General features: G+C 42.3%; 2 protein-coding genes across 10 annotated transcripts in view; both read left to right on the plus strand.

Moving 5' to 3' along the window:
• The window catches only part of LOC120808776 (semaphorin-3E), a 16759-nt gene extending 16288 nt beyond the window's left edge, over positions 1–471 (plus strand). For both annotated transcript variants that reach the window (XM_040161927.2, XM_040161928.2), the window contains exon 18: positions 1–471. This exon is cut by the window's left edge and continues 1376 nt beyond it. The gene's annotated coding sequence lies outside the window, so the exon portion shown is untranslated.
• An 8614-nt stretch (positions 472–9085) lies between these two features.
• Positions 9086–60715, plus strand: LOC120808762 (uncharacterized). 8 transcript variants are annotated; one of them, XM_040161874.2, is made up of 38 exons: positions 9086–9255; positions 10525–11683; positions 11925–12752; positions 13702–14520; positions 14671–15522; positions 15716–16516; positions 16634–17521; positions 17751–18587; positions 18818–20002; positions 20205–22058; positions 22408–23463; positions 23813–24925; positions 30809–31705; positions 31881–38658; positions 39112–40589; positions 40796–41061; positions 41447–42278; positions 42731–43781; positions 45685–45753; positions 46062–46088; positions 47508–47596; positions 47715–47790; positions 47885–48010; positions 48869–48977; positions 49183–49250; positions 49354–49595; positions 50343–50390; positions 50477–50607; positions 51471–51497; positions 51928–52021; positions 52740–52811; positions 52969–53269; positions 53441–53635; positions 55592–55733; positions 55843–55901; positions 56572–56709; positions 56841–56986; positions 57608–60715. In XM_040161874.2, the coding sequence occupies exons 2-38, from the start codon at positions 10742–10744 to the stop codon at positions 57749–57751; spliced, it is 24780 nt and encodes an 8259-aa protein (XP_040017808.2). In that variant the 5' UTR covers positions 9086–9255; positions 10525–10741; the 3' UTR covers positions 57752–60715. The 8 variants fall into 8 exon arrangements, 7 of the variants coding, with proteins under 7 accessions (XP_040017808.2, XP_040017810.2, XP_040017812.2 ...); XM_040161876.2 differs by having other exon boundaries at positions 49357–49595; XM_040161878.2 differs by lacking the exon at positions 51471–51497.
• The last annotated feature ends 1866 nt before the right edge of the window (positions 60716–62581 follow it).

Below are 62581 nucleotides of genomic sequence, written 5' to 3' on the forward strand. Positions count from 1 at the left end.
ATCCGAGGGGGGTCTTTGTGTGCAAATTTAGAAACTATAACTGTATTCATTCTTCTCTCTCTCTCTCTCTCTCTCTCTCTCTCTCTCTCTCTCTCTCTCTCTCTCTCTCTCTCTCCCTCTCTCTCCCTCTCTTTCTCTCTCTCTTTCTCCCTCTTCTTTGTTTGTCTGAAACAATGTTGCAAATGGATTCATAATTACTTATCATTCAGCCTCATGAATATTCAGTTAACTGAGATGACAGAAATATTAAATAACTGAATACAATCATGACAGTAAAATGCAATGTAGTGTTTTGGGATCACTTTTTACCTGGTTTTATTCCCTGTTTTCATAATGGGGTAAACATATTTAATAGAGCCATTCATCATTCTCCTTAAATATTCTTTATCTCAGAGCCTTGTCTTAGATTGAACATGTTTTATCTGCTATACCTGTTTTAATTACCTGCCATTAAAAAAATGGAACATCCTATCCAAGTGTCACTTCAGTCGCTTAGCCATCAATAATGTCATAGTGTACTCGGTCCACATTCACACACACACACACACACACACAAGTTGGGGAGAGAGCAGAGAGCAGCAATCACCTTAAAACATACATTTTCATAATTATGTAAAGCTATATTTTTGTTCAATAGAGGAAGTGTTAAGTACTACATAGGTTTCTCTGTTTTTACTCATAGAGAGATTATATATAGATTATTATATATAATCTCTCTATGAGGAAACAGAGAGACCTATGTACCTATGAGGCCTATGAGAGACCTATGAGAGAGATTATATATATATATATATATATATATATATATATTATATGCTGGTGAAACACAAATTCCAAACAACCAGCAAGGATTCGTTATGATTTTGCTTGTATCCTGTTTAGGTGCACCGTGCTCATTCAAATTCTGTCTGGGTCTACCTGAGTCAGTGGGTAGCTGAAGGCATTTGAGAATGGGATTAATGCTGCTGATTTATTACACATGGCTACCATAGCAACAGGCTCTGAACTGGTACAGCTCTCCCCCTCTCTCTCTGTCAGGTTTCAGCTGTTGCTCTGGTCCCTGGCCTCGTCTAGCCCCTGGATCACACTAGTGACTAGTCTAATCGATGAGACGGGTCCAGATGCAAAAACCGTGATGAACCTTGAGCTGCTCTACATCTATCTGTCACTGTGTGAAAATGACAGTGTTTTTTCTTTTTTGCCCTGTTGGCACCTCACGTGTTTTCTCTTGTAGCTCTGGATGTCCCCATGCGGTGCTGTTTCCATCAAGCCAATGCACCAGAATACTTTATTACAAATGAAAATGTCACAGAGGGAATGAAGAAGGAACAAATGAACACTGGAGGACAAACAGTAAACACACCTCTCCTCTACAACCAGTAACACTCCTCAGTATGTACATTACAGTATATTGTATGTCTATGTGCACATATTTTTGTGAAAACTGAATTTACATACAAGCCTTGATGGGTATGTTTGTATAAATGAAGAAATAACCAGAAAGATATCCCTTACTCTCCTTGTAAGCAATCCACCATGGCAAAATGCCTTTATGTTTATGCATTTTGCTTCTGTATCACTTAATACACTACAATAATGAATAAACTACCAATTCAATTTGATAAACATTCATTTTTGCAAATAAAAATAATGAAAATGTTCCTATTCTGGATTTTCCTAATCAGTTATCCTACTCGAAGTTCTTAACAGGTGTGAAAATTGAAAGTCAGGCATCCAGTGATCCGATAAGCTACAGCAGCTTGGATGACATGTCAGGTCAGGACAAAAGAGAATCCGGTTTTAAATAAGGTATATTCTTCTTACCTAGAGATATGATTTCAAACGCACACAAAAAATACCAAATTACAAAGGGATTCTGAAATAACACAGACATGAGCACACTGTGGACACAAAGCGGCGTGTCAACATGTACTCTGTGTTGTCTTGCTGACACAGCTGTATGTAAGCTACAGAATCGGCCCCTCGGCTGTGAGAAGCTCTAAAAAACAACCAGCAATGGGAGAGGTCGGACTGACCGATTGCGATTTTGTGTCTAGAAATATTCCTGTGTCCATTTTCTTTTTTCCTCCCACATGTGGTTTCCAAAACCAGATGCAACATACGGCCGAACAACAATTCTCTCCATCCATTCAACATTACTCAATAGGCCGTATAAAAGATGCCTACCACCCACAACACTCTGTTTCTCCCAGCTCACAAATCTCATGGAGGACAGCCGAGTGGGAACGAGAGACGCGAGACATAGATCATCTGGCCTTTTTTCACTGCTGGCATTCAAGGGAAGCCGAAACTGCAGAGTGAGTCAGTGAGAGCGTAGAGCGAGCGAAGCGGTGAAAGTAAAAAGCAGAGGAAGACGTGGTTGGATGTGAGTCCCTGTGAGTCCCTGTGCTCTCCTGGGACCAACGCTTCTTTGAATTATAGTGCAGCCGGATTTGGTACCTGATGGAAGATGTATAGATAGGTAGAAATGAGGTAACGCTGTCAGGCATGACTAAGAAAATGACTACCATTGATGAAGAATTAATGAATGAGTTTTCCTTTTTTGAAATGCCCGTCCAGCAAACGTTGGACTGGTGCTGTGCATATGTAAAACTCTACGTCCTCTTTGGCCCCTTGTTTTTGTGTCTGCGTGCATTAAAGAACATTATGTTCAGTGGAGGTGATCCTCTGGCCGTGGATTTTGTGAATGACATGTTTGTGACGCATGTGCTGTGTCATTAATCTGGGTGTAATCACTACATCTGTAGCCCCTGTGGGGGTTGCTCTCGCCTCTAATCCACCTCTTTATCCCGGCATCTTTCTCATTACATCACTCTGACCTCTGCAGCGCCAACAGCTGGTCAAGGCTGTTAAACAACAAACAGTACTTGCAGTCAATCAACACACACCATGTTGGCTCTACATAATTTATGAAGTCTAGCATTGTACTCCAAATGCTATTGCGCAATAAAACACTGGATAATGGGGTTTCACTTAAAGATCACTTACAAAGAATATGAAACATGAAATGGAACAGCTTGAAGCACTTCACTCAGGCATGTAGTGTAATAACAGGAATTGCTCTATATCCATAGTCATAAAAAATGTATAGATCCAACATGTTATCCTGAAAAGGTTTTATAAAAACATCATAGATAAATAAGAATTGCATAAAATGAGCATTTATATAATATGCTTTAATGTCTGAATCATTCATTAGAATGACAAACAAGTCATAAATAAATAATCGAAGATTACCAAACAATAACTAATATTTTTACAAAGATAAAAGGTATGGTTTTCTCCAACTGCGGAGAGGAGATAACGCTGCATGAAAAGTGAGATTTTCGTCCCCGTAAAGGGACGAAGAAAACAACGCTCAAGGCGACATTTTGACTGAATCAGCAGCCTGCTGACTCAAAACTGCAGTAAGAGACACTGCTTTGGGCTGCAAGTTGCCAACAGTCTTTACTACAACAGAAAAAAGCATGGATTTATTTGAGTGATCTAATTAAAAGTATTAAGCAGATTTTTTCCCCTTTGTGACATTTTAAGAAACAGTATTTAAGGACTTACATTTGTAAATTATTCAATTTGGCTGGTCTCAAATGTAAGACACCACTGAAACTAATGCACCAGCTTTATTTGCCCTCCACCACCTAATTCCTACTAGACAGACCCATTACTGTACAAAATAAAACAAGGATTTTGTAATCAGGCCTCATCAATGCATTGGAAGACTTCATCAAGTGTCCACATTTGCATATCACATCCTTGCAAACGAGTATTTGCATTATTATATGTGTGCAATGAAGATTTGCTCCAATACATTTCTGACGCCGTCCATCAACCAATCCTGTTACGTTTAAGGCACCGCTGCTGATGGCATTTAATGATTACATGAAACAAGTCATCCATGAAATGAATTCCCCAAATAGGAATATTATGACCGCGGTTCTATGCGCTGTATCTTTATGTGTGGCCCTTTTGCAGAATGGATTTTGTGAGGAGGTCTGTTTTACCACATCGGAAGCGAATTATGATTAACAGCTCCTCAGTGGTAACAGTTTACAGTATCCTTAAATTATCTTAGACATTAAATAACAGTTCACATTTGAGTCATATTGGATTTTAAGTCAGATTCATTTTTTGTTCTATTTTCAAAGATACTATCATTTATAAATGCATTAGATGGAGGTGGATCTTGTCACAGGGCTAATTAAAAAACTGTAAATAAATAAGACACCCTGCAGTGTAAATGGAGACAGTGACGTTTATCCTTTCTCTTCTTTAGCCTGGTCTTTCAATCAAACTATTCATATGTCAATCTTGGCTTTATTCGTTTATTAACATTGCCACCACTTTGTTAGACAAACCAGATTTGCACAATGGGGGGGGGGGGGGGGGGGGGGGGGGCATTATACAAACAGCCTTAATATTCTCTGAGTTTCCCTCTGAGTGGGAATGAACGCTCACGATCTAGCAAACCAACCAGCTCGCATTCAGGTGGGAGTTTCCCTCCATCCATGTGTAGCTGTATGGACGTTAGACCTGAAGCGGAGCTGCATGAAATGAAAGAATATCCTCATCCTTGTCTGTTCAAGCATTTTATCAGCCGCATTACAGCAGCAAGCAGCTGGGAGCCTGTAGCTGCTCGTGAATATTTGATGGGAGAATGGATCGTCTCCCCGGCCAGGTCGAGTACAGCGTGCAGACTCAATCGCACACACACACACACACACACACACAAGGTGGTACAGTTTCTCTGCCGTTCCACAGACTAATGCCAAGAAGGTACCAATGAAGATGGTATTAGAGTTCACTACTGCTGATGAAAAGAGCACCAGAAAGTGAAACCTTTTCTCCATGATCTCCATTTCTGAAATCCTGGGGAGAGACACTCAAGCACACACAAGGGAAACTCCTCTTTGTCAAAGGAATAGAGGGAGTTAAAGTCTAGGATGCCTAGAAATAGAGTGATGTATTGATACAACTGTCCATTCATTCATATTCAGCTGTGCCACTGTTTACACTGTTTGAGGATCATTTTTGAGTATTTATAACAAGTCGTTTTAAGGTTTGATGGTGTTGTTGAAGAGAGTGGCACGTATCTGACCACAGTGTCAAAAAAGGCGCTAGGTGTAAACCTTTGCTTACAGTTTATTGAAAGGATACTATTAGTATGTGTGTTTGTTACAGTGAAAGCCACTTATCACCTAATTCATTTGTTAAAAAACTGTACTGAAATACTAATGCAAATTTAAACATTTGAGCCCTCCTGTAAACCTTAAAAAACAATTTATACTGTAGTTTGGTGTGATTATAGTTGCCCTTGTATAGTAGAAATTAATACATCAAGCAAGATATGTCTGATGCAAAAAAAGGTCTAATTCCAGGTCTTTGCCGGTTCCGTTAATGGCATAAATAAGTTTCTGTAACTCTGATACATCCTCCTTCCTTTTCCATTAATCTCAACTCCTCAACTCCACTTCAGCCCTCACACCTGCCAATGATTTTTTTCCTCCTTATCTTTATGGTATTTATCCTATTGGTGTTCTTACTGCCATTAACAAATGCATTATTTTCTACTCACTCTTCTCTCGTCTATTTATCATTTCCTCCTGCTCTTCTGCCCTTTGCCAGTCTGACTGATCATCAGAGATAAACTGCTCACTGATCTGCAGGATTTGGGGGCGTGGACTCTGTAATCCATACAATTCTCCCATGATATAATACCCGAGGGAGGGGCTGGAGGGAAAGTGAGATAAGAGCAGCGTAAATGGCAACGAGGGTGTACTGATTCCTTGTGGACACTGTCCCTTTAACAGTATTTTTAGTACGTCAGATGACAATGGTCACTGGTGGGGTAAAAAAGACAGGGAGGCTTTGGGGACTTATGCTGTGTCCTGGTGTGATGTGGAGCGAGGAAGAGAGAAGGCAACGTACAAACCGAGCTCCCTTGTGACACACAACGCACTAAAGTAAAGGCTTGGTGATTCAATCAAGTTATCAGTCAGTCAGTTACGTTGTTGGTACATTTATTATAAAGTATGTGACATTTTGTTTAATAAGTCTATAAAAAAAGTCTATAAAAAGTTTTGAGTCAACTAATTTCATATTAACTGTGTGAACCAGTGTTATTATTGTTTTAATTTGTTTTAATACACCTAGACTTAAATGTCAATCAACATGTGAACTGTAATTGCACTTATTGTTTTGGGACATTCCAGCGGTCTTTTGGTTCCTTTTGGTAGACATTAGTGTAATGAGTGAATATTTTTCCTTTCCTCTGCGCAGATATGTAAATTTAATGATACTGGCAGTGCGTGTGATCAGGTTACTGTGTATAGATTACATGGTGACCCTGCCGATACACCTCCATGCAGGCTGCTGCTCCACACAGCTCGGGCTCCACTGCAGAGATAACCATGCCGGGGAAAAACTGCTTTCCTTTCCTCAAGGGTCAACGCCAGAGGTTTGTCTCTTTTTGAAAACTAGTTCCTTAAACAAACTACTTTGCCATTTGTTTGGGACTGTTGAGTTGTTGTTGTTGTTATCGTTGTTGCTGAAGTTGCAGTATCATCCATCAGCCATCCAACGGCTGAGGGAGTTAGAAACTGCTCGCCAGCATTACGCTCCAGTGTGTGTGCTTAATTAAAATGAGAGAGCGAGATAAGCGCTGCCTCTGAGCTCTGTTTGTTTCAGTGTGTACGTGCATGAGGAAAAAGACAGAGATGAAGATGGCTATGCGGGGGCTGGGAAACGGGCTTGATCGTGCACAGAAGAATACAAATGCTGTCTAATTGCGGCGTCTTCCTATTGGTGCACGGCTGAGTGGGCAGAGAGACAACACTGCTGAGAGGAGAACCCCAGAGGCACCTGCAGTCCGATGGGACGTGCCCTCACGTCTGCATTTATGTGTTGGAAAATGGGATGGAGGAATAAATCAATTTTCAGATTGCATTATAGAGTGTTTTTTTCCCTTGGCAGCAAACTGGCCTGATGGTTATTTACGTTTGGCTTTTTGGAAGCAGGTCCAGGATTCAAAAGACTTGCAGGTCTAAAAATTTGCGGGACTTTGTGCAGTAAAACCGGGGTAATGATTCTTCAAAAAAATGTAAACTGTAAGCAGAGACGATCTTAGACAAGCGTCAGGGCCTGCTGTTACACTTACGCTGTTCAATCATACCAAATACAAGCCTTCCTTATCCAGATGTAGAAGCAAGTGAATGTTATACCGTAACTAAATTACTACAAGCTTCTGGTAATTAAAGATAGGCTTTGTATCTTCATCAGGGCTATTCAATCACACCACAGAGAAGGAAGCAGAGTGACTGATCATAATCATCCCTTGAAAAACCTACTAAATTTAGTGTTTTCTTTTATTATATTAGAAAGTCTTTGGGTGAAGATTTTATTTCGGGCCCCCGTGTGAATTTACTCACATGTGGTAAAGCCAGACAAAAGAAACCCTCGGGTGAAAGCCGTTTTAATATTTATATTGTTCCAATGAGCACTTTGAATTATTTTCAGTCCTCCATACACGTTCACTGCCTTCATGCATGCAATTCATTTTCGGAGTTATCTCTACAAGTGACACAGTACGTGATGCTTCAGTTGTGTGAGCGCAGGATTTCAGTCTAGTCTGGCGTTATGAGAGGCTGCGTGGGAGAAAGTGGATAGCGACGCTGGAGATTTCAGTTATGGCATTTTTACTGACAAGCGGGGAGAGCTCAAAAGAAAAGAACATGATGGTGCCGCATCCGGTGATTGCCTGCTGTCCTACAGTGTTACATAATATTGTTAACAGACTGACACAACTCACTTGTGGAAGCTTCTATCCTCCTCCACAGCTACGTTCTGTTTGTCAATCAAAAACATTATTATTATTACAGTATAATAACATCAGAAATCTTCATGATAAATTTATATTGTTAAACAGCGGTTTGTACACTGGGCTTGTTTCTTGAACAGCAGTTAAATCTCCCACCAATTCATTGGTCTATGGTAAGGACATGAGGCCTAATTTAAATATTTTGTATCGTTAGGATCATCATTCATTTTGTCTACCAAAAACATTTCAATACCTCGTTACGAGGATGAGGGAGACATGAGTATAGTCTGAGATTACTGAAAGCATTTCCGGACCATGTAAAAAAAAACGAGAGAATATTTCCCCAGATGGAGAGGACTGTTTCCACTGTATGTGTGTGTGTGTGTGTGTGTGTGTGTGTGTGTGCGTGTGTGTGCGTGTGTGTGCGCCTGCAATGGAGCCAAATCTGGCGCTTACGAAATAGATACCATAGCAAGTCCGCCTCTCACACATCACACGTGACGTAACTCTCCCACACGCCCGCACACACCACTTGCTCTTCATCCCTCCCACCCTTTTCTCTCTCACGCTTACCACACATACTGAATAGGAATTCATCTACTGTGTGTGTAGTGTAAATGTGTAAATGTGCATGTGACTATGGGCCGATGGAGAAAGGGGGATCCGTTTAGAAATTCCCCCCAAAAATTCCATAATTCCATAATTGAGAATATGAATAGTTTTCCTTTTTTTTTTTACATATTTAAATGGTTACATGATCGTGGGATCTTACTTCAAGACTCAGTCCAGTGTCAAATATAAGTCTCTACGTGTTTATTTATCTGTTCTGGAGCCGGGAGGTGAAAATAAGGGAGCCAGCAAGTTGTTCTTATCACTTTGATAGTGGCACACGATAAGATTGCCAAGATTGTCTCTTCACATAGCATCGACTCGGTAGAAAAAAACTCTTGTGGGAGAAATGCCAGCGTAAGAAGACAAGGTGAGAAGAGACAGGTTGTCCAGACTGAACTGGAATCTTTGTGGATTGTGTCCAGCATATCGTGGATGCAAGTGGATGGAGAAATTAGTAGAGCTGAAACCGGCAAAGTCAAGGAAATTCGAACAGGAAATTTTCTGCAAATTGTGTTCTACTGACTCCGGAGGGGACAAATAAATCGCACCTGTCCCCTTTAATTTCAGATTTCCGTGCGTGATATATATTGTGATCACCTGTCAGATACGGCGCCTGCGCAGTGGAGCAGGAGGCGGAGTGTGGATGCTGGTCGCTCTCTGTCTCGCTGCCCGGTGCCCTCCATCCCGCGGCGAGCGCACACACACACACACACACACACACACAGAGCGAGAGAGACAGACACGGACAGGGGGAGATCCGAGGAGCGATGGGCGAGGATAGGGGAACAGCCCATATGCTGTTGATGAAGGTACAACTCCCCTGCGCTTTTCACTGGAAACACCGCGCCGCGCGTTTTGACATTGTGGCCGCGACGGGGTGAAGGATGCTCGGCTGCATGATGGGAGGGGATGAGTAGCGGGGGGGGGGGGGATCAAATGGTACTTCGTGACATGCCACCGATGACATATGGCTTCCGCTGTGTTTCCTCGCTTCGTGTTCAGGAATGTAGGGATATTTAGACTTGGTCCGATATCGGGACACGCACGCGCTCAAGGGCACACAAGTAGGTGATAACGTGTTGTGGGTTTTTTTGTGAGGGGGGTTGATTTATCTTGTATCTCCACCCTATGCGGACTAACGTGTCATCGGGTATTAGAAGGTTTCGGGCTTAATGCACGTTTCCGTTTGATCCACTACGGTAAAACACTGTAAATCCATCGGATCCACTTCACCGCCTCCGGGTTCACCATCGCCAGCAGCACTGCGCACACGCGTTTATCCCCGCTGCTTCATATCCCCAAAAATCATAATAAATCATATCCCCAAAAATCATAATAAATTTAATGTCTCCCCCCCCCCCCGCCCCCCTACCCGGATGTGCCTGCAGTTTCTCCAGAGAGCGCGCTAGATTTCCTGTTTTCTCGTCTCGCTGCCGTACAACACGTCCCGCTTGATATTTGTCATCAGCACCAACGCTTGGTGCTATTTGGGCGATGGGTGACATCACAGGACACTGTTAGCAGCCAGAGACCAATCATTTGACGATATTTGAGGTTGGAAGGAAAAACAATGTAACCCGAGAATTCACCTTGTGTTGTCATTCCAGTTGTGTTTGTATAGTGCGTCCATCTGGAGAGCTTCATCACTCTCCTGGGTTACACAATGACCAGTATTGCAATGTTTGCTGAATGGGATCTCTGAGCTTTGTCCATAGAAATGATGATCGCATTCACCTAAATGGAATGTGTTTTGAAGTATGCTGTTTAAAGATGCAGATTAAGCTGTGTTAGCCGACATGATAATATGGATGTGGAGTTGTTATCTATCATAATTATGTCTTAACACAGATAAACAGCATCGACAACTCACCTCAGACAGTAAATCAGTTGATTGGTAATATTACGTTTCCTCTGCATCCGCTATACTTTCCACTCGTTTTTTATTTTGTTTAACAGACAATTGTATTGTCTCAAACAGCGTGGTTTACAGTTCCTCCTGCTCTCCTTCATCACACCTCCCTCTCGTCTTGTTCCCTGTCGTCTCACACTTCCTCTCTGTCTGTTTCTCTTGCATTTAGGAAGTCTGATGTAGACGCTGAGCCAGAGGAGAGCCCAGGGAGCAGCAGCAGCAGCAGCAGCAGCAGTGGGGCTGTAGATGCCCTCTCCACAGCTCCGTCACCAGCCCCCCCTCAGGCCTCCCAGGGACTGGCAGGAGAGAGAGGAGTCAGCTCCTGCTCTGACTCCGACAGCCCTGTAGATTCCAGTTCCTGTGAGGAGGAGGAGGAAGACCCAACTATGTTCTCCTCCAAATTCCTTAGTGGGGCCAACCCACTCAATGCTGTGTCCTCTGCTGTGAATAAGTTTGGTTTATTTGGAGATGATGGGGATAAGAATAAGAAAGCACCTTCACAGCAGGGGGCTAAGCCTGGACAGCAGCCCGGAGCAGGGCCAAGCCTAGGCCCTCAACAGCAGCAGGGAATACAAAAACCAGGCCCTACGGAAAAGGGACAGCCACTCCCTAAAGAAGGGTCCCCTCAGCTACATGGGAATGGAAAGGCTGAACCTCCAATCAAGCCTGGTGGGCAACACGTCGCTCCAAAGGCAGGAACACAGCCTGAAGGTCCGCTGAAAGGAGAGCCTCAACAAAGTCAAACTAAGGGCCCACCACAGCAAGGTTCGCCTAAACCTGGAGCTCAACAACAGATTGGGAGGAGTGGCGCTCAATCAGGTTCTCCAAAAGCACCACAAAAGGTTCCACCTGAGGCTGAGATGCAACAACCGGGGCCTGCTAAGACTGGGATGCAACAACCGGGGCCTGCTAAGACTGGGATGCAACAACCGGGGCCTGCTAAGACTGGGATGCAACAACCGGGGCCTACTAAGACTGGGGTGCAACAACAGGGGTCTGCTAAGACTGGAGTGCAACAGCAGGGGTCACCCACAATTGGACAACAAAGCTTTAGGGATACACCCCAACAGCAGTCCTCAAAACGGCCTGAGTCACAAAAACAAGACCCAAGGGGACCCACTGCACCTGGCATGGACAGAGCAGGATCTTCAGCACCAGGACCAACCAAAGCTGGATCTCAGTCAAGAGCAGTAGTTAAGTCCCTTTGCCCAGTGTGTAAAACAACAGAACTCAATGTACACAGCAAGGACTTGCCTAACCATAAAACCTGTTCACACTGTAAAACTGAAGTGTGCAACCTGTGTGGCTTCAGCCCTCCAGACTCTGATGTAAGTAAAGACTTAAATATTTGCTTATCATTATGAAGTGCTTTTTTCAAACTAAATGTTATGCCTTTACAATGTATATTAAAGTAACTTGTGCTATCAATATGGTTCACTTTGAAGGCAAATTATAATTGTGCTATTCACTGCATGTTAGTACAGTGCTAATTGTTGAAAGTGTGTTTGAATGAATTTCAAAATACTGATTTATATGCATTAATGTCATAATTGTCGTTTTTGTTAACAGGGACGTGAGTGGCTTTGTCTTCCCTGCCAGATACAGAGAGCTCAGGGGGCTTCTGAACAACAGGGACCCTCCACGAAGAAGCTCACACCTAACAAAGTCCCTTCTGCTCAAAACCAGACACCATCTCCTGCTGCACCCGTCAAAAAAGAGATGTTAGCACCCGGTTCACCCAAGAAGATGCAGTCTACATTGGCAAACGTTCCAGCCAAGGCTGACGCTAGTAGAGGTCATGAGAGTCAAAAACAGGCCAGCCCAGCTTCTGTTCATAAAAAGACACCTGAGACCCAGCATACATCAGGATCTCACATACCGGATAAGACTAGTCAAAGTGGACGCAAGCAAAGCTGTAGCCAACAAGAGTCAGGAGGATTATTTGGCCTGGGTGGCGTTAAAACTGAAGCTGCAAAGCCTGATGAGTCAGTAACTGGAAAGATGTTTGGTTTTGGTTCATCTATTTTCAGTTCTGCATCTACACTGATAGCTTCAGCTGTTCAGGATGAGCCTAAATCAACACCGCCTGTTTCTCCAAAAATACAGTCTGCAAAAGACAACAAACCAGCTACTGTACAAAAGTCAGCAAAAGAGGCACCACAGCAGGCAACGGCTAATCCAGCAAGACAGATAAAAGGAGACAAAGCTGCATTCCAGAGTCCGAAGGCAGAAGCAGCCGCCCACAGCTCTCCTAAAGAAGGTCCATCCACTTGTCCCCTCTGTAAGATGGTGCTCAATATGGGCTCGAAGGATCCGCCCAACTACAACACCTGCACAGAATGCAAAAGCACTGTCTGCAACCAATGTGGATTCAACCCGATGCCAAATGTCAAGGAGGTAGGACACATGCAATGTTAATTAACAGCTGAATTAATGAATGATTGAAGAGGGCGAGGAAGGAAAGTTCTCAAAAAAAGAATAATTCTTACACAAATCATCATTGTTTCCTGTTGTTGAGTTCTATTTTACTGGTCAGTGTGGTTGCTTAAGACATTTTAATTACATTATTTGGAATATTACACACAAACTTACATACATGAATAGCATGGCGATAATATTCCTTCGGATTCAGAATATGACATTTTTAAGATACCTGTTTTTCCCCTTAAAAAACGTACGTATACGGGTGGTATCTGTCTTTTTTTTTCTGGTCAACGTCAAATCCACAGATGAAAGTTACAAAGCCGTGGAGGCATTTTAATTCAGTATTCTCAGTGCCTCTGGTCTCGAAACAGCAAGACGGCTATGTGTCAAACGGTAGGCCACACAGGGCAGACGAGGAATAGACACACACACACACACAAATGCAACTTCACACACCTCGAGGTTCAGTTAGACTTAACACTTTTTGAAGTGAAAAAATAATGTTACAGATAACAGTTTTACTAAATTGTCACATATATCATTTTAAAATAATTGATTCAAGGTTTTTTGAAACCAGTTTATCAAACCATTAATCTCATTGGAATTGTCTTGCGCGGAATACCAGACACAAGGTAAATGGACATGACCTACTGATGCTTCAAGAACTTTTTACTTTTTAATTCAACCCATTTACTAAGCTACCTGGCCAAGGACTGTCCACGGCTACTTGATCTTATGATCCTCAAATATCAACTACTGCAGTAAATAATAGATGTAACAAGTATTATAACTGTGTTACAGGGTTCTTTTTGTGTGTAAGAGCTCTGCCCTTAATAGAATCCTCAGCTCCTAGATTCTCCATATCCTTTTACGTTTAAAATCTGCCCATGTATAATTTGTTTGTTTGTTGTGTGTTTTTAAGGAAAAAGAGTGGCTCTGTCTAAACTGCCAGGTGAAACGAGCTGCCAGCGGAATTGAACCTCAGAAAGACGCATCATTGGTCAATTCCTCATTTAAAAAAACTACTCAAGCACAGCCTGCACTACAAAAGACATCTGCACCGGGCTCTCCTCGGAGGGAAATATCTACACCTACTGCTCAATCAGTCAAGGCTGACACTGCGAAAGTACCAGACAGTTATAAACAGGCTTCCCAATCTCCCGGTCAGAAAACACCTCAGGAGAGCCGGATAACAGCTCCTCAGACACAACCAGACCAGGCAGGCCAAACTTCACAGAAACAGAGGACTGTCACAGCAGTCACACAGCAAGAGTCGGGAACGTTTTTTGGCTTTGGTGGCCCTAAAACTCAGGTCGATGCTGCAAAGCCTGCCGTGACCGGAAAAATGTTTGGTTTTGGTTCCTCCATCTTCAGTTCCGCGTCTACTCTGATAACCTCAGCTGTTCAGGATGAGTCAAAAACTACACCACCACTTTCTCCAAAAATGAATGCTGCAAAGGACTCTAAATACCACACTGCCAAGGAGGGCAAACCAGAACAACCCCAGCAAGCCAAGCGTTCTCCATCAGTACAGCCAAAAGTGGACAAACTTCTATCAGAGCAGCCAAAGAAAGCATCGTCTTCCCCAGTTGATTCAAAGGCAGTCCAATCTACCTGTCCTCTATGTAAAGTCGGACTCAATGTGGGCTCTACAGATCCTCCCAACTACAACACCTGTACAGAGTGCAAAAGCATTGTCTGTAACCAATGTGGTTTTAATCCCATGACAAATGTTAAAGAGGTAAGATAAGAGCATTGCGGATTACAGAAAAGTGGTTGTGTTTATTTTTACTGTGATTTATATGTTGTAGTATGTAAAGTAGAAGTAAAATACTTTGAACTGTACAAAAAACAGATCTAAATTTCATTATTTGACTTTTTTTCCAATTAGGCCAAGGAGTGGTTATGTCTCAACTGCCAGATGCAGAGAGCACTGGGAGCATCTCATCCTCCAGGAACTCCCATGATAAAGCGACTGGTCTCACCAAATAAACTCCCTGAACATCTCAATGCCACGAACAAAGACATTCAAACAGCTACAGAGTCAAAGAAGACCTCTGCACCAGGCTCCCCTCAGAGGAAACCACCACCAGCAGGGCCGCCAGCAAAGTCTGAAGTCATAAAGGGACCAGAAAGTCAGAAACAGGTCAGCCCAGCTGCTGGTCAGAGAATTCCAATGCAGGACCGTGCGACAGCTCCTCAGAAACCACAGGACCAGCCAAGTCAAACCGGACATAAACAGACTAACACTGCCTCAACTACACAGGAGGTATCCGAAGGGATCTTTGGATTTGGCGGTCAGAAACCTAAACCTGACAGCGCAAGGCCAGCGGAATCATTAGGTGGAAAGATGTTTGGCTTAGGTTCCTCCATCTTCAGTTCTGCCTCCACTTTGATAACCACAGCTGTGCAAGATGATTCCAAAACAACCCCACCAGTGTCAGCCAAGGTTCCTGATGCAAAGGCAACCAAACATCAGCTCGCTGAGAAACAAGAGGAAGGGAAACTAAAGCCCATGACTTCTCCATCTCCTCAAGCCAAAGTAGAAAAAGCTTCATCAAAGCCTACAAAGGATGCAGCTGTTTCCCCAGTTGTTCCCAAGACAGGCCAACCTACCTGTCCACTCTGTAAGGTTGAACTCAACTTTGGCTCTAAGGAACCTACCAACTACAACAAGTGCACTGAATGCAAGAAGAATGTCTGTAACCAGTGCGGATTTAATCCGAGGCCAAATGAATCAGAGGTAATAGCAGAAAAAATTGAATATGAATATAGATTAAAACCAAAAATGATGGCTAGAAGTAACAAAATGGCTGCCCATAGTTGAACACCAGAATCTATAAAGAGCACATCTTGACATAGTAGAATGTTTGCATGCTGGTGTTAAAAATTATATTTTTATTCAAATTCTAATGTTGTATTTCTTTTTTTGGCAGATAAAAGAATGGTTATGCCTGAACTGTCAGATGCAGAGAGCTCTTAGCTCATCTGAACTCGCAGGTCCTCCTTTGAAACTTAACAATTCAGCTGACAAAATGTCTCCATCGACTATGCATCAGAAGATAACCGCTCCCACTCAAGTGGGACCTCCAAAGAAAGAGTTATCAAAATTTAATGCACCTTCAAAGATGGAGACTCCACTGGTTGATGTACTTCAAAAGAAGGGGAGTCTGACACCAGGTTCTCCTCAGAAGAAGCAGGCAACCAAGACTGCCGAACGACCAGAAAGAGAAACGCAGGCTAGCCCTGCTCCAGGCCGGAAAACTCCTATAGATATTGGGGGGGCACCAGAGCCTGAGGCCTCAAAACCCACAGAGTCAGTGAGTGGGAAGATGTTTGGATTTGGTTCTTCCATTTTCAGCTCAGCATCAACTTTGATTTCATCCACTGTTCTGGACGAATCACGTACGACACCGCCAAGCTCTCGTAAGATGTCTGCACCAGTCTCACCCAACAGGTCTGCTGCACCCAATGTTTCTCAAAAAACTACACAGCCAGTTTCCCCCAAAATGTCCCACGCAGGAGAGTCGGAAATACTAGAGAAGAAAACTCAACTACAGCCACCAAAGGCAGCATCAACCTCAAGAACGAATCTTAATGAAAGCCAGGCCACCTGTCCACTCTGTAAGGTTGAGATGAACATCAGCTCCAAGGACCTTCCAAACTACAACACCTGCACTGAGTGCAAGACCACTGTTTGTACCCAATGTGGATTCAACCCAATGCCCATAGGCAAGGTAAGAGAATAAACAATGCATTATTTCTTAAAAACATATAAAATAATCTGTGATGTGTTTTTGTATTTGCAATACTCAATTCCAAAGCAGCATATAACTGGTTTACTGTTTTTTCAGGCAAATGAGTGGCTATGTCTCAACTGTCAGATGAAAAGAGCAATTGGAGCTGAACCGCCAGGACCTCTCACTTTGAAGTCTCAGACATCTACTTCACCAGCTGCAGTCCAGTTGAATGATTCTCCCAAACCAACCACACCTCAAAAGAAGGAAAGTACAGGCCCTGCTGTACTGAAGGAGTCTTCAGAACCTGCCTCACCCCAGAGAAAACCGTCACCATCTGTGCAGTCAGAGAAACCTGAAGCTGCTTCTGTACCATTGAAACAGACCAGCCCGGCGCGGAATCACAAAACACCACAGGAAATACAGAAGGCCGTTCTGAAAAAGCCACCAGATCAGGCAAAGCCTGCAGAGTCATTAATAAATAGGCAGACTAAACTTCAGCAGAGTGATGCCTCAGCAGCGACACAGCAGCAAGCAGGAAGTTTCTTTCGTTTTGCTAGTGGGAAAACTCAACCCGAACCTGGCAAGCAGGCAGAGTCAGCAACTGGGAAAATGTTTGGCTTTGGCTCTTCAATCTTCAGCTCTGCATCTACATTGATGACCTCAGCTGTTACTACTCCTCCAGTGTCTCCCAAGATGTCTCCTGCTAAGGAGATCAGGTCCCACACTGCCTACAAGCCTGAGCAGCAGAATACAGCAGGGTCATCCGAGAAGACCAATACACCCCCAACAGGACAGGCCAAACTGAGCAAAGCCCCACCAGAGCCTCCAAAGGCCACAGTGGAGTCACAAGTAGCTGTCAAACCAGGCCAATCTACCTGTCCACTCTGTAAGGTGGATCTGAACGTACTTTCCAACGAATCACCCAACTACAATACCTGCACTGAATGCAAGAACCTTGTCTGTAACCAGTGTGGATTTAATCCTATGCCAAATGAAACAGCGGTAAGACGAAAGAAAATCAATATATGTATCATGCAATTGTACTGTTGAAAGACTTAAAATATTTGAAAACATCCCTTGCTCTATATATACTTCTTCTCAAATCATGCATGTCTTCGCTTAAAACTTCCATCTACTTTGTAACTAGATTTACAGGTGCTGAAATATTACATAACATAATTATACGCAGATTCATTTATAATTAATTCACCATTTTTCCATGGTTTTCTAGGTAAAGGAGTGGCTGTGTCTGACCTGCCAGATGCAGCGTGCTCTAGGCTCAACACAGCTCCAAGGAGTTACTTCTGCCAACACCCAGATACCTCCAAAACCCCAGAGGAGAGAATTCATCAGCCCGGCTGAACCTGAAAAGAACAAATCACCTCAGAGGACACTGTCTGTTGCAACACAGCCGTCTACAGTGGAAGCTGACCACAAGCCAGAAGGTCAGAAACAGCCAAGCCCAGTTCCTTCTCAGAAGATGCCACAGGAGCCTCAGAAAATATCAGGTTCTAATAAATCATCAGACCAGACAAGGAAAACCGAACGTGAGCAGAGTAACGCCACAGCAGCGTCACAGCAAGATACAAAAGGCTTCTTCGGTTTTGGTGGTGGAAAAACTCAACCTGCTGCAATGCCAACAGGGTCTGCAACTGGGAAAATGTTAGGCTTTGGTTCTTCCATTTTCAGTTCTGCATCCACTTTGATAACCTCTGCTGTTCAGGACCAGCCTAAGACCACTCCACCAGTTTCTCCCAAGATGTCCCCAGCAAAAGGGATTAAATCCCCTTATCTCCAGAGGAAAGAACAACAGACAAAGCTTGAACAATCCCCTCAGACCAAGACACCACCATCAACACAGACTAAAGTGGACAAAGCTTCATTCCAGCTTTCAAAGGATGGTGCAACCTCTAATGCCACTAACAAAACAAGCCATTCTACCTGTCCACTCTGTAAGCTTGAACTCAACATGGGGTCCAAGGATCCACCCAACTACAATACCTGCACTGAATGCAAGAATACTGTCTGTAACCAGTGTGGATTTAACCCCATGCCAAATGTTTCAGAAGTAAGTGAGATTTTCTTAAGATGTTTATATTACTCATATTTATTCTGTATTATATCTACATTTTACTTCAGTTTAATTTGTAATTCAAAATATACAAAGGCGCTCTAAAAACATCATATATGTGGTGTACCTAATATAGAATCTCGTAAATTGCGCTGTACTATGATGTTATTGTACAAATCATTTCATGCTTAAGATTCTCACTGAAAATAATGTGGTTCTCCCCATAGATGAAGAATTGGTTGTGTCTGACTTGTCAGATGCAAAGAGCTCTGCTGGCAGCTGAATCTGTAGAGCCTCCATTGATGAAACCTCAGGCATCACCAAACAAAGTGTCAACACCTCTTGCTGCCCAGAAAGAGATTTCAAAGGACCATCCAATAACAACTGAACTACAGAATAAAGAAGAAAATAAACCTTCAGTTCAAATGGATGTCACCAAAACACCAACCACTGCCGCGTTACCTGCTAAAGAGACCCCAGATACTGTTTCATCTCTCACAGAGAAAAAGACTACAGCACCTACCAAGGAGGTTCCAACCTCATTTGCACCCATCGAAGAGCCGACAGCTGTAGTATCAGACCTCAATAAATCATTGCCTGCTCAACTCCCTCCTCTAAACGCAGATACTGTAACTTGTTCCCCAAAGAAAAAGGATATCATTTCACAGAGTTCGCCCTCGCGTATCAAACTATCAGAGAAGAAAGCTGAAATAGTCCAGAAATCAGCTGATAAACCGGTCACATTCTCTGATGATGTACAGCCCCCAAAAGCCCCAAATGGAGAATCGACCCCTGTTGAAATGTCCTTTGCCAAATCTGCTCTGCCAGCAGCCCAGGCAACAAATCAAAAAACAGGTTTATTCAGCATTGGCGGCCCTCAATCACAGCATGCTGAATCAAAAACAACTGAAGCGATGACTGGAAAAATGATGGGATTTGGCTCATCTCTCTTCAGCTCAGCATCTACCTTGATAACATCTGCAAATAAGGAGGAGTCTCGCACAACACCACCAAGTTCCCGCAAAATGTCTGCCCCAGCTCAAGTCTCTGGCAAGATGGCAACATCACAGATTTCTCCAAAGTCTAGTTCCCCGGTTTCCCCGAGGATGACCTCAGAAAAAGAAGCCAAACTGCCCCCTGCTGAGAAACCACATCCGGATATCATATCAGACCAAAGTCAGGAGGCCAAGGTTCCCCTATCAATACAGTCCCAAGTTAACAAAGATCCTTTAGAGCCTTCAAAACCAGAAGTCTCCCAAGGGGCTCCCAAAGTGGGGCAGTCTAGCTGTCCACTTTGTAAAGCAAAACTTAATGTGGGCTCCAAAGAGCTTCCCAACTACAACACCTGCTCTGAATGCAAGACCGATGTCTGCAACAAATGCGGATTTAGCCCTATGCCACATTTAGAAAAGGTAATTCAATTTCTTCAACTTTTAGCATTTGTGGTCACTAGACGTTTCTTATGATCCATCTTTATACATTGGGAATGGTAGTAGTCACATGTTTCATTTTTGGTTTCGTTTGGAAGAAAAAAAAGTATTTTAGAAGTTTTAATTAAAAATGAACATGTTCCCATGTCCTTTAATTAATTTAGTTCTGTGTTTGTTTTTTCAGGGGAAGGAATGGCTTTGTCTCAACTGCCAGATGCAGAGAGCACTTGGAGCTTCTGAACCTCTTGGCCTTCCCATGATAAAACCCAAATCGTCGCAAAGCAAAGAGGCTGCCGCCACACAGAAGAAAGAGACCCCAATGTCAACTTCTCAGGAAGACATCCATCAACCAGCCGCACCCAAAAGTGTGCTTGTTAAAGTGGAAACAACCAAGGATACTGAATCCCCAGTGCTTTGTCCACCACTAAAGGAAGTTGTTCCCCAAAGAAAAAGTGCAGATGTTTCATTGCCTGACAAAACTGTCCTATCCACTACCACAGAAACCAATGTATTACCAGCCTCACAAAAGCCTTCTGAAGACGCATATAAAGGACACCCTGGTACATCCCAGCAACAACCTAACCAATCTGTAACATCTACTCCTCCAGCAGATAAAGAAGCAGAAAATCCATCCCAACAACAGTCTCCAAAGGCTATGACCACTATCGCTAAATCTGCTGCCCCGCTAGATCGACATTTGGAAGAGCAAACTCCAAAACAACCTTCAAAAACTGTCACTTCAATCGCTAAGTCTGGTCCTCCTCCAGATTCAGAAGTGGAAAAACGGCATCCACAACAGCCTCCAGAAACTGTGATTTCTGCTCCTACAGCCGATCAAGAGGCAGAAATGCCATCCCCAAAACAGCCTTCAAATGCCTTGACCACTATCGCTAAATCTACTGCCCCGCCAGATCAACACGTGGAAGAGCAAACTCCCAAACAGTCTTCTGCTCCTCCAGATTCAGAGATGGAAAAGCTGCATCCACAACAGCCTCTAGAAACTGTGATTTTTGATCCATCAGATCAAGAGGGAGAAAAAACATCCCTAAAACAGCCTCCAAAAGCTATGACGACTATTACTGCTGTCCCACCAGATCAACATGCAGGAGAGCCAACGCCAAAACAGCCTTCAAAAACTGTGAGTTCAATCGCTAAGTCTGCCTCTCCTACAGATCCAGAGGCGGAAAAGCTGCAACTACGACAGCCTTCAGAAACTGTGATTTCTGCTCCTCCACCATATCAACATGCACCACAAAGAGATTCTATGCAAGATATGCAGATCCATTCAGGTACTGAACAAGGGCAAGGCCAAAGCAAGGTTGTGGCTGGCCAGCAGAAACTTGTTGAAAAATCCCCACAAGTCCCGATTTCACAAACTCTGAAGCCAGTAGTTAGGCCAGGTCTTGCAAAAGAAGTTGGAAAGACATCACAACAGCCTTCAAAATCTGCAATTGTCTCTGAAAAAACTGCACCTCCACCAGCTCATCCTGCTAAACAGGAGTCAGGAGGATTTTTTGGCTTTGGTGGTCCTAAAACCCAACCTGCTGCTGCAAAGCCTGCTGAGTCTGTGACTGGAAAGATGTTTGGCTTTGGTTCATCTTTCCTAAGCTCTGCATCTACCATGATAACGTCAGCTGTTCAGGATGAACCTAAGACTACACCACCAACTCCACGCAAGATGTCTACTACAGCCAATGAATCACCTAGAACTACACCGGTAGCCTCCCCTAAACTTTTACCTGCAAAGGACACCAAGCCTACCGCTGTCAAGAAAACTGAAGAGAAGCAACCAGAGAAACGATTGCAGGACAAAACTCCTTCAAACCTACAAGCCAAAGTTGACAAAGGTCTACCAGAGGCCTCCAAGGTACAAACAGACATCCAAGGTGCCTCAAAAGCAGTTCCAACCATCTGTCCGCTTTGTAAGGTCAACCTCAACGTGGGCTCGAAAGATCCTCCCAACTACAACAATTGCACAGCATGCAAGATGGATTTCTGCAATCAATGTGGATTTAATACAATGGCAATTGTGGCAGAGGTAAGTCAGTGCCTACAAGTCTTCGCCACTATAAAATATAATTCTTTGATATACCATGTTTTTTTATCAAACACTGTTTGCACCGTCTAGCAGGTGTATTATTTCTATCCTCGGTATCGTAAATGCCAACCAACATAACTTAGGGATCAACGGATTTCATCTGTATAATAGGCATGATTTTAGGTGATATGAATTAAAGATCTGTGAATAAACACAGAACATTAAGGGGCTTGAATACCCTATGTACTTTTTTCAGTAACGAAATTACTTAAAATGTTTCACTTGGTTAGTGAAAACCCTTGCTTGTTTTTTAAATTATGATGAATACCTTTTATGCCCTTTTTTTCAGGTGAAAGAATGGCTTTGTCTGAACTGTCAGATGCAGAGAGCACTAGGCGCATCTGGGCCCACTGGAAGTCCTGCAGTGAAACCACAGACCTCCCCGTGCAAGGTTCCTGGTTCTGAACTGAAGGAAATGCCAACATTTGTCCAGCAGGACAAGTCTATAGGATCTACAGCAGTCACAAAAGAGGTCACTCATGCAACTACGCAGAAACAAGGAACCCCAAAAGTTGAGGCTCCAGTGCTGATTGCAGTCAAACAAGCTGAGACACCACACAGAGATTCTGTACAAGAGACGCAGATCCTTTCCAGGACTGAACTAAGACAAGGGCAAGGCGAGGTTGTGGATCACCAGCAGAAACCTATCGGAAAATCCCCACAAGTCCAGCTTTCACAAACTCCAAAGCCAGAAGTTAGGCCAGGTCTTGCAAAGGAAGAAATTGGAAAAACACCACAACAGCCTGCAAAATCTGCTACCTTTTCTGAAAAATCTGCACCTCCAGCAGTTCATCCTGCTAAACAGGAGTCAGGAGGATTTTTTGGCTTTGGTGGTCCTAAAACCCAACCTGCTGCTGCAAAGCCTGCTGAGTCTGTGACTGGAAAGATGTTTGGCTTTGGTTCATCTTTCCTAAGCTCTGCATCTACCATGATAACGTCAGCTGTTCAGGATGAACCTAAGACTACACCACCAACTCCACGCAAGATGTCTACTACAGCCAATGAATCACCTAGAACTACACCGGTAGCCTCCCCTAAACTTTTACCTGCAAAGGACACCAAGCCTACCGCTGTCAAGAAAACTGAAGAGAAGCAACCAGAGAAACGATTGCAGGACAAAACTCCTTCAAACCTACAAGCCAAAGTTGACAAAGGTCTACCAGAGGCCTCCAAGGTACAAACAGACATCCAAGGTGCCTCAAAAGCAGTTCCAACCATCTGTCCGCTTTGTAAGGTCAACCTCAACGTGGGCTCGAAAGATCCTCCCAACTACAACAATTGCACAGCATGCAAGATGGATTTCTGCAATCAATGTGGATTTAATACAATGGCAATTGTGGCAGAGGTAAGTCAGTGCCTACAAGTCTTCGCCACTATAAAATATAATTCTTTGATATACCATGTTTTTTTATCAAACACTGTTTGCACCGTCTAGCAGGTGTATTATTTCTATCCTCGGTATCGTAAATGCCAACCAACATAACTTAGGGATCAACGGATTTCATCTGTATAATAGGCATGATTTTAGGTGATATGAATTAAAGATCTGTGAATAAACACAGAACATTAAGGGGCTTGAATACCCTATGTACTTTTTTCAGTAACGAAATTACTTAAAATGTTTCACTTGGTTAGTGAAAACCCTTGCTTGTTTTTTAAATTATGATGAATACCTTTTATGCCCTTTTTTTCAGGTGAAAGAATGGCTTTGTCTGAACTGTCAGATGCAGAGAGCACTAGGCGCATCTGGGCCCACTGGAAGTCCTGCAGTGAAACCACAGACCTCCCCGTGCAAGGTTCCTGGTTCTGAACTGAAGGAAATGCCAACATTTGTCCAGCAGGACAAGTCTATAGGATCTACAGCAGTCACAAAAGAGGTCACTCATGCAACTACGCAGAAACAAGGAACCCCAAAAGTTGAGGCTCCAGTGCTGATTGCAGTCAAACAAGCTGAAACACCACACAGAGATTCTGTACAAGAGACGCAGATCCTTTCCGGGACTGAACAACGGCAAGGCAAGGTTGTGGATGACCAGCAGAAACCTGTTGGAAAACCCCCACAAGTCCAGCTTTCACAAACTCTGAAGCCAGTAGTTAGGCCAGGTCTTGCAAAAGAAGTTGGAAAGACATCACAACAGCCATCAAAATCTGCAACCTTTTCTGAAAAATCTGCACCTCCACCAGTTCAACCTGCTAAACAGGAATTAGGAGGCTTATTTAGCTTTGGTGGTCCTAAAGCACAACCTGCTGCTGCAAAGCCTGCTGAGTCTGTGACTGGGAAGATGTTTGGCTTTGGCTCGTCTGTTTTCAGCTCTGCATCTTCATTGATAACCACAGCTGTTCAAGTGGAATCTAAAACTACACCACCAACTCCACGTAAGATGTCCACTACATCCAGTGTCTCTCCTAAAGCTACACCACCAACTCCACGTAAGATGTCCACTACATCCAGTGTCTCTCCTAAAGCTACACCACCAACTCCACGTAAGATGTCCACTACATCCAGTGGCTCTCCTAAAGCTACAACTCCAGTTTCCAATATTTCAGCTGCGAATGACTCTGAGCCACCTAAACAGACCAAGCCTGCACCATCAGCAGAGGCCAAAGTAGAGAAAGCTCCAGCAATGCCTCAAAAATCTATCCAAGCGACCCAAGTTGCTCCTACGGCACCTCAGTCAACCTGTCCATTATGTAAGGTCGACCTCAACATTGGCGCCACAGATGCCCCCAATTACTCAACATGCACCGAATGCAAGAACACGGTCTGCAACCTTTGTGGATTCAACCCTATGCCACATACAGGGGCTGTAAGTGCAATTTATTTTATTTCCCCTTGTCATTTCTTAAAATATAATGTTTTCTTTAGGTATCGTCCTTGCTGTTTAATGTTACTTATTTGTAGTCAACGACACATTAGTTTTGGCTGGGTTATCCAAGCAATTCCATGGATTATTAGTACTTTCTTTCATTTTTCTTTGTGGTATGAGTGTAAAAAGTGGACACTTGGTAGATTGTCCATCATACAGCTTAATTTACATCGAAAGTGTGGTACACAATAGGCCAACCTTTGGTCAATTGGTCAATATTTATTATTGGAATAACAAATTACTATGTCAAAGCATAAAACCTATAAGTTGACAGAGCTTGATATAATTTATTATTGCTTAAGAAGTCTGTGTTCAATTAATTCATGTAATCTATTGTAATTATGGACGAAAGAGGTGTCAAAATTAACACCATACCAAAACGCAGGCTCTGTGGCTGCTACTATCAGTTCACTAGAGTGGTCCGAGTTATTACACAACAGCTCTTGATAAGGCAACTTCACCAGACCGGCAGCACTGCAAATGTATAAAAGTGATTGAGGGTTGTGCAACAGCATTAGTGAGAAGGGATCTGCTCCCACAGCTGCGAGGGAATCTCCAGCCTCTGGAAAAGATCTGAGTTGATAAAGCCCTGTGAAATACCAATAAGTAGAGGTGAAACAGGTTAAGTTTTACACAACGCTGTGCAACACATTAGCGCTGCAGACATTTCCTTTCAGGCCATCTGCTCAGTCACAGATTTGTGGCGCCATTTGATTCTTCAGTTTGCCATTTGTTTTGCGTGGGTGGCAGTCGCCCAAGCGTGTCTGTGCTTTTTAACGTATCCACACATCCGTTTAATTGTTGAATGCAAGATTGTGTACCTGTGTACTGCAGTGCAGGGCTATGTTCCCCTTGCAAACTATGCAACTGCATTTCAATAACTGGCTATATCATGTTAGTCGTTTTACTGGAGGCTTTATGCATTTTGATGGTAACACTTTCATAATGTGAGATCCTTGTAACGTTGGTTACATTAAATCTGAGAAATATGTAGGAACTATTAATGCTTTTTAAGGGTGACTGTGGGTGAGTGGGGAGCACGGTTGTCCTCCAATCAGAGGGTTGTGGGTTCAATCCCAGTCCTGGCTAACCTGCATGTTGATGTGTCCTTGGGCAAGACACTTAACCCAACATTGCTCCTGTAGCTGCGACTACAGCGTATGAATGTTAGTTACTGATGGGCAGGTGTCACTGTGTATGGTTCTCTTGTCATTAGTGTGTGAATGGGTGTGAATGATGTCATGTAGTGTTAAAGCGCTTTGAGTGGTCGGAAGACTAGAAAAGCGCTATACAAGTACAGTCCATTTACCATTTTTGGTCTTTTATTTGATGTTGGGCAATAGGGTATTTCCACTTTCTGTGAACTGTTACAATTTGAGACTCAAATTGCGCTCTGTAAACCACAAAACTAATATTGAGGGATCTAGTGGCTGTAAGCATTTGTTTTACTTTCTCTTTATTTTCATTTTACAGTTTGTTGGGGTCAGATTACCACATGCTCAGACAAAATGTCACATTACCGTCAAGAAAACAAATACAAATAGAAACAGAGGACATGTTCTCATGTAATTTACATCTGACACGTTTATCGCTGACACTAGAGAGGGAAGAAGAGCCTATGGTAAGCTGTTAAACGGGGGTAGGGACAAGCATGGACGACTGCTAGTGTGTATACAACATCAATGAATTCCTCTTACTATAATAGCCATGGAATAAATAAATAGCTTGGCCATGAAACCACTGGACAGGATGAGCAGCAATACATTTTACTTGAAAGACAGACAAGTCACTTTTTAAAATCTAAAATGTACAGTATGTGTAAGGTTTGATAAGAAAAGGCCACTTTGACCAAAGTGAGTGCTCGCAGCGAGTTTATCCATTTTGCCTTTTCTGCTTCAGCTGATGCCATCAAAAGCCTGCGAGTGACTGTTGGCTCATAAGTAGGACACACGTGGGTCGTGCTTTGCCAGCTAGAGCTTGGTGTATTCTAGGCAGCATGAATAATGTTTTCTCAGCAATTTTCTGAAATGTTAACATGAAGCTATATCTTTCACCTAAAATGTATTTAGATGTCCTATTACAAAACAATGTGTACTGTATAAGTTGTTTAAAGTAATCAGTCATTATTAGATCCATTTAAGAAATCAACTGACAAATGTTTTGTAAAGCTTCCATGAGAGACTGCCACAAGACTTTTGTCTCCCTGGTAAAGTGAAGAGACTCCCTGCTGCGCCCAGTCATGGTTTTAAAAATATCCACTCTCTGGAGAGACCAAACATTGCCTACCTGCTGCATCCCTTGCTTTTTTCACAACCTCTTTGCAATGAGGCAAGCTAATTGAGTCAAACCTGATGTTGCATTGGTGGGAACACAGGTTTTTTTTAGCTTATTGTTTTCCAGTATAAATTGTTGTGTTACTCTCTTTCATGTCTGATATTTGAATACATTTCTGTCAGAGGGAAGGAAAAAGGCCTCACCCAAGATTTTCTTAATTTACCTCCTACTGGGATTGCCTTCTATATATGCCACACCCTCTCATTCCCTCTTTTACCCAAGTCTTTACCCATTGAATCCTGTCATGAACTGGAAGGTTGCTGAAGGTTCATTTGTCATATTGGAAAAAGCTGAGCGTGCATATCCTTGTCTTCAGAATGAAGCACTCTGCTTATTACGGATTAGTAGGTCAACGTTCTCTATTATCAGGGGGTTTGATTTATGAGCTCTACTACGCAGGGGTCTTTTAAAGCCAAGTATATTAGCTAGCTACAGCTTTTGCCAATGGCATCTGCGAGAAAATCAATAAGGAACTAACAAGCTCTAGAATCAACATCAGAAAAGCACTGAAGAGAGGCTTGGAAACACTGTGCAGTCCACAGTTCATAGGACGTTCCTTCAGTCTCACCAATAAAAAACGTAAATTTCACGATAGTTGATACCAAGTATTTCCCGTTAAGAGCAGTTTGATAGTTATTTGGGTCATTTAAATTGTTGCTAATAGTAAACTAGATGCATTTCCTCTCTCAGATATCATAATGCATAGCAAAATTTGTATTTGTACTTAAATTATGTAGAAAATAATGTGCAACTTGATTGAAAGTGCAAAAGGTGAAGGTATCATACAATTTTGAGGGTAATCTGTGCCCAGAATGAATGGGCTTCTTCCCCAAGATATTGCATTGATATCTTGCTATACATTTAAGTGGGCATTTCTTTCTACTGCTGAACAGTAATCCTAATGCAGCCCGCCTTTGTGTCAAGAGCATACTTTCCCAACTAATGTCATTGTGGAGGTTTGGTAATCCAGCTCAGGCTAATCGGAGAGAGCAGCCTCTCCCACAGCTCTCTGCTTAGGGCTCCTGCTCTTTACTCATAAAACAGATTTAATTAGACAAAAGGATGATGGCGACTTCCCAAACCCTGTGGCTTTGATGCATGGCTTTGAGACTGTGTTACTGAGAGAATGTGACTGTCGCTGGAGGGGAATATCATAGGATTAGGTATTTTGTTTATGGAAATATTTTCTTATTTTTTTATTGCAGTCTGGTGTACATAATTACTGTAGTTCAAGGTTAAGGTTAAATAAGTTATCATATGCAAGGTTGGTGCAGTACTGGTGTGTAAATTCATTCATTCATTTGGCATTCATTTGGTGTATAATGCATTATTCTGTGATTGTTCTTTCTATCTGTTCTGTCCGTTACTATGCTGAGATCTACTCATGTGCAATACCATCACGCGGAGAGGCGGGAGGGGCGGAGGCACATTTAGATTGCATGAGGGGGAGAATACAGTACACCACCAGAGAGGCTTAGGAATGCACGGCAACGACCATCCGCTAACACTTCTGTTTTATTCTTTTCGATCACTGTCTCTGGGTAGCTCTTTCAAGTCACAAGGGAGCAAAAGTAGAGTGTGGAGTAGACCAACCTGTTATGCAAATATGGGTTTTGACCACCCTACTTCTTAACAAGTAAAAAGACATTTAAAGAAAAGGTTAATAATACATTTTTGAAATAAGTATGATCATTTTTTCATTTTTGTATGGGTAGAGTTGCATTCATTTCCTTGGCAAATATGGCATCGGTTTACAGTATATGAGCTGCTTCTCATAAGGCCATGGTGGTGGTTCTAAGCCAGGGGTCTCAAACTCAAATCAGCTGCGGGCCAGATGCAACCCACTTCAACCGAACGCGGGTCAGACTAGCGTCCGAACGGCATGGTCGACAATAACACAACTTAACACTCACTTTCAAAAGCAGTCATTGAACCCCACCCTGGGGGATCGGTCCGAATGAGACTACAACACTAGTCCTCCTTTAACTCAGCGGGGGAGACCTAAGGTCATGTGACTGTGGAATTCCTTTATAGTCAAACGTGAAGTTACGTGAATCGAAGCTGCGTAGTAATGGACGGAGACGCTCGTCGGTGACGTCAGATGCTTCATGTGTTGGTAGTGTGAGTCGTAAAGGAAAACTTTATTAAACGAGCGATGCTAACGGTTAGTCACATGATCACCTGCGCGAAAGAGGGCAGGAAACTGAATTTCACCCTCCTGCTCTCTGCACCTCGGCCGACACACACGACCCGCCCCCCATGTCAGTCACATGCATGCCACGTTCACTGGACAAGCACACAGTAGGAAACCAGAACATCATAACATGTCCCACACAGCAGCTGACAGTGGGGTTACAGTATAAAACTTTCGGGCCGCACTAACATTACACTTTCATATTAAGGATGGGGCCACAAAATATTGTCCCGAGGGCCGCAATTGGCCCGCGGGCCGCGAGTTTGAGACCCCTGTTCTAAGCTATTTGGTTCAAAAGCTATTTAAAAATGTAGATGAACTACACAACAATCAACAACTATTGTACATTTTTGCAAATAATAATGACATTAATAACCATGTGAACCCATGTATTGATTAGGGTTAAGTTTAATAAGAAACATTAGTGATGCTGAGCTTGCGTCAGATCAGATGCAATTGAGGTTTTAATGGTTAACAATATTAGGATCTTCATGCACTATGCTGGTCTGTTTGTTACTGTTTGGCACTAATACTGAATCACAACTGTCTGGATAAAAGCATGTCAGTATCAATCAAAATGGATGCATTAGTATCAAGTTAAATAGATAAAGTCAAACCTTGACAATCATGTTTACTGTGAACATTCCTTAGTGAGTGAAGGCATCATACAGCAGCTATCGTGCCCTTCATGTTACGTTGCTGTTACCCTCTGATCTAGGGTAGAATATTATCCTTTATATTTCCAGCCATGCTCTCTGTATTGAATTATACTATGTTATAACCTAAGTAGGACAGAAAATACAGATTACTTCAGGTGATAATATTTTTTAACATTCATGTTTAAATATTCCCTCCAACCTCATCTTTCTATAATTATATATGTCCACACATTTGGGAGGAGGTCTAAAACTGGGTATTATAGAGGGTGGATAATATCACTTATTCAAATGGACTACTCATTTACATCATTGCAGTCTGGACAAACCGTGTGTTTAGATAAACAGCACAATAATCCTCCTTTTTATAGATTGCATTTTCATTAGTATGCACAAATGGGAATTGTGGTTCCATTATTAAGATGGATTTAATGTTTTTGGTATGAGTTAACCTGCACCTAGGTCTACTTTAAACCGGATTTGATAAGAAGTTTGCATGCTTTTTCGCATCACCTGAATGTATAACTAAATGTGTTCTATGTTGAATGTGGTATACCAGTGGTCAACAACTAACTAATTACAAGTGTTTTATATAAATCTGGTGTGTTTCCTGATCACTTGTTGGGTTTTTGGTTACAGAAGGAATGGCTGTGCCTGAACTGCCAGACTCGGAGGGCTTTGTCTGGAGAGCTGGGAGATTCAGGAAGAATGCCCCAGGTTACACCTGTATCTGCCAAGCCAAGCGCCCTGTCCACACCTGCAACCGCAGAGGTAGAACCCAAAACTACCCCTGCAAAGGCGGAGCTGACATCTGTGGTGACAAAATCACAGCTCACCCCTGACTCAATCAAGTCGATGCCAACAGCTCCAACCCTAAAGCCAAAGATGGAACCTATGTCTGTCGAAAAGGAAACCACGGCTACAGCAGCTTCCGAACATGTGAAGATCCAGCCCACACACATAGCCATAAAGGAAACGGTTTCACCTGTTTTAGAAGAAAAACAGCCATTGGCAGCATTCACAGCAGAAGTCATGCCACCCGCTAAGGACACAGCAACACTAAAGGCTGAAGTACCAAACACAGATCATAACAGGACTGTAACAGTGGAAGACAGAGAAGAGTCAGTGAAAGTGGAATTCATAGAACCACAATATCCCAATGCTGAAGAGTCTAAAGTTGACCTTTCAAAAGACAAGTTGGAAGCAGATGTTGCTTCAGCTTCCCCCCTACCTGCAACTGAAGCTATAGCTGTACCTTTCCATTTTGCTGCAGAGGTTGTCCCAGGAAATAAAATAAAGCCAGAATTGTCTGCTCCACATAAGATTAAGGAGTTACTCACGGATGATCATATTGAACTGACAGAGCCAACAACATCTTTACCACAAGCTGAGGTGCAACCAAAGTCACAAGAACCACAGCTGGTATTGGAAAAACAAGCAGCCGGCAAAGAAATGGCTGAAGAATTAATTGAAAAGATCAACGACATCACCTTATTTCCAGAGACACAAGTATCTGCAAATAACATCATAATACAAGTAAGTTTGTGTCCTCTTTTTTAAAACTTTATTATTTTATTGACTTCAATAACAACATATCAACATACATATCAATTGTTTTTCATACAATTTTGAGTAGAAACAAGAGATTCTTTCAAGGAGGAAATTGATTTGTTGTTGTTTTCTTGTTCTTGTTCTTGTTGTTTTTTTACAGCCTCAGGGTCAAGATGAAATAAACAAAGAACCAGTGAAAGAAGTAAAGGTCACCATACCTACTGAAAACAAAGTTGTGACTGCAACAGCAACAAAGCCTGAATCCAAAACAGAGGAGCCTGATGAAGATCAACCTCAAATTTTACCCATGGCACAAGATTTTAAAGATGGGAACGTTGTTGCAAGTCAAAAGGATATTCCAGTATCTACACATACATCCATTCCAGTAAAGGAGGGAGCTGAGAGAAGACGCTTAAGTTTCCAAGCAATGGCTGAGAGCAGTGAAAGTGAGTTTACACCTTCACCTAAAGTCCAGAAGAGAAAACTGAAGGTCAGGAATGTTTCATCCAGCAGTGAAGACATTAAATCTGAAAGCGCTGACTCCTCTATGGAGGATGAAGAATTCATCCGCAAGCAGATAATGGGCATGGGTGATGAAGAAGATATTTATCCTTCAGAAGATGAGAGAGAAAAGGATTTAGTAGATGACGAAACTATCAACATTTTTGAACTTGATAAAAGTTCAGTGACGGCCAAACCACTGTCTAGAAAGAGTAGTACCGAGAATGAAGAAAGCCCAGTCAGGAGAACAACCCTTCCAAAAGCATTGGCTGAAATAACTCAAGATATTTCTGAAACCATTCCCTGCTCTACATTCAAGAAAGCTCTTACAGTCATCAGACACAGACAAAGCACTGATGAAGAGGTGGAGAGCATCACAGAATCCCTGTCAAAGGGATCGTCCAGTGTTCAGGTATCTAGTTTTACCCCAGGATCTTCACCCACTTCTGCCTCATCTCTGGAGGAGGACAGTGACAGCAGCCCCAGACACAGGAAAATCTGTGGGGAAAAGCAGCTTCGCAAAGGAAGACACAGGCAGCCAACTCAGCCTCTCCCAACCATTGAAGACTCCTCTGAGGAAGAGAAAATGAGGGGGGGTGAGAAGCCTAGAAAAGAAAAAGAAGAACTTAAATCCCATGGGACTTCCCTGTTCCCAACAAAAGATACTTCCTCAACAGAGAATCTGAAGCAGATCACAACAATGGATGAAACCAGTAGATCTGGTTCTGAGTACTCTGCTAGTATAGAATCCGAGCCAGAGGTTTGGCGATCAGTACAGAGAGGGGATAAGCCATCACCAACAGTAATTCCATACAATCTCTCTGATCCATTTAACGAGAAGCATATTGTGACATCACCACTGAAGAGTGCTGAAGAAACATATGAGGAAATCATTCAAAAGACAAAAGCTATTCCTGGGGAGAGTCCTCCTGATATTGAGCCACTTTATGGAGGGATGTCCATAGAGGACTATCTTTATGGATCCTTAGTGGAGGAGCCTGAAATGAAGATGGGGGAATCTCCAGAGGATACAAGCTCTGAGTGTCTCAAACAACTTAGGTCTCCAGAGGAGGTCTATGAGAAGATGATGCAGAAAAAGAGAGAACTGATGATGATAGAGCAAGAGTTCCAACAGGCCCAGGTTGCCATTGCATCATCCTCATCGGGGACTTCCGTCACTGGGCCTCCTTTGATTGCAGAGACCTGTGTGGTGACCATAACCACAGAAGAGACATCACCTACTGAACAATTTGACATGCTTCTTCCAGGCACTGAAACCTCTAGTGAAGTGCCAGTGAAGAGAAAGAAAAGGCCTGCTCCACCGCGACCCACTGAACCCCCTAAGCGTTCAGAAGTGAATGTTGTACTAATTACACCCGGTGGATCCATTGGTTTTGCTAGGCCTATGGTTCGTCAAGATCCTTCACTCGGAAAGGCATTGTTCCCCATACCGGACCTCAAGATTACCCGGTGCTCATCTGGGGAGGAAGAGGATGACAGTCTTGCAGACGAGTATGGTGTTGGTATTTCCTCTGACATTACCCCCAGTGATGACTCTGAGACTAAAGAGTATCCCTCCATAAGCCCACCTTTGTCTGAAACCACAGAGATGGATCCTTTCTGTGTGGTCTGTGAAATTCCAGAACCACAACCTATTCCAACTCCAATTTCAGCACTAGAACTAACTACCACACCGTCCCCCGTATCACCATTGTCACCTCCAACTTCACCAGCCTCTCCAGAGTCCAGTATGGCTTCTAATGCTACATCCTCATCCTCACTCCAGGCTCAAACACCGCTTTCATCGGATTCAACTCCGCTGTCTACACCAACACATCCAACTTTATTTGTAACCCAATCACCTCAAGATATCTCACCACCATCCCCTAGTACAATTGCAAAAGTACCGTCTACTGGGGCCTCCGTTTCTTACCCCACTCTTACCAAAGTTATAGCTACAATGCCATATGTGGTGTCTGGTCTATCCAAAGCTCAAACAGCTGCAGTAGGTCAAGGTAAGGCATCTACAGCTGAAGCTCCAACTCCAGCCCTATTGGGGATGTGTAGTCCTGTCACTGTTGTGGTTCAGAAGCCGGACCTAGTTTCATCTCCATCTCAGGTGCCTATCGTGGCTCCAGCTGTTGTACAGGTCTCAGCACAAAGACCAGCACCTGTTGTCTCAGCTCTACCCCCAGTCTTATTTACACCTGTACCTGTTACAGTCAACAATGAATCTTCAGCCCTAGTTGATATTAATTCTGTCACTCAGGCATCATGCCCTTGGACAGTCAAAGACCAGACGATGCCTGACCTAGTTTCAACTACATCTTCAATCTCTGCACAAACCCCATTACCGGTCTCAGCACTCGTAACCAGTCCAACTCAAGGCCAAACCAAAGTGGTACACCCTTTCCGGACAGCCATCTTACCAGTGAGCCAAGCTCCAGTACAACCAGCCCAGGGTCCAGTACCATCTTCAGCATCAACTATTATAACCAAAAAAAAGGTCCCTCCTCCTCCACCACCTCGGTCTACTTCAGTGTCAATACCTGAGAGTAGTGCAGAATTTCCACTTGTAAGGACTGTTCAGTATGTCACCCCCACTATGACCACCACCATAGCTAACGGAGCCACAGTGACTGGTCAGCCAATGCAATCTGTATTTGTGGATATACAGCCAAGAATGGAGGATATACAACTAGATAGTGGGGCTGTACCTCAGGTGGTTACCCCAACCAGACAAGGCCATGTAGTCATCATAGTGCCAAGTGTGGAAAACAAATCTCTCCTTGGACAAACCCCACAAGATATGGCTGGCAAAGGATCTGTTTCTGCTACTACTACTACTACTACTACTACTCTACCACAACGTAGTCAAATACCTTCAGATATACCCAGCACCAATACAGATGCATTATCGACTAAGTTGTCAGCAGCTTCAGCTTCACCCCTTATGTCGAAACCTACAGCAGTCGTCGATCCAGTTGAAATTCTTGTAGCAGATACATATCCATCCTTTCCTACCAATTTAACCAAACCAAACGTGTATCCAACACCTCTGGTTCCCTCGTCAGTGACGATTGCCACAGCAGCACAAGCTTCTTATACCACAGATAGCCCTAGTCAAACTGCAAAGCCTCCTCCACCCATACCACCTAAGCCTATATCAATTCCAGCTGGACTGGTTTTCAGCCATAAGCCAGGAGAGAGTGTCAAACCACCTCCCCCTCACGTGGCTCCTAAAGCTGCTACACTACCTAGGATCAAAGAACCTCCAAATGCTCTGTCCCTCAGCCTTACTCGGCCAGTGGAATCTAAGTTCAGTGCAACATCTCCTAAGTCACCTATGTCTCCCAGACATTCTAAATGTTTGCAAACCTATGTAGTGATAACCCTTCCATCTGAGCCTGGCTCACCGACAGAGGTTATAACAGTCCAGGCACCTGTAAGACGAGGCTCCATCCCATCTACAAAAGTCTCAGGGGTAAGGACCACACCTTCAGAGCAAAAAACATCCACTGAGGCATTCTCAGCACAGGCTACAGTTAGGAGGGCCTCCGTTCCCACTGTAAGGCACCCACCTCTAATATCCATAGATCCAACTCAGGCAGTCGAACAAGTAACTTCCTATAATGTTCTGAATAATAAAGTGCCAGCCAGGGGAGACTATCTGCCTTCTGCGGTACAATCACCATTTATTGCTGATGTCGTGGTGGAGCCATTAGGTCAGAATACATCTATTCAGGAACATATTGTACCCCTTCCAATTAAGAAACCATGTGTGCAACAGCAGCAAATAATTACTCCGGATCTGCCACCACCTCAAACTATGTATGAGGTCCTCACAACGCACCCAGAGCCAAAGGTTGTTATTCAACCACAAACCGTCCAATCTGCAACACAATCCCAGTGTTTACCACTTTTTGCTCCTCATGCACCAATAACAATTGTACCTTCGCAGCGACAGGCTTTGACAGAAGCTGTTGCTTTACCACTGCAGACTGAGGTAACTTTAGTTGCACCACTCCCCCAAGATAGACCAGCTGCAGTTTCCACAACTGTTCTCAATCCACAAGTTGCAGCTCAAATAAAAATGCCAAACCAGGAACAGTATTTGCCTACTCATGGCATGGTAACTGAGACAGTTGTGGTTAAATCACAAACACCAGTAGTGAGTCAGCTAATTCCTCTTCAACAGCAATTTGCATTAGTTGAAGTCATCCACTCTACAGAGCAACAAGTACCTACAGTTTTCAGCAAGACTCCCACCATTGCAGAAATCCCATTAGCACCACCAACATTTTGTCCTTTAGAAGTTCTATCTTCCCAGCACCCACTGCTCATTGATGAAGTGTTGCCCTTTCCTACAAGCGAAGTAACTAAAGAGATCATTACATCCGAGAATGCCGTTAGAACACCTGGGTTAGCAGCAGTATGTCCAGTTCCTCAACCTCAATCTTTCATTGTTGAAATGACTCCAACATTACAGGTAGCTGAGCTAATGCCACTAACTACCGTAGCAAATGTGATAACTCCTACAAGTGTGAATTGGACACCATCACCTCTTGCAATGCACTTCCAACCAATGGACGTACAGCCAGATGTACCTATTCAACAAGTATATCGAGCAATTACATCAACGGTCATGTCACCTTCAACGCCACCACCGGAGGTTATATCGTTGGAACCTGAACATGAGACAATCACAGAGATTATACCAAAGGACAGTGATTTAAGAGCTTCAATGTCATCATCAGTGTGGCAGCCCCAGGCAGCTGCTGGGATGCCATATGGAGTCATTTCAACTGGGGAAAATACCAGGGGAAGGAGGGAATCTATGTCGGCCATAGTGCAGCCAACATACACCACAATTGAAATGTATACTCATCCATATGAAATGCCCAACCAGATGGGGACAACTGAGGCTTTTGCTGCCACCAGGAGAGAATCAATAACCATCCTGCCATCTTTACCATTGCCACATGTAGTAAACATGCCAGCTGAAAAAGATATTCCTATTGATAGTTATGCGGTTCAAAGCCCCTACAGGAGAGGATCCATTTATTCAACAGAACCAATACCACAAGTATCAACCTATTCATCAGAATATGAATATCCTCTGGAGATAATATCCACTGAAGCATATACCAGGAGAACCCCAATACCCACTGCACAGGCCATTCCACAGGCTGTATCTGTGGCTCCAGTCACAATCACTAAAATTCAGCAGGAGTCTATTGAGAGTCAAGAGATTCGAGGACTAGAAAAGGTGGTCTCAAGTATGAGTCACATGTATTCTTCTTCAATTTCTACTTCAGGCCAGCCTCCTGAAAGCCTGCCAAGTCTTGTAACTCAGGTGGTCACTACTGAAGTCCAAAGGACCACTGTATCCGTTGTTCATGAAAGACTTCCACAAATCCCTCAACACAGTGTAGCAATCGCCATCCAACCAGATGTAGCTAAAGTCCAAGCTCTGACAAAACACAATGCAAAGAGAATCTACCCGGGTGATGTTGTTGATTTACGAACCATGAAGGTTGACATAAAGATGACTGAACAAGGCATGGACCTAACGCCACCTGAGTCATGTCGACAGTCATTTTCAAGTGACTGTAGTGGTCGCCAAATCACAGCAGTGCAGCCTGAGATAGTAAATCTTAGTGCAGAGATAACCCCTGCAACCACGCTGTCTGTGGTCACAGACAGCATAACAATAGTCGCCTGCACAGCCACCATTGCCTCATATAACAGTACTCCAGCTGAGAAACCACTCGATTTGCAAGGTCATGTTTCATCATTGCCACTGCCTCTCACCACATACAAACCATTCGAACCGCTTGCTCAGATTGTCTACAGACCTGTGAATACCCAGCCTTTAGTCAGTGCTGTAGCATCCGCAGCTCAAGACCTGCCCATTAATCTTTCCTTTGGAGCCTTGGTCTCCTCAGGTGGCGAACAGCCAATGACTTCCCCACTATCTATCAGAAACCAAGGTGCTGTGCTTTCTCTGGAGGCCACTGGGGCTATGGATCTGTCAAACTACAGACCAGTGAGAGCTATGGTAGCTTTGTCTGACACAAGCCCCGGAGTGGTGACGACTGTTGTAGAAGATGATGGGACTCCAGTTGACCTTACAGCCGGTAGCAGGATTGTTTGCTGTGATGTTATTTATAAGCTACCCTTCACAGGAAGCTGCAGGACACAGCCACCTGTTACAAGTCAACCTGACAATCGTTTTGGCTATGGTGCTGACCACTATCAATATGATAATGCTGGACTGTATGGTTTCCAAGGCATGAATGGTATAAAAGCCTCAATGTCTGAGACCAACCTGACAGAGGCAGAACTGTTTTCCTATGATCCCAGGAATGACTATGACCATCTCAGTAGATCTTCAGATGGCGCTATGGACCTCACTGCTGCCAAACTTTCTTCTGGTGAGTACAGGGGTATTTCTGTATTTTTTGTATTACTTTATTTTTATTTTTATGCTCTGTGCTTGCATTTAGTTGTTTTAATAGACTGGACTTTTATTTACCATGTGCCTTTAGTCTTTAACCTATATAATTACAGTCCATTCCCTTTGATAAGGCATGTGTAGTTTTGTTCCCTTTATGTTGATTAAGTCATGCTTTCCATTACTGTTTAACTTGCTTTTTTTAAATACATATTAAAACCTGCTTTTTATTTCTTTTGTCTTCATACAGATGCATGCGTGTGCCTCCGTGTGCTCCCTCAATATTTTGGTTTTGCGTCTTGCTAGCCAAACTGACAACCGATATGCATGTGAAATGACAGTCTTTTTAAATCCAAATTGCATGAACCTTTGTTCATTCAAAAATGATATATTTGATGAAGTAAAATATATATCTTTGGACTTATTATGGCAGGTAAAGCTCTAGACTACACTAGCAAATCTACTGGATTCTACCCTGGGACGATTGCTGCTCCAGTTCCATCCACAAATACAATTACAACTCAACCGGGCTCTATCTTTAGCACCACCTTACCACCTACAACAACAGTCCAGAACCAGTCATCGCCTTATCCATATGGCTTTATTCACAGCACAGACCCTGGACAGATAATAACTTTTGACACAGAAATACCTAAGGATCTTCTACCCACAGCTTTGGCTGATATCATTACAGGCTATCCGGACATGTACTCAGACACCACCCTGGAAGCAATTGCTGCCTCTCTGGATGCCTTAGCCTCTTCCCCAATATTCCCAGGCTTAGACAACACCAAGATGGCTCAGTATCAGATGGAAAGGGAGTTTCTAGAGCTGGAGAAGCTTAAGCAGCTTTGTCTTGCTGAGGAACTGGAGTGGGAGAGGCAAGAGATCCAGCGTTACCGTGAACAGGAGCAGCTAATGGTCCAGAGGGAGCTTGAGGAGCTTCAAGCACTGAAACAGCAGCTTCTTATGCAGCAAGAAGAAGAGCACCATGCCCACATGGTAGCCCAGCAGGAGACCTATGCTCAGCAAAAAGAGCAGTTGCAGCAAATCCAACAACTCCAACTGCAACTCCAACGCCAGCTTGATGAGCACTATGGTAGCACTGGTCACACAGGAAACTTCTTAGATGCCAAATATGCAGGGGTGGGGGACAGTGGCCAGTACTGGCCTGTCAAAGATGAGTCTACTGTCGCTATTGGTACACATTTAGAAGAAAGTCAGGATCAGTTTAATATTGTAAAGGGCATTCAAGCTGAACAGGACGCAGGAAAAAAAATTATCGATAGTGGGGTGCAGACAGATGATGAAGACTCAGCAGAGAAGCAACATGTTGGAAGGAGAAAGAAAAATAAGAGAAATGTTGATTGCTCCGCTCAGACTGATGATGAGGACCAAGATGAATGGGATGCTCCCACAAAAGCTCGACGACGATCTCGAAAACATAGCGGCGATGGGAAACACGGCTCCAAGGTCTCTAGTATAGCTATCCAAACAGTGGCAGAAATATCTGTCCAGACTGACCACTCTGGAGCTATCAAACCACCTGGTGTCCACATGGACACTAAGGTGGAAATTATCAAGCATATCTCAGCTCCAGAGAACTCTCAGAGAGGTGGCAGTCTCAGCTGTCAGACAGAATCAGATAGAAGTGTCACACCTATTGAGGTGGGGTACAGCACACACCTAAGAGCAGATGTCCCACTCAAGTCAAAAGTCTTCTATACCTCAATTTCCCCCGTGTCCCCGGAAAAGTCCCTTGGAGGGCAGAGAATGTTGACTGCTGACCCAACCAGATTTTCCTCTGGTCCTCGTATGTTAAAGTCTAGTCAGAAGTCTCTGTCTGATCCCAAATCCCTTAGTCCCACCACAGATGACAGGATGGGTGGATACTACGCAGACAGCTATTCTGTGAGTCATAGCAGAATATTAATGGATACAAATATTTGTTTTGTTATTATTGATAATGAAAATGAATGTGCTTGTGATTAAAATGTTTTTTAATACAAATATAATAGAGAAATATAAAGTGAATTATATTCAATATAGTATTTTATGTATAGTGTTTTGATCATTATTCAATGATTGACAGATTTATCATTTGTTTTATTTTCCAGAGCCGAAGCTCTCCATCTGGGACAGGTAGGAAGGTCAAACGGACGCTTCCAGATCCCCCTCCTGAGGATGACTCTATGGCAGGACGTGCAGGCTACAACAGCAACTCTGCACGTCGCCGTCTTGCCCGCAGTACAACAATGGCCCGGGCAAAGATCCTGCAGGACATTGACAAGGAGCTTGATCTGGTGGAAAGAGAATCTTATAAACTCCGCAGAAAACAAGCTGAACTAGATGAAGAAGAGAAGGAGATTGACGCCAAGCTACGGTAAGATGCTGCAAAGATCAAAACAATTCAAGATTTTGGTTCTCACCTTTTTTCAGACCATGTGACATTATTTCATTAACAAATAATAGTAACCAATAAATATGTCATGAATTAATTACAACTTTTATCATTGCATTCCCCCCCTCCTGCAATTATTATTACTAATTAATTTACATGATTCCCCTTTTACCTTAATAGCTTATGGGCTAAAAGGCTGCCTTGACATCACTCAGTGAGACCTCTCAACACTCACACATGTCATACTCATACAAAGGTACTATTGTGTGAGACCCCAGATTTTTTTTGCCTCTTTAGTTGTATGCTTATGGATTTATCAGTGCATAAATAGTAAAACTATTTGTATAATCTGTTGTTATTACTGTAGCTACCTTGAGATGGGTATCAACCGGCGTAAGGAGGCCTTGCTGAAGGAGAGAGAGAAGAGAGAGAGGGCCTATCTCCAGGGGGTGGCGGAGGAAAGAGACTACATGTCAGACAGTGAGGTTAGCAACATCAGAGAGTCCAGGGGTGACGGCCTGGAGAGGCCACGGACAGCTCCCCAGTCGGAGTTTGACCAATTCATCCCCCCCCAGACTGAAGCTGATTCCCAGTACAACACACTAACTAGTCCCTACTCTCACTATGCCCAGTATGTTCCCCAGACCCAAACCACCAGCCACTACACCCAACAGAACCTATATCAGCAGCAGCAGTCCCTTTACCACCAACAGGCATCTCCTTACACAAACCTATCCCTCCCCCATTCCCAAGGTCAGTCTAGCAGCTACCAACATGCGCTGCTCTTGCAGCAGGGAAAACAACGACGATCCACCATGTCCGAATTAGAGCCTAAGATCACCACCAACTATGAAGTGATACACAACCAGCCTCTGCTCATTGTGCCAACCTCCACAGAAAGTGTTTATGGAGTTGCTCACCTTGGGGATAAGTATGGCAGCTTGGACTTGAGGCTAGGGCTAGGGGAAAGGAGCATGGCCTCTAGTCCCATGTCTAGCATTTCTGCTGATTCTTTTTATGCCGATATCGACAACCGCAATTCCAGGAACTACGTGCTGATAGAGGACATAGGGGAGCTCACCAAGGCCTCAACGGGGCAAAGCAACACAGGCATGGGTTCTGGATTCAACATTCCTGATAAAGAGTTGTCCAAGGCAGACAGACTACTCAGGGCAGCGGAAGTCAGGCGCACAGCAGAGGTAAATCCTTTATTGTGACCATACACATTTTACCTTACTTATCCACGTGCTGTGTTTTCAATAAAGTATCAATCTATCTATCTGTTTTACTTTTACAGCTGCATTGACTTCATGTAAATTATTTTGAGAATGTATTAGCATTGCTTTACTGCTTTTTTTACCTATTTTTTACAATTGAATGCAGAAACAAAGTGTTAGATTTTGGGCTGATACTAACAGATGTTGAAGTATATGAAAAGTTATGTTCTTAAAAATTCAGCTCTTTTCACAAACAAATGTAGACCCAATGGTTCAGTCTGGCCAGATATGTATACATGTAACTGATCAAGCATTCTCGAGGTATATGCAACAGACATAAAACATATTTGTAACTGTCAAATTAATTCCCATTACTCTTAAGAAAACATTCAATGTTATTATTATATTTTTGTCATGTTATTTTTCCCTTTTAGGTGGCAGATTTTTTAGGCTCATCTCGACTTCATAGTTATGGCAAAGCAGAAGATGAGACAATGGAGGAGCCTTATGAGTTGAAGCTTCTAAAGCAGCAGATTAAGCAGGAGTTCAGGCGAGGAACTGAGGGACTAGAGAACCTAACTGGGCTAGGCCTTCCCCATCATCTCCCCAGTGATAGCAGTTTTCGTCACTTCCCTAAAGGAGAGAAATATAGTATTGGCAGGTTAACCCTTGAAAAGCAGGCTGCAAAGCAACTCCCAGCAGCTGTGCTTTACCAGAAACAGATGAAGAACAAAAAGGCTACTATAGATCCAAAAGCCATCACAAAATGTTCCCCGATTCAAGAGAGTAGGGATTTGGAGCCTAACTTTAACAATTATATGGGATCTGGGGTCTCCTCTGTGACCAATCTGGCTGCTACAGCTAGGTTGCTTCAGGATGAGATTACATTTGGATTAAGAAAAAATTTATCTGAGCAGCAGAAATATTTAGGCTCTTCCCTAGGCACTAATTTAGCTGGTTCTCTTAATTTTGGGCAATCCCTCGGACTTGGACCAGCTATCAGGGCCACTGCCCAGAATGATGGCACCTACCCAAGTGGAACCCGTTCCCGACCCTCATCGCGCCCTTCTTCCCGCCCCTCTTCTGTCTATGGCTTGGATCTTTCTATCAAACGGGACCTATCCAGCTCCTCGCTTAGATTAAAAACCGAAGGAGAGATCCTAGATGCAGCATTTGCTCCAGGGGTGGCCAGAGCGAAGCCTACTAGTCTACCTATAAGTCAAAGTAGGGGGCGCATCCCCATAGTGGCTCAGAACTCTGAGGAGGAAAGCCCCCTGAGCCCGGTGGGGCAGCCTATGGGAATGGCCAGAGCCTCGGCTGGACCTCTTCCTCCAATCTCTGCGGATTCCAGGGACCAATTTGGGTCCAGCCATTCCCTGCCAGAGGTACAGCAACACATGAGGGAGGAATCTCGGACACGAGGCTATGATCGAGACATTGCGTTCATCATGGATGACTTGCAAGGCGCCATGTCCGACAGCGAAGGTAAAGATGCCGGAGACTGTTGCAGCAACATGACTGTGTGGACCTGCTTGTCATGCATGCAAAGTGTTCATAGTGAGTTTGTGCATTATTGGTCTTTCTTTATCATCAGTGCTCCAGATAGTTGTTGTTGTTGTCTCTATTTCCCTTACTCTTGGTATACGTCCCATTAGATATTTGCCTGCTGTTTCCTTTATGTTTTATACCTTACCCACCGATACATAATACTCTTGGCCTGAGATTATGTATGTCACGTATCAGTTCAAGCCATGTTTGTCATGAGATTTTTTAGCATGCTTTGTTTTTTATTATACAGTGGCTTTACCTCTTCATATTTCAATTATTATATTTGCTCCTAAAACTGAGTGGTAGCACAAGTGTTGATGCTGAATTGATGCTTTTGACATCATTCATACACAGTCTCCATTACAGCTGCCTTATTCGTAGTGAAAAACCATAATGTATGATCTTCCCTGGACCTATTCAGTTATAATGCAGTGATGCATATGTTAAGAATGGCCTGCAGTACATTATTGCAGACATGAATCGTTATTTAGAAACTTGCTGCAGGGCTAGAATATTTTTTTATCTTTAAAAGTGAGGTAACACAAAGCGCTATTAATAGAAGTTACATAAAAAAATGAAGGGAACATTTTCTGAAACATGTGAAGTGTAAGTATTTTTAAAGAACATATTACATTTAAATAATCAACTGTCTCATAGTCATATCCTCTCTACCTCATAAATATGCACTAAATTGCAGTAACTTATTTATGACTTCTATGGTCGATATGTAAATATTCTTTACTGATAATACAAATAAAATATACATGTTTCAAAAATATTTAGCTAACAACATTTAGAGCATTTTACATGAAGGTATGACAAGTAGTGTCTAGTTGTCCTCTATGTCTTTTTTTAAACCCTCGCCCTACCAATCTTCAAAGCTATATATTAAGATCCCTTCAGAAAAACGTTTATTTATTTGTCCTACACATCCTTTTAGCTATTTTGGAATACAACTAGCAGCAGTAAGTTTGAATTAATACTGCCGAATCCTTGTGTCTATATGTGCTCAGGGAGCAGTTGAGGCAAATGAAATGACTTTTCTTTAACTCCTAGCAAGTCAGTAAAACAGACCTACCAATCAGAGAATAATCTAAATTCCAGGAGACAATTTCAGCCATATAACGCAATGCAATTAGGTTTTCTCAAGGACTACCGAGCAGTTATCTGTACTTTTAGAAACAACATTAACAACCATATTATTGTGTCTTATTTGTTTCCTATGTATGTGTATGTCTTTATTTTAATGTTTCTTTACACTTCTGTCTGATTTTGCATCCTTGCATGTTGTGCAATATTTATGTTTTACCATTTCCATTTCAATAAAGTTAATCTTTTGTGCTTGTTGGTTTTTGCTGTGGGTGTCTCGTTGTAATGGGAGATGTCCATGTCACAAGTGACTGTGATTGATTGATAGCAAATATTGACATGTACTATCTCCGTCTTTGTAAGAGTGGGATTGGCAGTGTTCCTTTAGGTTAGACAAATTCCTTTCTGTAGATGTTGAGGGGTTATTCTTAAAATTTATAACCTAAGATTTAATTGGATACGATCTGTTATGCATTCAACTGGAAATAGTTCTACATTGTGTTTTTTCACAATCTAATTATAAGGCCAATGACTTTTATAAAGCGGTTGCCTTGTTAGGACTAAGTTCAAAAAAGGTTTGTTGTCAATCACATTGACATTATCAATATGCATAACAACAACAAATACAAAATGTTTGGTAACTAGTTATATTTATGGACCATTTGCTGAGGATCAAGATGGTTACATTTTTGATAAAGAGGTGATATTTGTCCTGAACCCAGGTAAAAGTGTCCGTCTGCCTTGATTACAGCACTAAGTGAATCCACGCTGACTTTGAACAGAGATGATGCCAGAATCTTTCATGAAAGTATCAGACACGGTAGAGTATCTTACAGTACTAGTTAAAAAACTTGACTTAATTAGTATTGCTTAGGCTAACTCATACATTACCTGATAGGTTTACTTTTTGTTTTGTAACGCTACTGCTTAAATTACTCTCAAATTATATTTGTCAGACAATCTGAATACATTCAAGCATGCATCTAACATTGACTAGTGATTTCAGTGCATGTGCTGAAGTACAAATCACTATACAAATCTAGTGGTAGCACAGTTACTATAGTTTTTAAGATGACTGAACATGTGTTGAACGCATTTCTGAAAAAAACATATAATTTTTTACCCCAGCTGGAGGCCCAAACTGGAATATAGAAGGTGAGAGAGCATCACAATTCCATTTAGTAACCTAGACTGTATGCCTCCATGCTGCATATCATCGTTCTGAATGATTCACTTGTCTGGTTATTTTTGGAAACAAATTCAGACTTATTCTGGAATGACCCCCATCTCAGTAGCTTACAACACAATACACGGCATATAACAGATCTGTAGTAGCCAGCATGTCAGATCAAATCTAGGATGAATCCTATCTCAATGGTACTAGATTTATTTATTTTAAATCTTAAGTTATATACTAACGTGACCTCCCTTGTGAATAGTTTTGGAATGACTGCATTACAGTGCTTCCACAAGCCCATTTCCAGTATTCATGTTCATGCAATTTCGCAAAGAAATCTCATGTATATGGTGTGATCATACTGTAAGTGTTACAACGAAAACATATTTAAAGTGATTTGCAGAGCATATATCTTACGACATTGTATCCAAATTGTTGATAGAATTCTGAAGTTTGATGTTGCCATATAATCAATATAATCAAATGCATTTAGCCAACAGGCACCATTTCGCTAAAGTCTTCTACCCATTTCTTTTCAGCACTATTGGTGCATCTCCTTGGTGGAATTATATCACTGACAATACAAAGAGACACCTGGCAGACCTGTGCACATTCTATCTTTAGTGACAATCTATTGCATCGAACATCAAAGTGATGACTCACGTTTCTAATATAGACATTCTCCACCAACCTGCCTTGCTACCATGGCTTTGGATGTTTTTGGAGCCTTACAATAATGATGCGAAATGTAATACAAGACGTTCATTGTCTTCTGGTATTAAGTGGAATTGCTTTGTGGTTATATGGTTGTTGATTCTGTACTATAGACAGGGAGTTTGAAGATACTGTGTAAATATTATACAATTATTATATTAAGAATAAAATACTAAATTATTTCAATCATTTATGCTACCCCACTACAACATACTGGTATACTATATCCTCATAATTTTAGTTTTTTGTATTATTATTATTGAAATAAAACACACAACGGGACAACTACAATCCAGTGTTCTGTCTGAAATTATTAAGTAATACATAATTTTGAAGGGCTTCTTTCAACAAAAACGTTTCATATACACCAGCTATGAAAATCTTGCACAACTTAAAATGCTCTTGAAAATGTATTCATCCTTCATTCAGTGTTTGCAGTGGCCATCTGATCTCACAGTCAGCATTGATAGGGTGGACCAGGTTTATCCTTTTGCTTTCACCGATCCATTCAGAAAAGAGCCAGCTGGGATGTGTTTTACACTTTGTGATGGATAGTAACTGTTTCCAAAAGCTTGATTGCAAGCGGGATCTCTGTCCAAGTAGCCATTATCGTGTTTTTATCAGATATTTATCGGGGATATATAGAGCGTGTTCAATTTAAAACTCTACCTCTGCCTGTCTAGCCTACCACCTTAGAAGAGAGGACACAGATTGGTTTGATAAGCCAAGAGAAGGGGATCCGCAGAGCGGAAATACATCAGACAGGAGACAGGTGAGATCCGAGCTGGCAACGTTCATCTTCCCACATTTATTTTACTCAAACAGTGAACTTGAAATGTTTTCTGGAAGTAATCACATTTCATCATTCGGTAAATTCTTTAAAATTCCAGATGAAACTGGTGCATTATGCCTTCCCTCACACTTGCATCAAGCTAAAGAGAGACCCGAAAGACACCAGCGTGTCAGGTAGAACACAGAGACATTTCATCATATGACTGAACAGAATCAAGTTGTATCACCATTTAGCTAATTTGGATTTGCTTGTTTATTTTTCCCTCAGGAAACGGTCTTGGGATCCGTGTGGTAGGTGGGAAGGAGGTCCCGGGGAGCTGCGGTCAGATTGGATCCTACATTGCCAAAGTTATCCCTGGTGGTGTGGCGGAACAAACTGAGAAAGTTGTGGAGGGTAAGAGGAAATTGAGGAAAGGAAAAAATATAAGTTAGTGTATATCTACCCCAACTGGCTTATTTTCCGTACTTTAAAATGTAATTATTGTCTTTTTATTGTCAAGCATTCAAAATTGAAAAAAAACTAGAATTTTAAGTTAAATTGGGAATAGTAGATGACTTGCTTTGAATTAAGGTATAGAAGGTGAGTTCCTTTGACTTTGCTACACGATAAACACAATAAATATCAGTGATGAAGCCGATGAGATTAATGGTGTAAATGTAGATCTCTAAACTGCTACAGTATTTATGTTCGGGCCGTTCTTTGCCTCAATCACTGAATTCCAGATGGAGATGTGGGAGGCTGCAGTAGCCTTCGGTTGTTGTGGTCACGTGGCCTTCAACCAACACAACACGCCTGTCGACTCACCCATAACAGCACCGGCCCCCATTAGTCTTTGGAATCATTATAGACTCACAAATACGGGGATGAAGGAATAGACAAAAACACACGTCCCTATTTATTAATTTAAAGCAGAAGTCTAATATGCAAAACCGGATTTTATCTTTTTAAGTGAAGCTTCTTAATTCTACTAATTGAGATGCAATTGTTTGTCTAGCTGTATTTTCATGTCGACGTACTGTGTTTGCAATCCTGTAATGATTCAAAACCACAACCAAGTAAAAACATAATAGATTCTCACTGGGTGTACTACAAATTAGAGCATTTCTTCTGCTGTGTGAGTGTGTAGAGGTAATCATGTTTCACATACAGAGGGGGGGGGGGGTAATTTGCCAAAAGCATATTACATATCATGTGGGAATTGATATCGCACTATGACTCTGAAGGTTTCTGCCTGCCTTTCTCTCACCACAGGGATGCAGGTGTTGGAGTGGAACAGAATCCCTCTGACGGGAAAGACTTATGAAGAAGTGCAATGCATCATGGGCCAGCCATGTGCTGAGGCGGAGCTCTGTGTGAGACTGTGAGTTACATCTGTCATCATTTACCCCTCAATTCCACTTACAGTACAACCTGGTAACGCGGCACCCATGTACACCTTCTCTCCTCCCTCCTTTTCCTTCTTCATTCCACACCCAATCATCTGACAAATACCACTCTCTCAATTGTTACTGCTGAAATACACTGGTTGATACTCCATTATGCATTTCCTGTATGCATCCAAACAGCGACCTTAATATGCTGTCTGACCCTGAGCACCCACAAGCCCTGGAGCACCATGTCCAGCTTAAGGCTGGTATGTACACACATTTGTTGATGAGTCTGCATGCATGCACGCACGCATCAGTGTACCGATTTCACATAATTACAAGGTGAATTACGAAAAACATTTTCCTCAGCAGGTGGGCAGCGTTCCCCTGGAGTGGATCCTAAGCAGTTGGCGGCAGAACTGCAGAAGGTGTCCCAGCAGCTGGCTCCTGGAATGTGCGGAGCCGGGCTTGGGACCGGGGATTTAAGTGTCCTCTCCGCACTTGAGCGATCCGCCCTCCTGCACTCGGGTACCGGATCGGCTGCCTCCAGTGGCGTGCCAAGCCCGGGCCAGCCTGCATCTCCTGCCATCAGCAAGAAGCAACGACACAAGGTAGCAGGCGTTCTACTGCCTTAGCTCAGAACGGGTTGTGAAGCTGTAAAGAGTTCAGTACACAGTGTGATGACAAGAAGGGACAAAGAAAGGGGGAGAATTATTTCACAGTTCAAAGGTGGATACATTGTGTGCTCTAATTTGAGCACAGGACTGCGGAACCCTGCAAACACCCTATTGGTATTATAGCATGCATGCTGGCACTGGTAAAACAGTGTGGCTTTATTCATTCAAATAGGAGCAGGCGCTTTGCAGGAGCTATAATAAGCTATGGTGCAGTTCATGATCCTGGGTATGTGTGTACACACGCAATTGGATTTAAATGCAAAAGTGCCTCATTACATGCAAATATTTTTTTTTAATTCCTTATTTTTCTATGAAAGAGGATGTATTATATAATACCAAATACCATTTATTGGTACTGAAATTATAACGGAAATCAACCTGTTTTTACCTCAAATAATTGTTTAACGTTCTGGAATTTCACTGAAGGACTTTTGAATCCATTACACAGCTCCTATAGTGAAATGTCCCCTGAGATAGACATAGTGTAGATCCATTGAAAAAGCATTACTTGGCTTATTTTCACACACGGAAAACCTATTAATCTGTAAACTGACGGGAGCAAAGTCAGAGCACCATTTATAAAATCATAATCCCATAAGTCTGTTAGGAGATTTTATTTTAGAGTAAAAGGTAATGCAACGATCATTTTACATTTCATGTATCTTCCTTTTTTTCCTGAAGCCGATAGAAGCAATGAGGACAACTCATCTCATCACCGGAGAAATTCAGGTATTAAAAACTCTGATCAAAAAGTAGCAGAGAGATGTGTGGCGGCTGTAGTTTGCTCGTTCTCACGCAGCCTCGTTTTCCCTCAGCTCCAGATCAACTACGACAGGAACCTGGGAAACCTCATCGTCCACGTTCTGCAGGCTAGAAATCTGGCTCAGAGGGACAACGACGGTTACTCCGACCCTTTTGTCAAGGTCTACCTCTTACCGGGGAGAGGGTGAGCTCTGAGTGTGTTCACAAATGTCCGGTCTGTGTCTGCCTCTGTGCATCCGTGTCTGTCCTGTTTTCTCTCCCCCTATTTCTTTCTGACTTTATATTTACTGTCCCGTACGGAAACTGACTAACTACGCCAGTTTGTATGCGAGAATGAGACTGGACATGATGATATGAGGCAGTCATTTGTAGGTGAATTGATCATTTAATTGGATTCAATGTCTGTAAATGGATAGATGGGTGTTTAAAACTGTATACAAAAGCTGTTGAATTACTTGGACGGAGACAACATACGTGTGTAAATATACTATATGCTGAATTGAACAGCTTGACTGAACTGACAATCCCGCAGTATCTTGCCTGATCCACCGTCTTACCAAGAGTCTGTGAACAGCAAGGGAACGGACCGATGCAGCCTCTGTCTGCTCTGCAACAGCATCTAATCGTAGATAATGACCCCATTGGACATGTTTATGAGATTACTAGCCTTCTCTGTTGTTACACCCTGTGCTGATTGGAACTAAAAGCTCTGCAGTAGAGCACTTTGGTTCATCTGGTGTTTCACTGGAAGTGTATTTAGAAATACATTTGTCCGACATTAATAGTCCACAGCCCCCAGAACAGTGAATTAGGCATTCACCCATGAACCAGTTGTAATCATTGTGAGGTTTTTTCAGTCTTGCGTCACATACATTGCTTGGGCACAAAAAGAGAGATACACCCTGCACCCAGAATGTTGATTGCCTCAGCTCTCTATCCTTTACTGGCTTTTCGTTGAGCTCTCTGAGCTTCTCTGACTGTTTTTTGTGTTTTTGCTTTTCTTGTTTGTGATATCCGCCCTCCTCTTCCTCTTCTGGACTCCCTCAGCCAAGTCATGGTTGTCCAGAATGCAAGGTAGTGTGGTGCTGATCTTTGCTTTTTGTTGGTGTTATGTTTTTACTTTCTGTAACTTATGTCTCCCCAAGTGTTTTTCCATCCTTTTGTCGTGGCCTTTTGTCGTTCGTCCAATTGTCGGCTCTATTTCATGGTGTCTAAGAACACTCCTGCCATTGCTTTTTTCTCTCCATGCCTCTCACCTTTAGCTTTTCACAGTCTCTGTTGCTGAAGTATTTTATCATTTTGTGAAAGACAATTTCAAGAAAAACTACATTTGTTTGTTTCTGATGTCTCCACACTAGGAGATTGATTATTTATTTATCTATCTATTGATCTATGGATTGAGTACATCATAGTTTGGTGAATGTCTTCCGTGGGGTCAGGCAGGAAAGATACATTTTGATTTATTTACTCACAACCAATCATTCTGAATATCATGACTTATCAGTGCTGATAACAAAAGAAGGACCAGGTACGCCCAGAAGACCATGAACCCAGAATGGAACCAGACCGTCATCTACAAGAACATTCATTTGGAGCAGGTAAAATTCAGCACGACAATAACACAACATACTGTATGTGCCAGTTTAGGTTAAGTGGATGTCTAACACACTGAAGGTTTCTGTCCTTGTGTCCCTGGGGCTGTTTGCTGTATCCTTGTTTAACCTTTTCTCAGCACTCCCAAGACTCGAGTTAACAACCATCATTTCTGCTTTCACACATTACAGGCGGCCTAATTGTGTGTCATTTTTACAAAAAGAGTGACAGAAACGTGTTGGTGTTTTTCGTGGATGTCTGTGTTTGCTGATATGAGCGGTTAGTGACGGAGACACCACCCAAAGTACAATTACCACGCAGAGGGATGAGTGCAGATACACCACATTGGCTCCTCCAGCTTCTGCTAATCAGCCAGAGACTGCCGGGCCATAAAATCCTGCTGCTTTGTTTGCTTGAACACACAGAGATACATTTCCATGCCCCCCCCCCCACGTTGCTGTATCAAAGTACACATTCAAGTTTATGCACTCATGCGACATGTATTGGAACAAACACGTTCTAATGTAAATAGATGTACTTGCTTCCTTTCCTATGACATTAGATGACGCTCATATTGTGAGCTTGCATTCATGCCTGTTTTATGCTTCCTCCACTCACATGCAAATAAACAAGGGCTCATTTATCGCCATCACACATACATGCACACAAGATCCTTCATCGTAACATGTGCCCTTCTCTCTTGTTCTCCCTTTTAATATTCAGTTAAAGAAAAAGACGCTGGAGGTGACAGTGTGGGACTATGACAGATCCTCCTCAAATGACTTCCTTGGAGAAGTGAGTGCTTTTGCAGTCTTATTAAAAGTGTGTAAAAATGTCAAATGCATTTAGTGTTCTTCGGTGAGGTGAGCTCATAAAAATGGCTCCGTTCCTCTGTCTAGAGTCTGGAATATTTATTTCTCTCGTCACTGTGTGTTTGTTCATTTTGTCTTAGGTGTTGATTAACTTGTCAAACACGGCTCAGCTAGACAACACTCCTCGCTGGCTGCCTCTGAAGGAGCAGAGCGAGAGCATTGAGCATAGCAAAGCCCACCACGCTTCTCAAGGCCCTCCGGGGTCTGGGTCAGATCAGGGTTATGGTGGTCTGGGACACAGCCTGGGCCATATGTCAGTCCCCGGGATGGGGACGGGACATGCTGCTGGACAGGGTCAGGGACCAGCCGGGAGTCAGGATTTACCTAAGAACTCTGTGATCAAGAGCAGAAGCCACGGCATCTTCCCTGATCCATCCAAAGGTGAAGTAAACCTCAGTGTGAACACATTCAGGTCCTCAATTCCCATCATTTAAATGACATAAACGCTATAAACTGTATATGAAACATGGAACAGTGAGGGCGCAGTAAAGAGAAATGCCGTAAACACGGTGGATTCATCTGCATTTACTTTCTGTTTCTTTTCCCCCCCAGACATGCAGATGATGCCTTTGGAGAAGTCGCACAGCAGCCCCGGCAGCTCCAAGTCTTCCTCTGATGGTCAACTGCGCTCCCATGGCCCCTCGCGGAGCCAAAGCAAGAGCAGCGTCACTCAGGCCCACCTTGAGGACGCCGGGATAGCCATCGCTGCCGCCGAGGCCGCCGTGCAACAGTCCCGCCTGCAACCAAGTAAATCCCAACCTCACCCATAACACACATTCCCGAGTCATGCTTCCTTTTTCCCTGTGCATGCAAGCTTTGTTGAGATACCTAGTTTATTAAAAACCTGAACCTCTAAGCGCTCACCTCCTTAACATTTGAACTTTGTCTTCGGCCCACCTTATCTCTTTCTCTAAGTAATTTGATTTTATCAATAATCTTAGTTTAATATCGTCCTTTAAGTCATATCAATTTTATTAATATAATCACTAAACAACTACAAGGAAAAGGCAAAAGACCAAAAACTGTCAAAAGTTATTTAATTATGTATTTTATCGTAAATTTAATTTAATCGTATCGTAAATTAAATGTTTAGAAATATGTATAAATTTCCACATGTCATTTGGCATTTCCCATTTATTTATAATTTCTTGATGCCTATTTTTAGAATCCTAAGTAGGTCATGAAGGTGCTTTATAATTTTACATATTTACACAGTAACAAAACACAAAAGAACATGTGTACATTTGTTTAGGTCCACAATAAGAGTACTTCCAAGTGAATTGTGCATGTGCCAATCCCTCGCATATGGTTTCTATAGACCCCAAGTGTGAAGAGCTCCAACCCCAGAATAGAAACCAACTGGGATGGTAGTCCCTGACCTCTTGCACCATATTAACACAATCTAAACAATATCCACCGTTGTGTTTATGCTTAATCTTTAGTGTGATGCCCTGACAAAAAAGGGACTATATTTTCTGAGACAAGGAAGCCCAGTGTCAGAAATATTAAAGCATGCAGTTGCAGCTTCCCTGGCTACTGTTCCCTGGCCACTGAGGACTTTGTGATGCTGCAGCCTCTCTGTGTGTGCATGCATGTGCCATATGAATGAACCCTTAGATAAGTGACAAAACACACACAGACACACAGGCTCCCCTCCCCACCCGATCCTCTGCAAAACCTGCCGCCTTAAAGAAAGGGCACACAAATGTGAGACTGAAGCAGTCAAACCAGGAAACACAGGCACCCCAAGAGGTTCAAAAGTCAACAGGATGCTCACTCAGCGGCCAATGAGAGTAAAGCGGTCAGCTGACCATGAGAGGAACAGAAGTGTCGAGGGAAGGTGAGGCAACGTAGGATGTACTGCTAAATATTATTGATCCTAACGTATTAACCTTCATGCAATATTACTAAAAACAAAAAAATGAATAAAAACAAAATTACTTAACCATATAACCAAATGTTTAATTAATTGAAGTAACAGGAAATGATCATTTTTTTGTTTTGATGTTTGTTAATCTTTGAGTGCATGTTCATGTACTGTTTTGTTTATTCTTTTGTGGATGGCATTGTGTTTTTGTAATTGCCTACACGAGTTATGCTTCGCACTTTATGGAAGTACATTGTTTCATAGCAAATGTATGACGTTGATATTGTGAAAACCTTCAGCCGAGGACAGAGACACTTCACATATTCCCTGAACTGATCACGTTCTGCCTTACGCAAGAGCATAACTCAACAGCAGCCATGAGCCGAGATTAAACAATGAAATCTCTGAAATAATATAAATAGTTGATCACTCAGAAACTCAGTTTTTCATGTGTGGATTAAAGGGAGCATTATATATGTCTTGTGAAGGGAACTGCTGTTGTGATCTTTCACGAGTTAACCGAGGTAATTTCCTCCACACTGCTAAATTCAAGGACGCGCTGTCATCTACGCTGATTCGTCCTCGCCCTGATACGCGGTTATGTGACGCTTAGTCACATTATGTGTGGCAGACAGTGTCGCTGTCGGTGGGTGATAGCTGGGGGGTGTGAAGTGTTTCTGTTGGACATGTATGCATGTGTGGCAAAAAACTGAGTCTGTAAAGACGCTCACGGTTTGTTGCTGTGTTCAAATAATCACAAATGAATGTTCAGATAAGTAACTAGGCAGAGTGAGTTATTATTTCCTCACCATCACACTCCCCCCTGCCACCCTCAGGACCAGGACACCGACTTGGTGATGTCTCAGGGTCTGTGGTGCTTTCTGCCCCGAGTCTTGTTGGAGACGCCTACGAAGGTCTGGACGGGGACGAGGGGACAGTCATTGGAGTGGACAGTGCCATTTTTCAAGTGCCACGCATGTGAGACCATTTGTAGGGTTTTCCTATTACGTCAACGTAACGGCATCGCATCAGATTGGTAATCAATAGGTCTGATGATGCTCATATCTTTTTTTTTTCTTCCCCACAGCGGAAAGACTATTCCAAACGGCACGGACAAAAACCAAATAGTGACCCCAGAAAATGAAGGCAAGCTTAAGAATTATTCTCTGTTTTTAGTTGTTACTCGATTTTATGTCTCCCCCTGCTGGGCACTTTGTATAACAACATTGTTTAATTCTTTATTTATTTACTGAGACACGCTTTTAAACCACCTTCACTGTGTTTTCGTAATGACTTATTTTAATCATGGATTAAAATCCTCAGTGAAGTGCTTAAAGTCTAGAAACAATATTTCCCTTCATGCAGGAGGAAATGTGGATGTCACAGTATCCTACCCACTGTCATAACTATGTCTACATTTCATGTAGCTCAGGTGTCATGGTGTCTGCCGTCCATCTCCAGTTACAGTTTGGAACAAAAGAGATCAAGGTCATTTTGGGGCTTGGCTGCTGTTACATAAAATGAGGGTCTTGGGGTCTTTTCCGTGGTGGCCGATAACTCATATAACACATTTAACTCAACCTGCCTTCTTAAATGTCACTGGAGACATATGACAGTAAATAAAACTTTCATCCTGCTGCGAGTCCGATTTTGTTATGTGTAATTGTTAAATACTTGACATAATCATTTCTAAGTGTGGGAATTTGCCTACAAGTTTTTAGCAGAGTTTAGCCAATCCCCAAAAAATACATATTGAAATAACCATCTTATTCTAAAAATGCATGACCAACATCTCTCTTTTATGTCTGACTTTTAGGCGGTAAAACACAAGTAATGGGGGAGATCAAGGTGGCTCTCAAGAAGGAAGTCAAAACAGAAGGGGACCAACTGGTCTTGGAGATCCTTCAATGCAGAAACATCACCTACAAGTTCAAAAGTCCCGACCACCTGCCAGGTCTGCAAGTAGTGTGTAGCCCACTCGCGCACATGCATGAGTGCAAGTATATTGATGTGTTGTTTTAGAAACAAAAAAGTAGTCCGCAGGTTCGCTAATCCATATTCGTGATTCCTCTCATACGCCTTTAGATCTGTACGTGAAGTTGTACGTGGTCAACGTAGCCACTCAGAAGAGGATCATTAAGAAGAAGACCAGAGTTTGTCGACACGACAGAGAGCCCTCTTTCAACGAGACCTTCAGATTCCCCCTGAACTCAACTGGACACTCCATACAGGTAAAGCAGGCCACCAAATGAGAAAGATGCAAAACATGGAACTAGCTTTGACCATCTATCCAACCTGAGTCACACATCAATGTGTCCTTCGATCCGTGTTTAATTTGAATCCTTTGCATATCGGTTAGACCAAATTGATACTGATTTGCAGTAATATGTGGGCTAATTAATCCTGCTTGTCCAGTTTTGTTGGCATCCCGCGTCTCATTGTAGCTGAGTGTCAAGTCTTAAACGTCATTAAGGCGAGTGAACCTCCTGAGGGGCTGTATAGGACACGAGCGTCTAATAACAGGCTAATTCAATACAGACTGTAGCATTTGACTAAATACTGGCAAATCTCATACTCAGTGACTCGGTAAAGGGAGAACTAAGTGTAATGTGCTATATATATATATACAAAAATATATATGGCCTTTTTTGTAATTAATGCTAATATTAATATTATTAAAAAGGCTTTGTTTGCTTTGTATTTATCTTAAATATAAATATCCATCATCAGATCAGACTTTACCGGTGCACTTTTCAAAATGAGATGGGATTTGGGAAAGCACAAACATTTAGAATAAAGTAACAACAGCGTAAACCATGTCGAATCTGCTTCCCTCTCAATTGTATCTCCAGCTTTTCTTGGTGTCCAATGGAGGAAAGTTCATGAAGAAGACCCTGATAGGGGAAGCCTACATCTGGCTGGACAAGGTGGACATGAGGAAGAGGGTGGTCAGCTGGCACAAGTTGTTTGTCAGCTCCACTCAAACCAACGCCTGAGCGGCGCCACACCAAAAAGACGGAGACTCGATGGAGGGTCGACGAAAGGTGAAGCCGGAGAGGTACTAGTTCAGAGATTCCATTTGACAAAGACATGAATATGGGAAAAAGAAAAAATGTCATGAAGGTAAAATGAAAAGATTCATTTGTTTAACTTATTTTGTCTAGAATTCATAAGAAGGACAGAATTATGTGCTAACATCATAATAACTCCATCATCAGTCCAACACTGCCAGCACACGTGTCCTCCTCTTCTGGTGTCTGCTGGCTTGTGTGATGCAAACAGGAAAATACCACAGCAGACACTGAAACACACTTTCTTACCATAGATTCATTTACATAATCCACTTAAACCTTGTTGTTTTGGTGCTGTGCAACTGAGCTAACATATCTAACTGGGGGAAAGATGTTTTTACTTTGATCATCAACTGAAATTGTCTTTTCTTCATACGACAGTAATTATTGTAATTTCAAAATGACGTTTGTAATTTGTGTGGACGGTATTCTTGTTTAATGATGAAGGAATGCACGGTGTTTGTGTACTATCGTCTTTCAGTATCATGAAAAAGAGACAAAAAATAGAGACACAAACAGGCGGACAGATTACTTTTGCTATGGGCTGAAGAAAAAAAATGTACAGCACCACAGACTGTATATAGATATATCACACATGCAGATTACAGGCCTATCAGAGAACCATATTGTACAGTGTGATGTTTATACAATATACATAGATATCGGATGCACAATATATCTAAATACACTATACACTATAAGAGTTGTTCTGTTGTAACTAGATTATATATAATAACATATAGACACCTGCCCTTTAATTGAGGCTGTGGTGGCGCGCCGACAATCCAGTAGGCTACGTTAGTCTATGGTGCAGGCGGTCTTAATAGACTTGAACGTGGACGTGGACCTATGTGAGCTCAAAGATGTAGCTCCTTCCGTCCTCCGGTCACACCGATGCACCATTAGACATTCAACAGGGGTGTGATGGATAGCACATTTTAAAAGGCTGAGATGAAAATACAGTGACATATTCACATTTTACTGGTCTTCTAGAATCACAGGTATAAAACCACAATAAAATGAACAAGTTGCTGTGTTGAACGTTACTTGCCAATTACAGGGAATGATAGGATTTTACGTTCAGGCTGTTGTAGTTGCTCAGAGTGTGCTGAAATATCTCTTTCTGTGTCGCCTCTAATGTTGTTGCAGAGTTGGGATTCATACTAGTGTGTCAAAACCATACATGGGTCATTACCATCCTTGGTTTTACCTAAAAAAAATTATATTCAAATTCAAGATAAAATGTTCCAACCAGTCCAATATCAAGGGTTCTCTGTGCGTGTGGCTGTGCTGTAGAAGTCCCTATAGGCGGTTTTTATGCAGCAACACGGTGAACCAGCCTTTCTCACTGCCTGTGACCAAAATACTCCCTCAGGCTCCCTGGGGTTCAGTTATGTGGAGAAGGGAAAACGTTTTCATCTTATCACATGTTGCTGCCATATCTACAGAATGAAAAAAAATACTATCAAGTGACCCTCATTTCTGTTTGGTGTATTTAGACATATCACAGGGCCTGATGCAATTTTTTTAAGAATTAATATAAAAGAGGAAAGAACAGAAATGCGTAGAACAAGACGGCACTGCATTCTTGTATAAAAGGAGAGCAAAAAAAAAGAGAAAATATTAAAGGAAGGGAGCGTGGTTGGTCATTCACACAATTATTTTGCTGTGCCAACTTAGCTTGTTTTCAAATTCCATTGGTTCTTAATTCTATGCAACTTAGATGTGTTTAAATGCATTCGCTTTTTTGGAAATAAATGTTATATCTGTAAAAAAAAATGTCTTATAGAAAATAACTTTAATTTGTACATCCCTGAAAGAAAATATTAAATGAATTGATTTTTTACTGATTTTAATATAAATTGTTAACACATGTTAGCATTTACTTGGAGCTTGTGCACTTTATTATTATATATTATTTTTTCTTCCGGTCTCATTTTAACTGTCATGACATGGAAGATTATGTGGTTGGTGTTTCTGAACTGAAATGAACTGGATCAGGGTGTATTTGGTGTCAGAAATAGTATGGTGCAATTTTGTATTTATGTGGCAAAAGAAAAAGCAGCAGACACGTTCGGGTTCCTAAACTAACCGCACAATCTGGGGGGAAAAATAACTACTGCATACTTACTTCATCCCGTTCACAGTGTACCTACCAGTCTGTGTACAAAGTACAGTTAATAAGACGTATTCCCTAAATGCTCAGTCATGACTGTTTAAGCCCTCGTGTTTCATTAGACTTCCTTCCAGCTAATTACTGTTTGTTCAGATCAGATGTTGCCTGTATTTGTGAACCCATCTATTTGTTGTTGTTGTTCTGAGGGGTGTGAATGTGACTCAAGTCCTTTGACATGTGTACATAAAGTGTTTATTTTCTACAAAGATTGAATGTTTATATTGTCCAAAGTTTGAGCATGTGAGTGTTGAAAAAAAAAATCACAGCAGACGTACAACTGTACAGCAATGAGTGTCTGTAGTTGTTTAAGGGGAGTTGACTGTGTAATCAAAAAATGTGCTGTCAACCAATGACTATATGTGCAACCATGTCCCGCTGAAACAACTCAAAGGGGGAAAAAAAATCTATTCAACTTCAATAGTTGTCTGAGACTTTGTGTTTTGGGTGTTGCATGTTTTGTTGATGGTTTGTCCAGATATTTTGCATACAGATTATGTTTAAAAAGAGACACGATATGTATAGATTTATCTGTATGCTGACTGTAAAGAAATATGCTTGTAAAATGGTCTTGTTTTTCACTCATGTGTAAAACAAAGACTCTAATGTTATGGTTTTGTGGTTGTACACAGGATGTATTGAGATAATATGCAAATTGTGCTGTAAAATCAGCTGTTTTCCCCTGAGTCTAAAGAATAAAGAAGAGCTATATTACACATGCGGGCTTGAGCTTGTTTTTGTTTTGATTCCTGAAAATGGGACTTTTCATAGTATACAAAAACAACGAAGCAGTGCGGGTTCTCATCATTACCACTATGTGGTGCTAGAGTGATATTTAGATAAGGCCTCATTCGCAGTAAGAATGTGACCTGTCTTCAACACCTACTTTTCTTATATTTTACAGTTTGATCATAGTTTATTAATACACGATACTGGAAGGTTTTAGTTTAAAGCGAGTGCATTTTTAACCTGAACCACACAGCATGTCTGTTCTTTATTATTTACCTGTAATTTGAAGAGATAACATCTTAAATGTTTTAGAAGGACATCTGGGTTTTGGACTCATATTGGTTGTATCACAGTCATACTTTTATATAATTTATGTATCGAGATCTGGTTTGGGACTTTCCACTGTTACACCTGTTACGTGGGACTGAGGATACAAACCTCATGTTATGACAGAAAATGTTGACAAAATATAAAACCTGATTAAAAACAACCAATCTAGGGGATAATAATTGATTCTACCTTAATGAAATGAATCCAAATCATTTTATTTATTCTAACTTTTCTGTTCATTGAAACTAAATTGGGTGTATTTAAGAATATTTATTAGGCTGGTTGATTAATCCAGCCAACAGAAACACGTTGTGTAGTCTCATCTGGGTGGAGTTTAAAAGATAATAAATAACATGTTTGTCCCCCACATGTAATTCAGACTCTGCTATGTACAATTTGGTTTTCATTGCTTGTATTACTGTTTTAAATATAGAAGCATGTCTTCAAATATATAAATGGAGATAAAACTATTGATGTACCTCGTAATGCATATATTAACTTTAAAGGATTCTTGTGATTTTAATGAATACCCTGTAGATGGCAGTATCCTCTACCAAATAACCCCTTCTTATACCAGTGGTAATTTTAACACACAATAACCTCACGATAACCAGAGATTTCCATGTCAACAAGTGGTTCCTAATATCAACCTAAAAGTCTGATATTAAAAGTGGCATTACTATATGTGCTGTATGTCATTAGTCTGTCACCTCTTTCTATTCAGGATGTAGTGTGAGAGGTTCCCAATTGATGAAGAGAAAATACATTGAATGGGGACGTCTGTGAAGAAGGCCTCCATCCTCTCCACGCCACTTTTTACTATTATTATGTTCTCCACTCAACGGCACCTTGTCAGTTCTCAACCATTCACTTACTTTTCCCCATCCCATCAGCAGGTGCATCTCTTCCACTGCAGTGAGGAAATGAGTGTGAGGTAAGTAAAGTGGGGGACGTGTCAGGGAGTCAAGGGGTTGAGAATAGTGGAGAAACTGAGGGGGGAAAAGCAACGGCGCAGTACAGTGCGCCAGGGGAGAGGAGAGACAAAGAGAGAAAACGGGGGAAGGGAGGAGGGGCAGGTGAGAGGACACGAGAGATGGTGGGCGGTTGCCAAGCAACGATTGATAACCAAATCCCCAAGCATCTTGGTGGTGCTGCCCTTCCCTCCCTCCAGGCTGCACACACACACACACACACACAGTAGGTTTACGTATCTGATTTAATATTCAATTATTCGTATTATTAAGTGTTGATGCTTTGAATTTCGAATGATACAAACTGTGATTTTATCGGTGTCCCACAGTGGTAGGCACTTGTATATATTAAATATACACACACACACACACACACACACACACACACATGTTAGGAGACTGAGCACATGATTGCTGGTACTGAGATTTATAGGCCTCTGACTGTACTTTGCCCATTTGATTCTGCGTGTGAAATCAATAGATCTGTCACACTAGCACTGATTCCCAGGCGGGATGGTCTCTCTGCTCTCTGCCACTCATGCTATTAGGATG

The sequence above is a fragment of the Gasterosteus aculeatus genome, chromosome X (genome assembly GCF_964276395.1).
Source record: "Gasterosteus aculeatus chromosome X, fGasAcu3.hap1.1, whole genome shotgun sequence".
Lineage (NCBI taxonomy): Eukaryota > Metazoa > Chordata > Actinopteri > Perciformes > Gasterosteidae > Gasterosteus > Gasterosteus aculeatus.

Bases quoted from the DNA above. Each gene is read 5' to 3' on its own strand.
- LOC120808762 (XM_040161874.2), top strand. From the start codon at position 10,742: ATGTTCTCCTCCAAATTCCTTAGTGGGGCCAACCCACTCAATGCTGTG. The intron at 45,754-46,061 runs GTAGAGTATCTT...TTTTTACCCCAG, and splicing joins TCATGAAAGTATCAGACACG to CTGGAGGCCCAAACTGGAAT. The intron at 55,734-55,842 runs GTGAGACCATTT...TCTTCCCCACAG, and splicing joins ATTTTTCAAGTGCCACGCAT to CGGAAAGACTATTCCAAACG.